Source organism: Gouania willdenowi, chromosome 9 (genome assembly GCF_900634775.1).
Source record: "Gouania willdenowi chromosome 9, fGouWil2.1, whole genome shotgun sequence".
Classification (NCBI taxonomy): domain Eukaryota; kingdom Metazoa; phylum Chordata; class Actinopteri; order Blenniiformes; family Gobiesocidae; genus Gouania; species Gouania willdenowi.
The window spans coordinates 30,844,472-30,916,560 of NC_041052.1; the positions used below are offsets into that span (position 1 = coordinate 30,844,472).

The following is a 72,089-nucleotide window of genomic DNA, read 5'->3' on the forward strand; positions in this document are numbered from 1 at the left end:
GTTTTTGTCTTTGAAAAGACTGTATTAAAATGCATTTCGTGACGTTAGCTTGGCGCTAGCGTTAGCTCGGCGCTTGTGTTAGCTCACTTGTTAGGGTTCTGCAGGTTCATCATCTTCATTTTCATCTCGCTCCGCTGGGTCCGACTCTGGCTCAAACATGTAAGGCTGGATGGACAAGTATTCTGTTGTTGACATTGTGTAAATAACCTCTGAATAAAAAGTTTATGCGCCGCTACATAGCCCTATCTCTTCTATCAAACTACAAAAATGGCCGAGCAGGGTGGAGTTGAACCGAGTGTCACCTGAAGAGGGGGCGGGGTATGGAGTGTCTCATTTGCATTTAAAGAGACCGCACCAAAAGGAGTTGCTCTCAGAAGCACATCAGAAAAGGGGTAGAAAAGGGGCCTGTGGAGCTATAATAATGAGGAATTCAGACCCAAGCATTGCAGTTCCTCTTTATATAGACCATAACTGTATGATTTATATGTAAAAAGGAAGGATTTAAAACATGATATGTCCCCTTTAACATTTAGATTAAACATTTAACATTTAGATTTAACATTTAACATTTAGATTTAACATTTAACATTTAGATTTAACATTTAACATTTAGATTTGACATTTAGATTTAACATTTAGATTTAACATTTAACATTTAGATTTAACATTTAACATTTAGATTTAACATTTAACATTTAGATTTAACATTTAACATTTAGATTTAACATTTAACATTTAGATTTAACATTTAACATTTAGATATGGGCGCCACTCTTATCTATCCTTGATAGTGTGTGTGTGCGTGTATATCTGCATGTGAGTTTGAATTTGGCCTTCAGCAGAGACTCTGTGTTGCACTGAGTACAATACGATCTGTACTGTTTAATTTAACATGACTCAGCTGTTCAAAAGTGCAAAGAGTAATGGAGTCATCATGTATTAAAACATGACAAATTGTACACATGAACATACATTTGACGATATTATGATGAATATAATTGCCATAACAACTTAGATTTAAGATTTAGATATAACATATAACATTTAGATTTAGATTTAACATTTAGATATTGATTTAACATTTAGATATAACATATACCATTTAGATTTAGATTTAAATATTTAGATTTAATGCTTATTTTCACCTCTATATATGTGTTTAAATGTTGTGTTAAATGTAGGAAATTGTGCTAAATATGAGAAAAGTGAGATAAATAATGAAAACATGTTAGCTAATACTTTTATACTACATTTTTACACTTGGCACCCCATACCACCTTAGATATTTTTATACTGCATTTTATTTTAACTAGATTTATATTTCAGAAAGTTTAAGTATAGGATACAGTTATTTGATGTTTATTGTGTGTTATGTGTATAATAATAATAATTAAAACAATTTTAATCCTTTTTTACCTACTTTTTTTTCTATTTTTGTTTTTTTTTTTTTTTTTTACAATTACTAGACATATAAACCCAATTTTAATTCCAGGTGACCCCACATGAGTCCTGACCCTAAGGTTGAAAAAACTGCAATAACCTATTGACTCCATATCCATTGCTTGTATTTCATAAATCTGTTCTACTATATTTTAGTGATTTGTTGAATATTGTGTTTGTGACATACTTTTGCTAACTAACACACAGACAAAGTGTGTCTATAAAGATAGAATGATTAGAATCCTGGGAACACTCTGGCCACCTACATAAGAGTTGATGGCAGCAAAATTTAATCTTCAAAATATATATGTTTTTAAATGATTTAATTTCCAATTAAGATCTGACATGCAAAAGGAATGCTCCAGCATTTAAATGTTGTAGTTTATTTCAAACTAAATAATATATTGCCTAAAAAAGCTGTGAGCGTTTTAAAGCTCTGATTAATTGAGTAAACGGTTGATTTCCCCCATTTCACCTTCTCTTCATGAGCATGATGCTCCGTGTCACATCCACAGTGCAGCAGTAGATGTTGGTTGTACCATTTGCACAGTTTTAAAGGGGGTGGTAGCTAGGGCCTTGATGCAGCATGAATAATTGTTTTAGAGCAAAACTGTCTTAAATGATAGCTCAATGTTGACAGGTAGTCATGGTAACTTAGGATAAGTTATAACAGCTCAATGTTGACAGATAGTCATGGTCCGGCTCTGCAGACACATACTATGCATATTATTTCCCTGTCGTCACGTCACTGGAGAGATGAAGCGATGGAGCGCAACAATGTTCAAGCGACTCATCACGGCGATTTAAGCGACTATAGTCGCTAGAGTTGCGTTCAGTGTGAACGCACCTTTAGAACAGGCTCATATTCCCCAAACACCTACAGGAGAACTTCTAGCTCCATCAGGGTTAATAAGTTGCTCTCTTCTGGCTCGTTGCCATCGTAGCTCATGGTATTTTTGCTCCATCTTCGCTTTTTATTGCACTCGTGCACATGAGTACCTCAAGGTTTACATACTCAGTTGATTGACTCACTTCATACCAGCTGTAATTGACCCGGATACTCTAGAGTTTCCCATCGTGGGGTACGTTAACTCAGAGTTTATGGATAGACTCAGCAAAGTCTTTGTGTCATTTCATGTTTTAATATTTAACAAATATAAAATACACAATATATTACAAATACAATAATACAATTCAAATAGAGTACAGTATTCTGTATTCATCCTGCAGGGGGCAAATTTACTGTCATGAAAGCTCAACAAAAAAGTGCAATAAAAAAGACAACAGAAAAATCCGAAAGACACCCAAAAAATAGTGCAATGAAGATAAAACAAAATAGACAATAACAGAAGCTATATATAAATGGAAAAATATAAATAGAATATATATATATATAAAGAATAAAGATATATGCATATTTACATGTGGGGGGCAAGGAGATACATTTAAAGACACTTAATTACACAATGTGTGTTTTTAAATGAAACTTTACAAGATAATAATGACTTATCTGTCTTTATTTTGCCAGTCCATGAAACAAACTAATATTAGACAGGTTTATTATTTACCGTTCTGTCTATTTGTTTTTTCTTGTATTTTGTCAACAGTGTTGTTATTGTTGCTTCACTGTAAAATAACATGTCAATGCAAGTGTAAATAATTTGATAAAGTGTATTTACGTAATTGTACTCTTTTTAATCATTAAAATAGTGCAAATGTTAAATTTGTAATAATTAAAACAAATAACAGCCTCACCTGATGTTCTCAGTTATCAATATAGTATTTATCCATAAATAAATATGATTTCTTTAGAAATAAACACCTCAGACTGAATCTCTGTCCTCACATTGTTTTAGAGCTTCTGTCCAATCAGAGCCCTCTGGTCTAAAATCACAGCCTCAAGTCCCGCCCCTCGTAAATTGTCCCCTGTTTAGCCAATCCAGAACTGATCTGGAACCTGGACCAATCAGAGAAGCTCTTGATAGAATTTGCCCTTATATGGCCATGATGAGCTCTTAAAACCGGAGCCACCGAAGTTCTAGCTGTGGTTGACAGAGGACACACCTCACTCACCTGCGCAGGTAAGAGTTCAGTATCACTTTTATATCTCTGTGTGTGTTAACACATAAATAGGTGACTTGTAAGATTCTGTCATCATCTTATAGTAGTTCAGGTGTGTGTGGGTGTAAAATAAAAACGTTTTTTAGAGCACGAGGTTATTATGGTAAGTTGACTTGATTTAAATAGAGCTTTTATGAAGTCCCAAAGCGCTTTACAATATCAACTCATTCAGCCATCCACACACCAATGTGACTGAGACTGGGATTGAACCCTCAACCTCTCTACCACCTGATCCACGGTCGCCCATTATTGTAGATGTCAGTGTAACACAGATCCTCAACCTGTGGGTTGGGGCATAAAACAGGTCATGGATGTTTTTGGACCAAAAAGCTAGAAAAAATAAATGTAATACTTGTCAGTATTTAGAAAATAACTGTAAATGTTTGAGTTAACACAGAAAATGAATTTTTATTTATTTTGTGATTTATTCAGATTCATTTTTGTAAAAGTGTGTTTTATTCTATTTGCATATTTATATTGTATTTTCTTTTTCTGTGTATGTTAATGTTGTGTATTTGGAGTCATTTTTGTGTTTTTCTTGTGTTAATGCTCTGACTGTTCATTATTCTAACTAGTACAGTAGCTCTTCAGCGATTGGCTCTGGCCGCACACGTGACTCTAGCTTGCTATTGTGATTGCCTCTAGCACGCACCGGAGCGGAGCTGTGCAATGATTGGCTCTTGCACACGTGACTGGATTGGCTCTGCTTCGTTCTATAGACAATTTTATGAAATTATTCATTAAATGGACTTTTTTCATTCATGTATTTCAGTACAAACCAATCCAACGTCGCACAGCTTTGAATCAAGCTGCAACTATGTAGCAAGTATAAGCTCTGTGTGTCCCTGAACACTAGAGTTAGAGAGACAGACAGACACAGAGATTCCTTGCTTTAATAGAGGTATTCACGGTGCGTCATCAACCAGGAAATTGCCATTTTGGAGATAAGCAGCCAGTTTACAAACAGCCAGTAGTTCTACATCAGGAGAGCAGTGACATAACACTAGCTCACTGTTGGTGTCCACTCCCTGGAGAACAAACTGGACTACCTAAAGCTGGATTTAAATGCAAGTTGGGAGATGAGGGCGGGGGTGTTTGCATTAACACCAATAACAACTGGTGCAACAACAGTGAGCTAGTCTCATGTCACTGCTCTCCTGATGTAGAACTACTGACTATAAAATGCAGACATTGTTATCCCTGATCTGTTATAACTTTTGGCAGTCTATAAAACTCAACGTTTTTCATGGTCTGATTGGTTAGTACAGCCAAAAACAAGGCAATAGTGCACCATTTCCTCTCAAAATGTGTGCTGTTTGTAAACCTGCTGCTTATCTCCAAAATGGCAACTTCCAGGTTGACAACGCACTGTGAAAACCCTTTATGGAGATACTGACGTGAATGTGACCCTCAAATCAATTATATTTTTGTGGCTATGGCTAAAGTTGCTCACTTCTGTTTTTACTCTTTGGTGGTTTAACACATTTTTATAAAACTCTGTTAAATTAACAGTCACTAAGATTAGATTCAACTATTTTAACATGATTTAAATGAAGGTATTTAATGATCAGGATTAAATAAGCAGGCTTTGTGAAATCATGTTCTCATTTTGTTGTCCTGTTGTGTTTATGGAGTAATTTTTGTGTTGCCTTGGGGCTGCATGAAGCCCATGACTGATTTATGATATACATTGACACATAATACTTTGTGAAGCACCAAGTATTACCACACACTGAGCACAAAACCCACAAGAAAAAAGCATGTTAACTGAATGAGCCTCATGACAATGACCTTAAAGTTTTCCAAGTGTGTGACTGATCAAACATCTGCTCTCAGACATGGATGAAGACATCGCCGCCCTCGTTGTGGACAATGGATCTGGAATGTGCAAGGCCGGGTTCGCCGGAGACGACGCTCCCCGAGCTGTGTTCCCATCCATCGTGGGACGTCCCAGACATCAGGTAGGTGGTCAGGGAGCTGATGGAGGGCCGGGCACAGAGAGGCGGGGCTGCTCCTAAAGCTTGTGCTGTGCTGCTCCTACAGGGCGTGATGGTTGGAATGGGTCAGAAGGACAGCTACGTCGGAGACGAGGCTCAGAGTAAGAGAGGAATCCTCACCCTCAAATACCCCATCGAGCACGGCATCGTCACCAACTGGGACGACATGGAGAAGGTCAGGCCTCCTGTCAGAGCTTAGCTTAGAGCAGTGGTGTCAAACTCATTTTTGTTCAAGGGCCACATATGACCCAGTTTGACCTTAAGTGGGCCAGACAACTGTTTTGCTTTTTGTGAAGGAAAAAGCGCAAATTCAAACAAAATCTTCAATAATAAGCAGTTTGGTTAAAATTCCTTGAGTTTACAAATTTCCAGAAAATTAGTTGTAAAGTGATTTGCCAGAATTCTGTGGGATAATTTGCATGAATTGTCCAGAATTTTGAAAATAATTGGAATTTAATATTACTGTAAATGTGATATTGCAACTGCCATCGTATTTTATCAAGAACTTATGATTATTTACAGAAGTGCTGTTTTTGCTGCATTTTACTTTAAACCAAATCTTCCTGTGGGCCGGATTAGATGCTCTGGCGCGCCTCGAGTTTAACATGTCTTAAAATTTGTGTAACATGCCCACTTTAGTGCGTCACTGATGCTTCAGCTTCTCACTCAGCGTCTGTTTGCAGATCTGGCATCACACCTTCTACAACGAGCTGCGTGTGGCTCCTGAAGAACATCCAGTCCTGCTGACAGAAGCTCCACTCAACCCCAAAGCCAACAGGGAGAAGATGACCCAGGTTGGTCCATGCTAATGCTAACTCTGATGGTAAACAGCATGGGGAGAGATTTGTCTCAAATATATCCACAATTTACACGTGATTTTGTGTGTTTATCATGAATCATGTATAAATTGTGAATTGTGTGTTAGTGGATCGGCCGGCTTGTACATTTAGTTAAAAAAAAAAGAATTCAACACGGTTTTGCTCATATTTACATTCGAGATTCTGATCCACATGCTTAGAAAGCACCACTCCTCCACTAGGGGCAGTATTGAAGTCTCTACTGAAGATGAATTCCATTTTATGATTAAACATCTTGCTGTTCAAAAGCACATCACAAACTGTCTAGTCCGCTCTACCTCTATTCCGCGGCAATAGTCAACTGCTCACTTCCGGGAACTATTGTGAGGTTCCGTAATTCACCATTTCTGTAAAAAAAAAAAATGAAAAAAAAAAAACAATCCCATTGGCATGAACGGAGATGTCGCAACTCTCTCTAAACGTCTCTGATTCCATTTACTGATACAAAAACAGATGCTACAAGAATGTATTTCACTGCAGCCTTCCCTTGTTTTGACAGAAAATGTTTTAATAATTTTAACAGATTTTTGAAATGATCTGAAAAACCTGTGAAAATTGTGAGTCTATTTCTCTCTCTCCATAAACCAGCAGCTCAGTGTTCTCCCATCTTTGTTCAGATCATGTTCGAGACCTTCAACACTCCGGCTATGTACGTGGCTATCCAGGCCGTCCTGTCTCTGTACGCCTCTGGTCGAACCACAGGTCAGTGGCAGCTCGTAGGTCACGTGACCCGGCTCGCCCACACAGGCTAACGTTCCAGCTGCTCCTCCCTCAGGGATCGTGATGGACTCTGGGGACGGAGTCAGCCACACTGTGCCCATCTACGAGGGCTACGCTCTGCCTCACGCCATCCTCCGTCTGGACCTGGCGGGCAGAGACCTGACGGACTACCTGATGAAGATCCTCACAGAGAGAGGCTACAGCTTCACCACCACCGGTAGGCCACGCCCCCCCACTGGGGGCTCAGCCGCACCCCTGACACTGTCTGCTTCTCCGCAGCCGAGCGCGAGATTGTGCGTGACATCAAGGAGAAGCTGTGCTATGTGGCGCTGGACTTCGAACAGGAGATGCAGACGGCGTCTTCGTCCTCATCTCTGGAGAAGAGCTACGAGCTTCCCGACGGGCAGGTCATCACCATCGGCAACGAGAGGTTCCGCTGCCCTGAGGCGCTCTTCCAGCCTTCCTTTCTCGGTGCGTCTCAGTTTCTTCAAAAAGTGAATCCTTCACCAACCAAAAGAATCTTCACTTGTTTGTTTGAGAAAATCCAAACGTGGTGCAGGTATAACGACGTCCATCAGCTCCACACTTCAGTTCAAACTTCAAACCAGTGCAGCTCTGCCTGTGCTTTTATTTTGAAACGCACAATGACAAAGGCTCTTCCTGTGTAGACTCTGAAAAGTTTAAAGGCAGTATGTGAATTTAACCCTTGGCCCCTGAGCCACATGAGGCTCTTTAGCTCCTCTTCTGAGGTTCCATCGCTGTACGCACACCATGTGCTGCCATTGAGTATTGACTAGTTTGCTGAATTTGAAAGTCCCATTGTTTCTGTGACATAGATCAACAGTGTTGAAATCTATCTATAAATACAAGGATGGTGTGTGTGGAGCGAATATCTCCCCGTGAGTTCAACCTGAAACTTAGTCAACGGGTTCCAAATACTCTAAGTGTGTGTATCTGTTATTTTGGAATAATTTGGTAAAGCAAAACAGTCAAAACGTTAATTTTAAGATCACGGCTCCCTCGGTAAGAGCGCGGTATTGATTCTGGTTCCGGGTTCATGAAGTCACTGTTGCAGTTTGTTTGGGTTAAAAAAAAGGTCAACATTGAAAATGTTTTTGTACAGCTAAAGTTATTTAAGTTAATATTTCATGGTTATTTAATATTATTCCTGTGATTCCAAACTTCCTTTTAAATCTCGAGTCACGGACTTCACTTCCTCCTTCGTCTCATGACTGTGGGCGGTGGCTGTGCTGATGGTCATTAGCCGATTATATCACAAACATTCTGCTTCTTCAGACAGAGGAATGTATCATTTTTGTGAGTGGATGCTCCACTATGATTATTGTTTGTTCTGCACAAGGGTGAGTTTCTTCTTACATTATTCTATGTGCTAAGAAAGATGCTAGCAGCTACAATGTAAACGCACACACGGCTGATGCGCGTTCGTGCAATACACCTGGGTGAAAATACAGAACTCACACAGAGCTGTTTAGAGAGAGTTGCGACTTTGGTGTTGCAGAACGTTTATTTTCGTGGTACTTCCGTGTCTCTCTCAACAACCTGCGACATATGTGCAAGACACGTGTGAGAGAACGCACGGAGCAGATGACTCACACACACCCACAGACAGTATTTATAATAAAAATATACTAAAGGAGTAAAAACAAAACTGAACAATATTTATACAGAAAGTACACAAAATGACAACAGAAAGGCATAAAAATTTACAAAAGGCTCCAAAAACACACAAAATTACAAAAACATACATAACAGAAAAATACAACAAAAATATGAAAATGACTCAAAATACACAAAACTAAATACTTATACAAAAATACACAAAATGAAGACAATGCGCAAAAGTACACCAAAAAAGATACAAAAATTCACAAAATGCTCCAGAATCACACTATGGCAACAAAAAGCAGTAATTATACAAAAGACAACAGAAAGATACAAAAATACTGACTCCAAAAACATACATTACAGAAAAATACATCAAACAAAAAATTATAAAAATAAGTATTAAAAAAAAACAAACATCTATCATTTACATGTCCCATTAAAATTAAACCAGGGAAATCGCACACGCTATTTTACAACACTAGAGTATGCACACCTCTTTGTACATCCAACCTTCAAACGTATTCTCATTTGACCATAATTAACCACATTCTCTGGTGCAGGAATGGAGTCGGTGGGAATCCACGAGACCACTTACAACAGCATCATGAAGTGTGACGTGGACATCCGTAAAGACCTCTATGCTAACACAGTGCTGTCCGGAGGAACCACCATGTACCCCGGCATCGCAGACCGCATGCAGAAGGAGATCACAGCGCTGGCCCCGCCCACCATGAAGATCAAAGTAATGTTTGACACACACACTGTCCCTTAGTGCGCAAACCCCACAAAATAAAGGTTCCGGAGACTGGGGACCCCCACTGTACCTGAAGGTGGTTTAACAGTCCTGTTGAGACGGGGCTATCTAAAAGGGGGACTAAAGGGGAGAGCTTTTTAAAGACCATCCATAACGTCAGCAAAATGATGGTTAGTTGTTCTATGAATCTGTGATAACCACATTTATTGATCTGAATAATATCCACTATCAATTGGGCATTAGTGTATATTCATCTTAAAGATGTAAATACTTGTTTTTATCAAAGTGTCAATATTGAAACAATTGGTTTAAACAATTGTGAATGTGGTTAAATTTGTGAAAAATAATCCTGAAATATTGTGAAAACAGGTTAAAAGTGGTGGAAAAGGATTAAGTGCTGAAAATGACTTGAAAGTGGTAAAAATTGAAATTTGATGGACATTTCGGCGAAATGTAGCAAAATACATTGAAGGAGCAAAAAATATAGGAAAGTGGTTAAAATATAGTGTTGTAGAAAGGGTTAAAAAAGCAAAATGGCCTCATTGTCTCTTGACCCCAAGGTTGAGAACCTCTGCCCTAGTGGACAAACTGAGGACAGATGTGTTCTGTTTCCATTTCAAACCAGTTTAAAGTCCTAAAGCAGTCATGTGACTAAAGGTTAAACTAGAGCCTAATGTGCTGAATCATGCTGTAAATGTCCTTTCAGATCATTGCTCCTCCTGAGAGAAAGTACTCCGTGTGGATCGGTGGCTCCATCCTGGCCTCGCTCTCCACTTTCCAGCAGATGTGGATCAGCAAGCAGGAGTACGACGAGTCCGGCCCCAGCATTGTCCACCGCAAGTGCTTCTAGATCCTCCAGCAGGGGGCGCTGCAGTCCCACAGCTGCTTCCATCACTGTTCTCTCCTGTTTTCAATAAAAAGCCAGCGTTCCTTTACTGCTTTTCCTTGTCATCTTCTTCATATGGACTTTAAACTCCTGATCTTGAGAAGGAATCAAAACATTTGACAGATTTTCCTAAAGAATTCAACTGAAATAAATCTTTACTCTGAGCTCATCATTCGCTCAGTGTCTCAACCAGTGTTAGGCGGTAACCCAACATCACTTGACAGTAACTAGTACTGTAACGCAATATTTTTCTAAAGAAATGACGCCGTTACCGTTACTATATGGTGAGTTTGTTCGTTACTTTGCTAGCAGCAGTGTACTGCCTGTTTACAGTGGCGCTACATATTTTTGCGGGACGCCGTGCCAACCATGGTAAAACAGTAGAAAAAGCATTGCCAGCGTGTTTCTGTTTACATCACGTGCGCCAATCATGGCAAGTCATGCGAGTGCAGGACGAGCTTCTCAGTGGAAATACGCGCAGTATTTTTGTCTCCAGAAGATGCATCAGTGAAGCTAACGCTGCGGCTGGATTTTAACGGACTGACTGTTATCCAGGGACAGGTCAGCCAAACTATTGCACGGTATGTTGTAAATAAGCAGCCTGTCGCTGTCTACGTTTGGGCTTAAATGAGGGAAACTCTGAGTATCCCATTCCTAAACGCGAGGTATGTTACCATGGCAACATTGTCCGTGAATCAAACCTGGTCGCTGGCAGGTTTTATCAAAGAAACCCTGTTTCTACCTGGCTCTGCCCACCTGAACACCGTTTCTGAACACTTTAATGAACCTTAACACTCTTCTCTGAAACACATTAGTAACATCACACACCACAGACGTGCTCACATCATTACTAATGTGTTGCTTTACTTTTTTTTTTTTCTTTTTTTTTTGTGATAACGGTAGTCTTCTTTAACATTGTGAATACAGATCATTAAGTGACAGTCACTGAGAGGCTGATCTGCATTAAAACATCTAATGACGTCTGTAGTAATGTTCTCTGAATACAAAACTGGATAATATAAAGGGGAGATGATAATTTAAATAAATCAACTTTTAAGGCTTGATTGGTGTTTTATATTGTTATACAGTTAAATCTGTAGACCACACATCATATTATTCACCGCTCGTCACGTCACTGAAGCAATAAAGTGATGAAGCGACCAAAAAGTGTGACTAATTATGAGTGATTTAAGCCACTATAGTCACTGAAGACTGAACGCACCTTTAGAACAGGCTCATATTCCTCAAACACCGGCTTATTTCACCCATTATGGTGAATAAATCACTCTATTCCATTTGGTTGTCATGGCAGTTTGAATATTCTCTGATCCAATGATGATGGCTTTTTAACGCGCGCATGCACGTAAGTAACCCAATGTTTACATATTCAGGGTTGATTGACCCACTTCATACCAGCTGTAATAGAATCCGATACCCAGAGTTTCCCATCGCTGGGTATGTTGACCCAGAGTTTATGGATAGACTCAGAGTTTGTTAACCTTCCTTTATGGAATAACCCTCTGCTGAGTCACTTCTAACTGCAGCTCATTAGCCTGATATGTTGGTCGAGAGCTTTAAGAGGCGGTGTATTTTGGTTTGTGAGCTCTACTCTCTTCATTTAACACTTGGTGATCAAACGTGGTCGGTTGTTGGATCAAAACCTCAATCTAGAAAGTAAAATGACTGCGAGTAACTGACGATCTACAAGTCCTCGTCAGAAAGCTAATATAGATTAATGTTAAGGGATTATCACATCTTGTGCCTTTAAATGTGAAAATAGTGTTTATGATAAATTTTGGGCAGATGTTGGGTTAGTGACAATATTAAAATATTTTCAGGTTGTGTTCAGTTTTAAAGATTTAAAGAGATTTAGTATAGCCCAGTGGTTCTCAACCTTGGGGTCAGTGAAACATTGGGAGGGGGTCATCAGATGCCTTCAAGAAAATAAGAATGTTTTCTGAACCACTTGAGTACATTTTTGCTTATTTTTACCCTTTTTCTGCACTTGTCACATTTGACCCTTAATCCATCTTTTTTTGCATATTTTAATGCATTTTTTGCTGCATTTCTGACCCTAAATCCAATTTCATTGCCTTTTTTTTAAACCATTTTCAGCATCTATAATTCATATACAATTTCCACCAATTTTTACATCTAATAACATATGTTCACCCATTATTGTCACTTAACCCTTCCGCCATAGTTAATTCTTTTTCAAATTTAAGCACATTCACGATTTGTCATGCTAATTATTTGCCAGTTTAAACTAATTGTTTATAATTTGTCCAATATTGACACTTTGAACCCCTTTACCTCTTTATTCTCTCAATTTTTGGTCACTTTTTACCTATTTTATTTCTGATTAAAACAATAATTTCTATCTTTAAGATGACTATATACTACTACTGAAATAATGGTAAACTTCCTGAATAACAGTTGATATTCTTCAGATCTCTGAATAAATGTGGTTATCACAGATTCATAGAACAATGGACCATCGTTTTGCTGATTTTATGGATGGGCCCCAAAAATCTCTCCCCTTTATTCCCCCTTCTAGATGGTTCTGTCTCCACATGACTGTTCAATGTTCATGTCTGTGTTCAACCACCTTCAGGTACAGCGGGGGTCCCCTGTCTGTGGAACCTTCATTTTGGGGGTCATGGGCTGAAAAGTTTGAGAACCCCTGCTCTAACCTATTCATGCCTGAATGTTTCCTTTCACTTTATGTTATTAGTGGTTTAGTCATTAGACCTTAATTAGATGATGTAAAGGACTGTTATGGAGTAGTTTGGAATTTCAAAGAATCCGATGACTAATGTTAGTGGGAAGTAATGCTGGAAACATACTTTTCTTAAATTCTGTAAAAGGACATAAAGTACAAAACCACTTAGTGACACTTTCATTTTGTCATTTTTTTTTTTTTTTTAAATTGATATGTTAAGGTTTTATTTATTCAGACAACTTTTTTCAGGAAATTTACTTTGATCTCCTGATATGTTTCGACTGCCGACTGTCAGTCTTCCTCAGAGGAGTCTGCTGATCATGCCAACAGACATATATATATATATATATATATATACAGGAGAAACAGAAATACTGTTTAACACAAGGAAAACGAACATCAGAGGGAATGTGAAAAGGAAAGAGCAGGCCAGAAAGAACTCATACGCAGGGGCGTAGCATCACATTTTGGGCCCTGGGTACAAACCATCTTGTTGGGCCCCTCCTTTAAGTTTTAATATGTACACTTTTTTTTTGCCCAGAAACTATACAAGTATTCTTTTATAAGCTTTCTTTTTTTTTTTTAATTCATATTAACCCAGAAGTTCCAAACCTTTTTCAGGTTGTGACCCCATTTTGATACCACAAATTTCGGCGACCCCAGAGACATTTTTTTTTTTCTAGAATTAGTTTTTGATCATGTTTCTGAAAGTGTTACAAATACAGAAAAGCCAGGATTAGCAACAAAGTGACAAGTGTCCATCTCAGATATTTTTATATTGTATTTTAAATTATAGGATACAGTTATTTGATATTTATTGTGTGTGATGTGTATTTGAAAAACAATAATTCAAATAATTTTATAAATAGAATTTTAATCCGTTTTTACCTACTTTTTTTCCTTTTTTTTCTAACCAATTATTAGACATATAAACCCCAATTTAATTCCAGGTTGACCCCACATGGGGTTCTGACCCCCATATGATATGGAGTCATTGCAATTATCCAATGACTCCATATCCATTGCTTGTATTTTATAAATCTGTTCTACTATATTTTAATGGTTTATTGAATATTGTGTTTGTGACATACTGTAGCGTCCCAAAGAACTCTGGAAAGGACGACAACCTTCTTGCTTGTTAGCCGCTTTGTTTCTGCACAGAACTGTGGTTACTCTCGGCCGTAACAACGCCAAAAATAACAAAAAGGGTCAAGGCTTATCGGGCTCCTGCTCAATCATTTACATCTCAGCTCTTCTCCCGCACACGGGCCTCCCCTCCTCCCTGACCCGCCCCCTCATGCACTCACATCCCCGCTCTTCCCAAAGGAACCATCAACATTAACATTAGAACAACAACACTACAACTATAACACTCTGCAGGGATGTTACAATACTTTTGCTACAATTTGAGGGGCAGCTGGTAATTTTTTTATTTTTTTTTTTGGGGGGGGGGTATAACTAACACACAGACAAAGCAAACTTGTACAAAGGTTAATAAAAGGTAAATATAGAATGAATAGAATCAATGGGACACTCTGGACACCTACTTAAGAGTTGGTGGCAGCAAAATTTAGTCTTCAAAATCGTTTTTTTAAATAACTTTATTTCCAATTAAGATTTGACGTGCAAAAGGAATGTTCCAGCATTTAAATGCACGAGAGTGCACGTAGTTAATTTCAAACAAAATAATATATTGCCTAAAAAAGATGTGAGTGTTTTAAAGTTCACCTCTGAAAAACTGAGTAAGCGGTTGCTTTTCTTCATTTCACCTTCTCTCCCTTTCTTTGACTTTTTGGCCTGGTTGGTTTTCCTATGGAATCAGAACAGTATCATAATGAATGAACTCTTGCAGGGTTTTTCACAAATGCACATGCTTTGTTTTACAGTTGTATTTCAGATTCACAAATGCACACGATCTGTTTCACAAATAATATTTTCAGGCACACTTGTAATATAAATCCACAGATAAAGCAAATTGCTGAATGTGCATTTACAAACCGCTTCTGTGCTGTGAAACTTCTGTGCATTTGTGAGAGAAATATGTGGTGAATTTTGAGACTGCCCTGACGTCGCGGGTCAACAAACGTCACCATTGGCTGATAAAACTGATTAACAGATTCATCAGCCAATCAGATGTTTGCTTCCAGCCAATCATATGGCTTCTTACATTTTCTCCACACTTTTCACATATCAGTAGCTCTACAATTGGTTTAAAAGTATAGAGAAAATGTAAGAAGCCTGCAAGAGTTCATTCATTATGATACTGTTCTGATTCCATAGTTTCCTTTCTTGAGGAAATACATGCTGCACATCCACTGTATAGACTACCTGCTGCAGCAGCACATGTGGGTCGTACCATTTGCACTGTTTTAAAGGGGGTGGTAGGGTCCTGATGCAGCATGAATAACTGTTTAGTGCAAAACTGTGCTTAACAACCAGCTTATTTTCAAACAGGACCCTTTTCATTCCAATATAAATAATCTAAAAATGTTTAAAATGCGTCTTTGTACATATACTGTATAAAGCAGACTTCTGAGGAACCCTCAGATTTAATTTAAGTTTTGTATATTTCCTGTCATTCTCTCTATTTTTATTGTTGTAAATGGTATGAATCTTTTTGTGTCTTGGTTGACATTTTGTGTTTTGTTTACATTTCTGTTTTTGTGTGTGCATTTGTTGTCGTCTTGTGTGTTTCTTGACTCATTTTGTGTGTTTACTTTACACGTTATGGAGTTGAATTGATTTAATTTGCTTTGATCCCAGCGTTCCTCTCGTTCACCAGACGGGAAGGCGTCATGCAGCACTCAGGTAATCTGATTACATCTGGGAATGCAAACACGGAGGTTCCTGATCACACTGTTTGCTTTGGTTTGTTGAAGTGTACACAGCTCAGTTCCTGCCCTGGAGGGAATGTGCAGGACTGCAGCCCTCCAGCACCACAGAAAGAGAAGGAAAATGATACAAAAAAAAAAAAAAGGCTCTGAAAGATGTGGAGATGTTTTTTGGAAAGAATGTGAAACCTGACAAAAACAGGACAAAACCTCAATGACAAATACACACAACAGCAGAAAGGATGTGGAGCTGTGAAGAGTTAAAGAATGTTTGAGATGAAATCACAGCCTATTCCTGGTCCTTCTGCTTTCACTTTCTGCTTCTGACTGAGCTCCAGCAAATTAAAACAGACTCCTTACTTTCTATATCTACAGACAGGATCCCACCGTGTCGGAGCCTGTGTCTGTCCTCCAGCCCCATGTGGACCAGGACCAGGTGAGTAGAGAACTGCATCTTCTCATCTGCTATGCTTTGCGGAGCCACGACACAAACAGGAAAATGTTCCTCCTCAGAATCACAATATAAAGAAATTTTTAACAGAAATGTGACAACCAGCAATCTAATGTTAAACAAAGTCTGGGTTTTTATCCACAAACTCAAAATAAACTGAAAAGTATAGAATTGTTAACAACTACAGTAGGCTTGGGCGGTATCCAAATTTTGATACAGTTATGCTACCTCCCTATTTTACCACTGTATTACCGTGGCTAATTAAAAAATATGACGTAACTTAAAGAGTTCATGTTACGCTTTAAACATCATAAAAGTACTATATGGGCTTCATACACATGCCCAAAGTATTTTTTTAATTGATTCCCTCTATCATTAGTCAGAGGGTGATTTGCTCCTTTCTTACTGCAGGGTGAACCCAAACACCTCGCTGCAATTTGATGACGCGTTCCCACTTTGATGATGAATTTGACGCGGCACTGAGCTGGAGAAGCCGCGCCTCCAGGAAGCTCTCTGCCGTGATTGACATGTAAACAGACACAACAGAGCATTTCAGCGTCCTTCGCGCAGTGGCATGTATGTATTTTCTACAGTCTATGTATGTACCGGTGAACGCCCCGCCCCCACGCTCTGTCTCGTGTTTATAAAGCAAGTACCCACTTTCTCTCATTTCTGAATCTAAGTACCCCTTATGTCCAACTACCACATTTTGCTCAGAATACTATGAAAAAACTACTATAGATTATAACGATAGAATGAATGAGTGATGACACACATTTTAAAGAATCTCATTTTGTAAATAAGTAGAAAAAAACAGTATTTAGTGCCTCATGAATAGATTTATTTCTATAGTTTTTATCATTTATGGTCCTCTCCCTCCTGATGTGAGACCAGGAGAATAATCATTGTTTTTTTCTAATAATGTTCTAATCAGTATCATTTCTATCATCATCATTTTGTGAGTTTTCTGTGTCAATGTGTGTGTTTCTGGTTTCATTTTGTGTATTTTGCTTTTGTGTGTGGTTGGTATGATTTAAATTATTCCATCTTAGTCTGTTTCTTAGGTCGTTTTGAATGTTTCTCTGTTATGTTTGTGTATTTTGTAGCAATGGGTTTTTGTTGTTGTTTTGTGTGTTGCTGGTAATAGTAAGTATTTTAATCTCTTAGTGTGTGTTTTTGGTGTCATTTTGCAGATTTTGTTGTTGATTGTCTGTTCTTTTTAATATTCAGTATATTTTTCTCTTATTTGGTGTTTTTGTTGTCATTTTGTGAATTGTTGGTAATATTTAGTAGCATTATAATTTTGAACTAAAGAAATAAACATTATAAAACCCCATATTTTTAATGTTTTAATTTGTTAATTTTCCTTCTTTCTCTTTCTTAAGTACCACCTGTAGTGCCATCACATACCCTTAGGGGTACACGTACCACAATTTCAGAAACTCTGGTATATACAATAAAGTGAGTGTGTGTGTCAGGTTATTATACGTCTTGAAATTTAATTTGTTTTGTTTTTTAATTTTGTTTTTTAGATTTTACCTTTTTTTTCCTCCAGTTTTAGTTCGTTTAACAAGTAATTAAATAAAAACGGGGGTGAAAAATGAAGTGATAAATTAATGTACATAGTTTAAGACATGACAATATATAATTTAAGACCTAATTTACAAAATATGGACATATTCAAGATTTGAAATCATCAAATTTTGGTTGTTCCTAGTTTGTTCATGTTTCTTTGCCTTCTCTAAAAAAGGGCTTTAAATGGGTCCTGCCTGTCTTTATCCATGCTGAGTCAGCAGGTAGACGGGGAAAGCAGAATTATTTAATTTCTCTTTCTTCATTTTGCTTCTCCTTCTAACGTCCCACAGTGTCAAAGCCACTTCCCACCGAGCATTTTTAGGTCTATTATACGTCTAAATGTTCCTTAGACATCTAGTTTAAAATTGGTCTACCAGAGGTATAGAAATGAAAGTTTTATAGATGTCTAAATGTAGACTAGACATATATTAGACGTCTAAACAACGTATATATAAACATCTTAGAAGTTGAAATAACGTACAATAGACGTCTAAAATCAGATCTATCCTGTCTCAAAGCGACGCTGAAAAACTAGTCCATGCTTTTGTTACCTCTAGACTGGATTATTGTAATTCTCTTTTAGTAGGCTGCCCGAGCAAGTCGCTTAAGACACTTCAGCTGGTTCAAAATGCTGCAGCACGTGTACTGACTAAAACTAGGAGAAGAGATCACATTACTCCTGTATTAGCCTCTCTGCATTGGCTTCCCATAAAATATAGAATAGCATTCAAGATTCTTCTTCTCACTTATAAAGCCCTAAATGGACAGGCACCAGTCTATCTCAAGGAGCTTGTAGTGCCATACAATCCCCCCAGAACACTACGCTCTCAAAATGCTGGACTACTCGTTGTTCCATTTGTCTCTAGAAGTAGTATAGGAGGAAGAGCTTTCAGTTATCAGGCCCCACTTCTCTGGAACCATCTACCAACCACGGTTCGGGGGGGCAGACACCCTCTCTACCTTTAAGGTTAGGCTCAAAACATTCCTCTTTGGTAAAGCTTTTAGTTAGGAACCAGCTCATAGCTCATAGTTAAGATGCAATAGGCATAGACTGCCGGGGGGGTCTGGCATGCTCGGTTGGAGAGAGGTTGGAGAGGGCGTTAGGAGAGAGGTCATTTAGGTTAGAGAGGGACCGGAGAGGGTCCCATTCCTCTCTCTAACACTCCCTCTATGTCTGCTTCTTCCCTTGTGTGTTTGCTCCTGTACTCCTTCTGGCCTTTGTCTTGCAGGTCCGTGGGATCCTCAGTGTGGAGTTACAGAGTCTCAACAACTCTGTCTCCACCCTCTCCTCTGCACACACCCAACACAGCATAATGTGGATGGCTGTTCATCATAGGAATGGGATCCACACAAGGTTCCTGCTGCTTAACAGAAGGTTTTCCTTGCCGCCATGAATGAATTCATGTTGGGTGTGGGATACATATGTATGTGTATATACGTATATATGCATATGTGTGTATCCATAAAATGAAGAGTCTGTCCTTAAGACTGCTCTACTGTAAAGTGTCTTGAGATACCATTGGTTATGATTTGGCGCGATACAAATAAAAGATTGATTGATTGACTTTAGACGTTCACCTGACGTTCATTCATAAACCAAATATAAACCCAGGTATAGACTTAGACGTTGAGAACACTCAACAGTGAGAACATTGTCCTTTTCACACTCAGAAATCTTGTTTGTCCCATCAATAATAATAATAATGCATTTTATTTATAAACACTTTTCTAAAACTCTAAAACACTTAATAGTTGTTAAAACAACTACACAAGTCAGAAAAAACCCAACAACAATAAAGTAAATACAGAAAATACATAACAATCAAAAGTTAACAGCTTAGGAGAGGAGTGTGGAAGCAGAGGATGTCTGTCGCTTTGATAACATGTTAATGAAAATCTAATTCAGCCGCCGCATTTATCAACACCCGATCATTAGTGCGCTGGGATTGGTCAGATACAAATGTTTCATAACTCCCACATCGGTCCTGTCGTACGCACAATGTGCACTCAGATTTGCATCCATGTTCACGCAGAGTTTATAAATCTGGGCCACTATGAGCAATCTGAGAACAAACACTGTGAGCTAACAGTGAGGGAGGCACATCTGGGTGGAAACAGGAGGGAGCCAATCACTTACAGCACACACACACTGACAGAGTGGGAGTGAAAATGAAAGAACTGACAAAGATAATACACACACACACACACACACACACACACACACACACACACACACACACACACACACACACACACACACACACACACACACACACACACACACACACACACAAGGGAAATGAAAGTTGTTGCTCTGTGTGTTTTGCTAAAACACACACACATACACACACACACACACACAGCCTGTTTCAAAAGGAAAATGAAAGTTGTTGCTCTGTGTGTTTTGCTAAAACACACGCACGCACGCACGCACGCACACACGCACGCACGCACGCACGCACGCACACACACACACACAGCCTGTTTCAAAAGGAAAATGAAAGTTGTTGCTCTGTGTGTTTTGCTAAATCACACACACACACACACACACACACACACACACACACACACACACACACACACACACACACACACACACACACACACACAGTACACAGCAATACAATTTATGATGATTATTGATTGATATATTATTATGTATTATTTAGGGGTATATTGTGTCTGCTTATTTGATTTATTAGGTATATGTATATGAGTTGTTTGATGTATATTAAGTTTAGTATTTAAATTAGAGTTATTCTTATTTGTTAACGATTTAGATTTTGTGTATTTTGCTCAAACTGTCTTTTTTAGTGTTAATCTTACTGTCTGGTGATTATATCTGTTTTGCTTCTTTGCTTACGTACATGGTTGTGTTGTTGTTATATTTAGATTAAGTTGAAATTAGATGTTCTGAAACTGTTTGACTTTATCCCTGAAAAATAGGCTTTGAGAAAGTTGACCTGACTATATTTTATCATGTGTAAATAAGAGCTGTTGGACATTTAATTATAATATGTTAAAAAAGAAACCATGAAGCAGGAAAAGTCTTTCTTCTATGATCCTTGTCGTGTTTCATGTGAACATTTGACTCGTGAAGCTCAGTGGCATTAGAAGCATTAGCATTAGCGGCGTTCCTTTGACTTCGGTCATATTAATGATGTTACTGTGTGTGCGTGCGTGCGTGCGTGCATGCGTGTGTGTCAATGTTCAGGATGGCGGCTCAGATGAAGCTCCTCCTCCTCTTCCTCAACCTCCTCAGCCTGTGTCAAAGCTTTGGTAAGAAGAAGATTCCTGAAACACATGTGGGTTGGTCTTTCTGGAGTGTGTGCGTGTGCGTGCATGTGTGTGTGTGTGTGTGTGTGTGTGAGGTTGATCTAACCTGGGTTTGGTCTCACAGAGCTGAAGGAGGAGGACTGGGATGACCTGAGCCCAGAGCTCGCTGCACTGCACCGCCTCAGAGGACTGTCTGAGCGCATGACTGAGGAGCAGTTCACAAAGTACGCAACACAACACCACATTACAATAGTACACAACACAAGACCAAACAATGCTCAAAACTAGGGCTGTCACTTTAACGCGTTAATTGCGATGAATTCATTACAGGAAAAAAATAAAGCACTAAAAAATAACAGCTTTTTTTTTCTGTGCTGTGTGTTCATCCAGCAGCAGCAACAGTCAGCAGCTTCAAACACTCACTGGAGTTTTAAGCTGCTAATTCACTTTTTTTTCCCTCCTCATCTTTATTAAATACAGGAATAGTGCATTTAAGGTGATAATCATTTGTTTATCACCTCAACCGTTGCGTCGCATTGGGTCACAAACACGTCAGATCAAGTCAAAGGTGATACAATTTCTGCTCCCTGGGTGCCTACACTGCAGTGTTCACTGTGGAGGCGTGGCACCGGCAGCAGGCACTTCCTGGAGGGGACGGTTCAGAATGCTAGTGACGTCACTAGCATTTGAATTGCATGTTTTTCAGAAGCGGGCAAAGAAGCAGCTCAGAGAGCAGGATTATTGAGGATTGCTCAGAAATGCAGGAAGCAAGCCCAAAAATACTTTGGGGGTGTTTTTGATAAGGAATTAACATTGTAACAAGGTTAAAAGCTCAAAAAGTTAATTTGCATGATATAGGACCTTTAAATTACTTTATAAAGCCACTTTGTCGTATATCAGTGTTTTGATATGCCACAATAATGTAGTTTAAATGAAAATACCTCAAGCTGAGGGTGTTTCTCAGCATTTTTAGATGCAATTAAAAAAAGAGATTATTTAGATGAATTAATTACAGAGCATGATTAATTAATTGTACAATTTTTCAGATCTCTTGACAGCACTACTCAAAACACAAAACAACACAAGACCAGACAACACGACACGAGATAACACGACACAGCACAACATACCATGAGACCAGGGGGGTATTCAAAAAAGGAGGTTCAACAAACTCTGAGTATCCTGTACTATTACAGCTGGTATGAAGTGGGTCAATCAACCCTGAGTATGTAAACCTGAGTTACTCACGTCCACGTCCAACATTTGTTTGGACCAGCAGAGGGCGCTGGTGGTCGGTTGGTATGCAGCTAATCTAGCAGTGAAGAAGAGATGCTATGCTAGCAGACAGAGCTAATAGAAAAACGTGACTTTTACAGATATTGACATAATATTAGAGATAATATTTCGGTGCTAAAGGGGTAAGGAATCATTTATGAACATGTTTAAGAGGAGAAGGCGGCCAGAAAGAAAGTAGTAGCATATTACGCCCACCGCCAACACTTCTGGATAGCGCCCTCTGCTGTTTAAAGAAAGTACTGCGATTCAATTTTCACAGTATCGATTTTTAACTGCCTTACGATTAATGGTCTGACAAGAGTGTCAAGGTAAATTAAAGTGTACCTTGGGAAGCGGTACCATTCCCATATATTTGGAAAGAACACACAATCCATGACTGACTGGGATACAGGTGGGCGGAGCCAGGCAGAAACCCAGTGTTTCTTATCCAAAACCTGCCAGAGAGCAGGTTCAGTTCACGGAAAATGTTTCCATGGTGACATACTCAGGATAACTTACCTCACTTTCTAGAACCGGAAACTCAGAGTTTTCCTTATTTGAGCCCGAACGTACTCAGAGTTTGAACATAACCCGCTCTCTGGACTTCCCCCCAGACGACACACACAAGACCAGAAAATGTAAATGTTTTTTACTCTAAATTCTCTTATTAACATGTTGCCTTCCTTACTGGATAGTCAGGGAAGCCAGTCCTCTGGCTTGTTTACATGTAAGTCCTATCCTACCACAAGCCCAATGCGCTACCTAGCGAACTGAACGTGCAATGGGAGTGTAGTAGTGTGAGTGCAAGTGAATGATGAAATGAATGAAAATAAATAAAAAATAATAAAGTCTGTTTTCTTCTAATTTATTTTATCCTACTGTTTTAATTTCTTTTTATTGCTTCCAACCCTCTACAAATGCACATTATTTTGGGGTTGATGTGGCATAGTGCTCGACAAAACAACTGTAAAATGTGTTCAGTGTACCCAGCATCACTACGATGACGCAGTGAATCAACAAAACACAACATACAGTATGTTGAAACGTTTGATAGGCATATTTATTGTAGCCTTTGAAACAGGCAAAAAGTAAACTTTTTTCAGTGTAAAAATGAAAAAGTGCCTCAGAACATTTAGCAATGGGAATCAATAATAGTGCAAAACTGATTCGGTCAAGTTACCAGAGTTTTGGTAACATGACCCGGAGCCGTGGTTTTAGCACGTCGAAGCTCAGTTCCAGAGGCATCACTGCGGACGACATGAAATATTACCACGTCGTCGTGGAGTTGGATTCATCCACCACCCGCCGAGTGATGAGATTGCTGCGAGACCCACCGGTACACAGCAAATAAACCGCTCTCAAACATCAGCTCCAACGTCTACCAGCTGTTTGACACGGAACGAGTGGATTGCCTAGGGGACAGTATTCTCGGGCTGCTGGGATCAGGCGACACCTCAATAAGCCTTTTCACACTCTGAAAGTGCGCATGCGCAACCTGCGGGGGTCATAGGTCAAGAGATATAAAAATTTAAACACAACGCAGTTTGTGCTATGCACTGAGATTTTCAGTTGACTTTTTGTACGATAAAGGTAGGCCTAATCTATCTGACATTCAATATATTGCAAGTGCAACACTCACAAGGCAGCGTAGCGCGCCTTGTGAGCCAGGTGGAGGTTGACGGTGCAAAACCACGGCGCTGACACAGCGATACACATCTACAACAATGAGTGACCCAAAGAAAAGAAGAGTCGACAGTGAGAGCTGAGTGTTTAATAATGAATGGACAAGTAAATACTTTTCACTGAAGTCCTGTCAAAGGCTGTATGCCTTATTATTTTCAAAGAAACCGCTGCGGTTTTAAAGGAATACAACATCCATTGTCACTTTTCCTCCAAACATGCTGATAATTATGCTAATAACCATTATTAACAAATTATGTTGGAGGGTTTTTTCATGCAAATACTTTTTATTTAACTGAGCTACTTTTACACACACACACACACACACACACACACACACACACACACACAAATATATATATATATATATTTGTGGGTGTGTTATGTGAACTTTCAAGTCCCACATGTGCCCATTGCCCCCCAAATAATCCTGACAAATAACACATGTTAAAAATGTGTTGAACCAACAGGGAACAAGTAATATAATATTTCATAATCAATCAAAAACTAAATTAAACCCATTATCTGAATTTAAAAAAAAAAAACTAATAAAAAAAACAAATGTAAAAAGTGCAGTAAAAAAAATAAATAAATAAATAAATAAATTCAGTACAAGTATGAAATGGACATACAGGGATTAAGTATCATCATGTTTCATAATGCAAGTATATTTCATGAATAAATCAAAACTGAAAAACTAAATGAAATTATGTACCTGTATAAAAAACAAATGTAAAAGTACAGCAGTCCAAATATTCAGGAAACAACAACACTGTTTACAATCTGTGCCAAAAAGCTAAAGAAAACAAAAAGTAAATCAATGTTTTAAATCAGCTAATAAAAGTTTGTTTCTGGTTCTGCTCCACTTCACATGCCGACGTAAATCATTGTTTGCATTTTAGTTCCACGTTACATTTTGATCCCAGTCACATATCCAATGCAGTCTTAATTGAATGTTCTTTTAATTTCTGATACATTTTAGGATTCTAAATTTGCCTAGTAATGATCTTTATTGTCGATGAAGAAAGGGATTTTAAGAAGATTGGCATGAAATTGAAAATTTCAACCTGTCATGTCTCCATTCTCTACCACACACTGTGAGAAGCACTGCTCTACTAACAGGCCTGTCTCTCCTTAAATGTACAAACGTTTCTTTAGAATTGGGGCTAAATTTGGTTGAAAGTTGCAAATCTGTAGCATATGGTTTATTTGTTATGAAATTTTATAAATTTGAACTTTAGACCAGAAGAAGAAGAATGTATGTATGCATCGGGTGCTGGCCTGGCCCATCTGTCAATTTTTAAAAGTCCATGTGGCCCTTCAGCCAAAAAGTTTGCCCACCCCTGTCCTAGAGCAAATGTTGAAATTTGTAAAAAATGTTTTAAAAAAAAGCAGATCCGTCATGATCATTTTTTTTCATTAGTTTTATTACATTTCATCTGTTTGTGGTGATGTGCAGAGAATAACTGGGCTGTGTTTTGTCTCAGGGAAACGTCTGAGTTTCAATCCAGTGCGAGGACAACCACTTTACGGTAAGAAGTGTACACTTTATGTTTCACACTGTCCAGGACACGCACACATGCTGGCTTAGATTCAGATTTGGGAATGTTGGAGCCCCCCCTCGTTGTGGATTGTCATTTTGTGTGTTTTCGTTGTCATTTTGTATATTTTTCAGGTATTTAAAAAAAAAAAACGTATTTTCTTATTTTTGAATAGCAGAGATGGCATCATTCAACACATACATTTTGCAACATTTTCTTCTCCCGCTCCCCATCCCACCTTATAACAGAAGGCCAGATAACTGAAGAATTACAGTTTACAAGACACACACACCAAAAAAGCAAAACAAAAAACCCAATGATAATCAATACACTACAATAATAGAAATGCAATTATATCACATCAACAAACGTCATCTGTTTACATTTTCCAAATAAGTCAAAAAAGGTTGCCAAACTTCAAAACATTTTTGTATTGATCCCCTTGTAGAGTAAAAAATTGTCTCTAATTGAATAAAGTATGTGACCTCTTTGACCCAACCTTGGTGGCACTATCCACTTTTGTAAAATCGTCAAGCAAGTATGGTACAGAAAGCAATCATGTTTGCCTTTTTCTCACCTAAATTATTTTTCAGGTATTTTGTTGTCTTTGTGTGTGTCTTTGTTGTTGTTTAATACATTTTTCAGGTATTTTGTTGTATTTTTTGTGTGTTTTTGATATGTGATACCCTAATGTATTTTAAATCCTTCTTTGGAGGTCTCTGGAACAAAGCTCAGTAGGTATAACCTATTGGTAATCATCAAAGTTAGAGAGCCCGTCCTACACCATAAGTGATCATAATGTTATGGCTAATGGATTTACGTTTTTCCTCCTGAGCCCTCACTGGGCCAGTTTGACTCTGGCTAACTATTGGGAGATTGATCAAGATTCCCCATCTAGGCAAGGCAAGGAAAATGTATTTGTATAGCGCATTTCATAGACAAGGCAACTCAATATGCTTTACATGATAAAACATTCAACAGCTTAAAATCAAGAAGAACATTTAAAATCAATTAAAATCATCAACAAACACATTACATCAACAACATGACCAACAATCTCCCTCTTAGTCATACGCCAGTAGCGAGCCGTGCATTTCACACCTAGGCCTTCAGTGATGTCCTACACTGAATGAATCCACCTCTTAATACCATCATTATGACGCCATGTCTCTCGAAACCATACATTTATACAGAAACAACAGTGATGTGCCGTGACCACTAGGGCTGGGTAGGCACGTTGCAAATCGAGACCACCAATGACAATTTCATATGTTTCTGCTGTCAAGTGTTAATTCAATTCAGATCAATTTTATTTGTATAAAGCAATTTCCAACAAAGTCATCTCAATGCGCTTATCAAAATATAAAATTCATAATAAGAAAAAAAAACCCAACAAGATCCACATGAACAAGCTTTTAGCCGTCTAACAAAGTCAATATCATAAACACCATTAAAGAAACATAAACAATTATTTAATATAGCCTCCATACTCTCTCAACAACATTTATCTCATGACACGGCAGCACATCTGTTGTTTGCGTTGGAAACACAGAAACACGGAAAAAATGACAACTTAGAACAGCCTCAGTGAGGAGCATCCACAAAGTCAATCCTTCCTTTTGTACCATTCACTGTGAAAAGTAAGAAACATGTTCTGACTTTACCTTTGCTGAAGGTCTGGTAACTCAGGTGTTGGTCTCCATCTTTTAAAAGCTGTCGTTTTTCCTTAAAACAAAGTTTCTCTATCATCTCTAGGGCTGTCATCCTGACTGTAGTGTTATCCCGCCCACTAGATAGAGAATGTAGCAGCAGCAGTCACGTGTCATCTATTCTCTAATACAGGTAAAAGCCAGTGAATTAGAATATTTAGAAAAACTTGATTTATTTCAGTAATTGCATTCAAAAGGTGTAACTTGTACATTATATTTATTCATTGCACACAGACTGATGCATTCAAATGTTTATTTCATTTAATTTTGATGATTTGAAGTGGCAACAAATGAAAATCCAAAATTCCGTGTGTCACAAAATTAGAATATTACTTAAGGCTGATACAAAAAAGGGATTTTTAGAAATGTTGGCCAACTGAAAAGTATGAAAATGAAAAATATGAGCATGTACAATACTCAGCTGTCCAAAAGGCGACCATCGACACATTGCACAAGGAGGGAAAGACACAAAAGGTTATTGCTGAAGAGGCTGGCTGTTCTCAGAGCTCTGTGTCCAAACACATTAATGGAGAGGCAAAGGGAAGGAACAACTGTGGTCAGAAAAAGTGTACAAGCAATAGGGATCACCGCGCCCTGGTCAGGATTGTGAAAAGAAACCCATTCAAGAATGTGGGGGAGATTCACAAGGAGTGGACAGCTGCTGGAGTCAGTGCTTCAAGATCCACCACCAAGAGACGCTTGAAAGACATGGGTTTCAACTGCCGCATACCTCGTGTCAAGCCACTGTTGACCAAGAAACAGCGCGAAAAGCGTCTCACCTGGGCTAAGGACAAAAAGAGCTGGACTGCTGCTGAGTGGTCCAAAGTCATGTTTTCTGACGAAAGCAAATTTTGCATTTCCTTTGGAAATCGAGGTCCCAGAGTCTGGAGGAGGACAGGAGAGGCACAGGATCCACGTTGCCTGAAGTCTAGTGTAAAGTTTCCACCATCAGTGATGGTTTGGGGTGCCATGTCATCTGCTGGTGTCGGTCCACTCTGTTTCCTGAGATCCAGGGTCAACGCAGCCGTATACCAGCAAGTTTTAGAGCACTTCATGCTTCCTGCTGCTGACCTGCTCTATGGAGATGGGGATTTCAAGTTCCAACAGGACTTGGCGCCTGCACACAGCGCAAAATCTACCCGTGCCTGGTTTACGGACCATGGTATTTCTGTTCTAAATTGGCCAGCCAACTCCCCTGACCTTAGCCCCATAGAAAATCTGTGGGGTATTGTGAAAAGGAAGATGCAGAATGCCAGACCCAAAAACGCAGAAGAGTTGAAGGCCACTATCAGGGCAACCTGGGCTCTCATAACACCCGAGCAGTGCCAGAAACTCATGGACTCCATGCCACGCCGCATTAACGCAGTAATTGAGGCAAAAGGAGCTCCAACCAAGTATTGAGTATTGTACATGCTCATATTTTTCATTTTCATACTTTTCAGTTGGCCAACATTTCTAAAAATCCCTTTTTTGTATCAGCCTTAAGTAATATTCTAATTTTGTGACACACGGAATTTTGGATTTTCATTTGTTGCCACTTCAAATCATCAAAATTAAATGAAATAAACATTTGAATGCATCAGTCTGTGTGCAATGAATAAATATAATGTACAAGTTACACCTTTTGAATGCAATTACTGAAATAAATCAAGTTTTTCTAAATATTCTAATTCACTGGCTTTTACCTGTATACTGTGAACTTACGTATAGCGTTTAGCATAGCACAGTTACGTGCAAAGGCAGATCTCTACGCTGCCTTTACACGTAAATGGATGTCATCTTGGGGACCTGACTGCGCATGCGCAAACACGTAAAATCACGCAATGGGAACGGAGGTAGAGGAGCGACGTGCCTTTGGGAGGGTGCGTGGCCTCCCTCTGCCTTACAGCGGAGCGAAAAAAAAAAAAAAAAAAGACTGTGCAGCTGTTCCAGGAAATAGCGCTGTTTAGTAATTTGGGCTATGAAACGCACAAAATTCGGACACTTTCAAACTTATAGGTACAGTAGGCTGTTGGAAATGAAAAAATAAATAATTTATAATTTAAAAAAAAAAAAAAAAAATTATAATTAAATAATCAAAATATCAATTCACCCTTGGGTAGGCACTGCCTACCTTGCCTACCCTGACGGCACGTCACTGAGAAACAAACATAGTCGAGTACAACCACTTTATTTCCGGAGCATTTAAAATCAATACATCCGTATTAACAATTAAGAGTAGTAAAGTAAAAGTTATATGATCGCTTGGATACTGTCACAACTTAAAAATAAAAGGCAATTAGTCTACAAAAGTCCACTAAGCAGCACATTGTCGCACCTGTAAAGCAGTTTCATTCATTCATTTCCGACAGTGGTGAAATGGTGTAGCCTACTCCTTGAACGTTTGATATAGATTAAAGCGAAACAATTCAGTCGCTTCAATGAAGTCACAGGTGCGCCAGATAAAGGCACATTATGGGCTCTGTCCTGACGGTAAAGCGCAGGCTGCGCCCGGCGCGGCACGGCACAGACCGTCAAGACAGGGCTTACGAAATAAAATCGCAAAAATATAGAAAAAAAAAGAAGAAAAAAAAGCTTTGTACTCACCAAACGACTATCCCCGCTTATTTGAACACAAAATTCATCCTCCTTTCTTTCCTCAAGAAGACTTCAATGACTGTTGTACAGTTTATCTGTCCGTCTCAGTTCCACCAATAAGTCCTTTTCTATCGACATGGAGGCTCGTGCTGAAAGCTGACTCTCTCTGAACCTGTGAGCCGGGAATACCGCTCGTAGTTGCTGCTTTGAAAGTGGCGCACAAACCCTTTTCCCGGCTGGGACAGGTTAGCTAGCGTAGGGGTTGGACGACCTAACGGGACACCAGCTTCCATTTGGTTAACGTCACTCTACTTTGAATAGTGCTGCCTCTCACTAGTGCGTATCCAATCAGAGGACGTGAACGTCAGAACGTGTCATGTTCAACGTGATACCTGCTAGCTGGCCCTGATGTCGCCAACTCGAAATCTGATTGGTTATCACAATCTGTCTGTTTCAGTTCATTTAAGTGTACAGGCGCCCCCACTGTTAATTCTGAAGGCCTCGGGAAGATTTCGTGGAGCCTGGCAACACGTGACAGCTCAAATATGATTGGATGAAAGCTATAAGATAAATATACAATCCTGGAAGCAGCACAACCAAGAGGAAGGCTATGAAATGAAGAGAAAAGACTATGAGGAATAATTTAATACATATTTATGAAAAAAATATATTAAAATGAAATTTATTTTCTGATTATGTTTAGGCCAGCAGAGAAGGCCCACTGTCATACGCAGTAGAGATTTTGATTTAAAAATGTTCACATGTGATGCTGCAATTTGTTCCACTTCTTTGCAGCATAACAACTAAACGCAACATCACAATGTTTACTGTGAGCTCTGGGCTCCACTATCTGACCTGTGTCCATAGATTTGAGAGACCTGCTAGCAAACCTGACTAACAGCTCACTGATGTATTCTGGACCAAACCCATTCACAGATTTATACACCAGTAGCAGAACTTTAAAGTCTATTCTGAGGCTGACTGGGAGCCAGTGTAAAGATTTTAAAACTGGAGTAATCTCTTCTGATCTCTTTGTTCTGGTTAAGACCCGAGCTGCAGCGTTCTGAACCAGCTGTAGCTGTTTGATGCTCTTTTGGGGGATTCCTGTCAGAAGACCATTACAATAGTCCAGTCTGCTGGAGATAGAATCATGCACCAGTTTCTCCTGATCTTTCTGAGTCATTAAACCTTTCACTCTGGAGATGTTCTTTAGGTGGTAGAAGCTGTTTTTGTGATAAATTTGATCTGACTGCTGAATGTCAGATTTGAGTCAATCAGAACACCAAAGTTTTTGACTTGGTCTTTAGCCTTTAAAGATCGAGAGTCAAGATACTTGCTGATAGGAGTCCTGTTTTCCTTGTTATCAAAGACAATCACCTCCATCTTGTCATGATTTAGTTGAAGGAAGTTTTCACTCATCCAGCAGTTCACTTTTTCTAAGCAGCCACACAACACCTCATTGGGACCATAGTCATCTGGGTTCAGTGATAGATATAGTTGTGTGTCATCTGCGTAGCTCTGATAATCAGCCTTATAGTTCTGTAAAATTTGTCTTAAAAGAAGCATATAAAGGCTAAACAGAAGAGGTCCAAGAACAGAGCCCTGAGGAACCCCACAGGACATTGGTAATCTGTCAGATTCAAAGTTTCCAATGCTTACAAAATAACTTCGCTCCTCCAAGTATGACTTAAACAATTGCATTACTTTTCCATTTAGTCCAACCCATGTTTGCAATGTGTGCAACAAAATTGTATGACCTACAGTGTCAAATGCAGCACTTAGATCCAATAGAATGAGAACAGATACTTTTCCTGAATCAGTGTTCCACCTTATGTCATTGATGACTTTGATAAGAGCAGTTTCTGTGCTGTGATGAGAACGAAAACCTCAATGAAATATATCAAATATTTTGTTGAATATTAAGAATTGACTCAGTTGGTTGAAGACCACCTTCTCAATGATCTTGGCCATGAATGGAAGGTTGCTGATTGGTCTATAGTTAGACAGTATAGAGGCATCCAGTGTTCTCTTTTTTAACAGAGGTTTCACAGCAGCTACTTTCAGGGATTTTGGTACGGTGCCTGATTGGAATGAGCAGGTAATTATCTGACACAAATCAGTGACAATTGACTTTACAACAGTTTTAAAGAAGTTTGAGGGTATTGTGTCAAGGCAACATGTTGATTAATTCAGCTGCTGAACAGTTTCCTCTATTGTTTTTAGGTTCACTGTAATAAACTCTAACATTGTAGTTGACTTATCCCTCAGTGGTTGAAGCTGTTCAAGCTTTTTGTTATTTTGCTGGTTTGTTCTGATGTTTGACCTTATTGATTGTATTTTTTCATTGAAATATACAGCAAATTCATTGCATTTTCCAGTTGACAGTATTTCAGGGGCTATCTGATCTGGGGGGTTGTGAGCTTTTCAATGACAGAAAACAATGTGCGAGAGTGTTGACATTTTTAGCAATAATTTCAGAAAAGTATTGCTGCCTTGCTTTGAACAAGCCATCATTGAATTTTTGCAGACTTATTTTGTACAGTTCTAGATGAATTTGGAGTTTTGTTGATCTCCATTAACGCTCAGCTCTTCTACAGTCAGATTTCAAATTCTGCATTATCTCAGTCCTCCTCCAAGCTGTTTTCTGTGTGTTTGGTTTTCTCTTAGTTTTGATTGGAGCCACCACATCTATGACATTACAGACTTTTGTATTAAACTCATCCAAAAGATCATCAACTGTCTCACCACTCAAGGTTGGTGTCATTGCTATGGCTTCTATAAACTGTGCACGTGTGTTGTCATTTATGTACCTTTTCTTTAAACACACAGAAGTAGAACAAGATACGATACAACAAGATACACAACAACAAGATATATACACACTAAAGTAGGGGGAACAAATTTTACAGTCTCTAAGTCAAAAAAGACACAGAAATGATCAGATAGAGCTAAGTCTCTTACAACAGCAGAGATATCAACACCTTTAGAGATAATCAGATCCAAAGTGTGACCTTGAGTGTGTGTCGGACCAGTCACATATTGTATGAGACCAAAAGTGTCCATTAAAGCATACAGTTCTTTGGCAGTATTGTCCATGTTATGGTCTTCATGAATATTAAAGTCACCTGTTATTATTAAAAAGTTGTATTCAGTGCATACAACTGACAGCAGTTCAAAACTCATCCATGAATTCTCCAGAATATTTTGGGGGTCTATAAACGACTAAAAACAGAACTCTTGAATCACCCTTCACTAAGAACGACATATATTCAAAGGAGATAAAATCACCAAATGTTATTTCTTTGCACTGAAAAATTGATTTAAAGATGTCAGCAACTCCACCACCTTACTTGCAAGTATGACACTTATTGAAATAAATAAAGTCTTGTGGTGCACTATTCATTGAGAACAGTATTACTGATTCCATCATTCAACCACGTTTCATTAAGAAGGAAAAAGTCAAAGTGATGTGTCAAAATAATATCATTAATAAGCAGTGATTTGTATACAAGAGATCTAACATTAAGAAAAGCTCATTTTAAACACTTAACTGGAGACACTGGTGGACTCTGGATGACAAGTTATAGTAGTCACATTTTTTATCTCTATTAAGTTTTTTGTTTTTCTTTAACTAAACAATTTTACCTGTGTTACCTGTCACCACAGGAATTAAAGAAGCTGCATTAACTCCATAAGGCCCTGACTTTTTCTGGTTGTTCCTAAAAATAGAGGTATTGCAGTCCAGACCCAGCACACATCAGACCTGTGTTGCTCTAAGTTAAACACAGCTGGCCTGAGGAGAAGAGTGATCCTGGGCCAGGTATTATTGAGGAGGGATGGGTGGTGCTGATTGATTCTTTAGGGGAGATAAAATGGGACCATGGTGGGGTAAAAGGTGGGGTGTCAGTCTTGTGCCAGCCAGAACCAGCTCATTCATTTGGGCAGTTAAATCCAAGAAGGCATGGATAGAAGAGAAGCTGAATGAGATGGAAGTAGGTGAATTTTGGGGTGAAGCAGGTGGACCTGAGATGTGGGGGGTGGGTTGACCTCTTCATTTTGGTGATTTTGATTTCCTGCTGGAAGCTCATTGACTCCATATTCTTTCCTTGTTGTTTTGTTCTCCGATGGTACATGTTGTCCTCTGTCTTTATCAGGACTGATAACAGTGTGACTGGTGAAGTAAAATAAGTTAGATGTGAAAAGTTTCACTCCAGCCTTGTTTAGACACAGTCTATCTGCTCTAAAAAGATGACGACGTTCCCAAAAAATCTGAAAATGTTCTATAAAATTTAGTGAAAGGGCAGCACAAACTGAAGACAAGAAATTATTCAGAGAGTAAATCCTTGAGAATTTCAGATCTCCTTTGCGAACTGGAGGTATCGGTCCACTGATGAACACTTTAGGCTGCAAACAGCTCACAGTTTTTAGCAGATGGGTGAAATCCTGCTTTAACACCTCAGACTCCTCCTTGGCGAAATCATTTAATCCAAAATGAATCACAACATTTTTCAAATGTGGGTAATCTGCAACAATAGGCAAGATTTGGTCAGCCTGGTCTCATACTGTTTCATTAGGTAAGCAGTTACCTTTCACGTTGCTGCAGAACATCTTCTGGGCATCTTTAACAGAAACTTCTCCCACTATTAGTGTGTGAGGTTGCTGCTTTGGCCTACCATGTCGCTTCGGTTTTCCTGAAGCACTTTCAGTTTTTGCAGTTCCAGAAGGTATTCCCAGGGTATTCCAGTGAGCTTGCTACTTGTAGCTAGCTAGCTTCCTACTTAGCTTTCCAGTTGAGCCAGCAAATAAAAAAGGAGTAGATGATTACCTAAGAGCCAGAGTCAGATGGTAAACCTCTACGCTGATGATACACTCATGTTCACTTCTCATATCTCCTTTTCAGCTCCACCTCATTACAAAACCGTCCTCCAACACATCATTGTCAAAGCACATAATACGCTTTGTGATGTGTGTAAGTTGCCAGTGGGCCATGTGGCTAACATACACTGCCTCGACATGAGCATTTAAGATTTTCAAGACTTCAACGTTTTGTGTTTTTTCTGTCGTCATCAGAGTGAACAGTGACGTGGACCTGATGAAGCTGCACGGGACGCTTCAAAGATGCCAAAACATCACCGATTGTGTCAGTGATATGCAGCAGGTTAGTGGACATTGGAGCAGAACTTATGGATGATGGATGAATGATGGATGGATATCCTGCTAGTCGTGTCAGGCCCTCATGACTTAAACTTGCCTGATAAAACTAAGTCTTCTCTCTGGTTCAAAATTTGTCAGTGGAACAAATTGTAATGTTAATAAAAACATCAGGTATAAGTTGTGTATTTATTTACAGATGATTGTTTATAGCATACAACCATGATGACAAAAATAGGCAACTTCACAATCATTCAAATTTTAATTATTGACTAACTGGTATAACACATTATATACATTTTGTACACAAATTTGATGTATGTACACATTCTGAGTAAGAGATATAAGGTGTGTAGATGGTTTAGTATGTGTTTTCCTACAATGTAAGAGGTAGTGGGGAAAAATAGGAGTAAAGTAAAAAAATTAATAAAACTAAATGAAAAAAAAAATTAGGTCGATTATGAACTTGGGTTTTTGATCAAGAGGTTTTGTTCGGTTTTAAGCCACCTTTACCGATGTTGTGAGTGTAGTTTTACCCTCCTTCACATCAAGCTTTCTCCTGCAACGGCTCTATTTCACAGAGTCGGTAAAAAGAGGGGGGAAGCATGTTTGGCTTCTACCAGCCGGAGTAATTCTTTCCGTCCAAATGGCTCGACTCATGGAGATACCGTTTGGGTTTTGTTCGCAGGTCCAGGGGCCTAATGTACAAAAGTTACTTACGCACAAAAACGTGCGTATGTCATAATCCATGGCAAAATCCTGATGTCCAGTAACTGGCGTGGGCGTGAAAATGTGCGGTCTTTCACATCAAATCCTGAGGCGGTGTAGTTAAATTTGAAATTACTTTATTGGTCATTTAATTGCTTTAGTTTCCTAGTAAGAAAACTGAATATTACTCAATTATTACTTCCTACTATATATTACTGTGATATAATTTATCAAAATACCACACTTAATAATCTGCAGTCCCTCAGTGTTGTTTATACCAGTCTGTGCAGGTTTATTCTCCACTGCCCCTTCAGAACCGACCACTGTCTGCTGTATCAACAACTGGCCTGGCTTATTCCTTCCTCAAGACTTCACTACTTTTTATTTTTAAATGCATTCATTTTAGTTATCCTGACTATTTGAAACAATATTTAATTCCTTATAGATCTTCCTATAAATTGAGACACACATCTCAAACATTCTTTATCGTTCCAAGGACCAGAAAAGTAATTGACAAACTTTCATTTAATTATAAAGCCCCCTTTGATGGGAATTATCTTCCTACCTCCATCCGCTCTATAACCTCCCTTAATATGTTTAAAAATGCTCATGTGCAATATCTTCAAAATGTATGTAACTGTTTTTGAGTCTTCTTGCTCATAGCTTATATTTGTTAGTTTATTTCCTAAATGTTGTTCAAACTTATATGACCTTCAACAGTTGAGAGCCTTGTGTGTTTGTGTGTATGGTGTGGGTGTAAGTGGTGTGTCTGTGTGTGAGATGTATATAGATGTTTGCCTCTATGTATTATTGTTTGTATTCTGTGAAATGCATGTATAGCTGCTTCTGTCTTGTGCATCTCTTTTTTGTTTGAACACTGCTGAGGACCCCCTTGAAAACGAGATGGTTCATCTCAAGGGGTTCATCTTATAAATTAATAAAATGAATTTTTTTTTTAAAATGTCTACATAGTCGATGGTTTAAATTCTAAAGATTTATTAGGGACACTATCAAAATAATACAATACATTCACACAATAACCTCTGAGCTTCTGTTGACATGTATCATTTACACATTTTTTGAGTTATAGTTTTTTATTTTATTTTTTTATTTGTTTAATCTGAGTCAGTGTTTCCACCTGTGTGTGTGTATGTGTGTGCGTGGGGGGCTTGAATCGGACGGAGGCAGTGGGGTTGGTGATTGACATATTGGGAAAACGACTTCACTTATAGAGGCTTTAGAACCAAAGCGTTTTCCACTGAGTCACATTTACCTGTTACACATTCACAGCCCGTTTGATGATGAGTTGGAGACAGAGACAAACATTAAGCCTGATGTGCGTGATCAGAACGTCATATTTTGCAGTGATTATTATTATCATCATTGTTATTAGTAGTATATAGCATTTTCCGTCTCTTCCTTAATCCGCCTCTCGCTTCTTAACACAGCCACAGTCAAACATTCAGTCGTCTGTGCGTCGGTATTAAAGTTCATATTAATTCAATGTTAAATCATCTCCGTCTTACATGATACTGTCAGTCTAATAATGTTTAAGAAAGATGTCTTCTTTCCTGTGTTACTGGTGGTAAGAGTGCAGCCTTTTCTTGTCAAGCTGAGGGGAATCCCCGGTTCCGATCTCATTTAGATATGATTTGCATATGTAAATGGAGGCGTGGACATATGTGCGCTCACATCCACGCCGATTTGGATGTTGAAAGGTTAGGCGCGTGGATCCAGTTCTATGCACAGATTTAAACATCTGAATTTTTACGAGCGTACGCCTGTCTCTGGAGTGAGACGTACACCATTTTTCACGCGTTTGTACATGAGGCCCCGGGTCTTTTCATTTGTGGCAGCGTCTGGAGATGAGGCTTATCTTTCCAAAATGAATCTCTAGATCAAAAGCGCGAGAGTTTGTTTTATTGTTACTTATTGCAAAGTTATAATGTAACGCCCAGGGTTCTGTCTGACCAACCAGTGTTCAGTATGGATAAAATGCTCAAGCCAGGTTGTAATTTAAAAGGTTACATTTTATTACAAAGTTTAAAAGGTTAAAAAGGTAGTCTAAAAATTGGGGATATTTCCAAAAGTGCTGGTGTAAAAATAGATGATGCTACTGATGATGTGTTGTTGCGATAGTCAGGCAGGGGGAAGTTAGTGGAGGAATTTGGGTCGATTTCTTCCCAGTCCGAGAAGCAGGGCCGTGCAGTGATGGCGCAGTGCGGAGTTCTTTATCGGACTTGGGAAGAAGACTGGTAGATTGAAAAAGACTGAAAGAGGACTGAGCTGTGAACGCGACTTCTAGGCTGGGCCAAAATGTGATCTGATTGGCTAAAACCATGTGTTTTCACAAACAAATTTGTAAAAACAAGATGGGATGTGTGGGGCGTCATGAGGCTAGGACCATGTGCTTTCAAACAAAGACCCATAAAACTAGATGGGTGTGTGTGTGTGTTTCACAGAAAAATGGCTGTATTATTGCTCATGTTTACATGAGAGCTTTAATTCCTCTTTAAAGCAGAATAAAAGTGAATTCCTCTTTAAACTGGCCTTGTAAACATTTAATTCCTAATGCTAATATAATTTCAAATTAAACTTAAATTCGAATTAGGTGGCTGGTTTATTTTGATTGTAATTTCCCATTAAATAATTCCTCTTTCTTGTAAACACTTAATTCCTCTCTAAATTAATTTCGGTTGTTCTGCGCATGTGATGATGACATAATCCAAGATGGCGGCCCAGACTGGAGCTGAGACTACTTATTTAATAAGAGCGTAAAAGACATGGATATAATGAAAAGAGTTAATGGACGGAAGCATAAACGTGTACATTCACACTGACATATGGACTTATTACACACATGGACATCAGCAAACGGAACAGGTTTCATTGTGACACGAAGCACCAGAGTTTCAGTTATGACGCGCGTATCATTATAAAGTTATTTTTTCACTCAACGTCCTGTGTAGTGGAGGCAGAACAGCTGTTACATGAACCGCTGGCTCTGATTGACAAAAGTATGGACTTCTATCTCCCTTCTTCTTCTGCTCCACGGGTGAAAGCGAAACCATGTGTTTTTGTCGAGCTGCTGCTTCAAAACTGCTGTCAGAATAAAAGTTGTTCTCATGTGTGGTCTTCTATGTTGGAGCTGAAAATAAAAGGTTTGTTGTGTTTTTCCCCGATAGACGTGAATCACGTTCGCCCCATGTCCAATCAGAACCTTCCCAGCCCCCAGACCGAAAGAGGAATTGAATAAAACTGAATAAACCAGTTTTCCATGTAAACTTCAAATCGGGAATTACTATTTCCATGTAAACACAAAGCAACGCTTTAATTCCGAATAACTTAATTCAGAATTACAAATTCCGAATTCAAAAACATCATGTAACCGTGGCCATTAACTCTTCAAAATAACATTTCCAAGTGTTAGACTTTTAAGAAGTAGTTAAAATTTGTACTTAAAAACACTTTATCACCCAAAAAGACATAAATAAGAAACGCTTTGATCAATCACAAGGAATATGATTGATTCTCGACACCTTCCTGGACAAGTTTAAATTAGTACTTTAAAAAATGTTATCACCTTCTCTGATGCTCTTGCTCCAGCTCTAAGAGACATGTACAATGAAGCATTTTCACACCGCCGTCTACCAGAATCTTTGTCAAAGGCCACCATTTCTCTCATTCTAAAAAAAGAAAAAGACCCCCTGCTTTGCAGCAGTTATAGACCAATCTCGCTCCTAAATGTGGATTTAAAAATTCTTTCTAAGGTTCTCGCTCTCCGGCTCCAGCGGGTGATGCCTTCCATCATCTCGTTGGATCAAACAGGTTTTATGTCGGGCCGGCAGTCTTCCCACAACACCCGGCGCCTCCTCAACATCATCCATTCGCCAAACCCCAGAAGTGGTGGTTTCTCTCGACGCGGAAAAAGCTTTTGACAGGGTCGAATTGGAGTATCTATTTAGAGTAATGGGTCGGTTTGGTTTTAGCGAAGATTTTATTCTTTGAGTTAGACTCTTATACACTTCCCCGATGGCCTCAGTGCGTACGAATAATACGCTATCTTCCCCTATTTCTCTCAAAAGAGGCACTAGACAGGGATGCCCGTTGTCACCGCTCCTGTTTGCCATTGCGATAGAACCCCTGGCTATTTGGTTGCGTGCGGAGGAGGGCTTTAAAGGTATCACCCGGTCGAACACAATACACAAAGTCTCGCTCTACGCGGACGACCTGCTTCTGTACATCTCAGATCCTGTTAACTCTCTCCCGGTGGTACTGGACATTCTGGAGCGGTTCGGTATACACTCCGGTTACAAACTTAATTACCAAAAAAGCGAGTTGTTTCCAATTAATTCACTAGCTAAACAGCTCCCGCGTTCTTTAGCGGCATTCAAATGGGCAGATAACGGGATTCATTACTTGGGAATCTCTATTACCCCAGCAATGCCTGATATGCTCCGGGCAAATTTTATACCTTTAATTGAAAAGACAGAGAAGGATTTTGCCCGCTGGTCTGTTTTACCACTATCTCTGGCTGGTCAGGTTAATTTGATCAAGATGATTATTCTTCCTAAATTCTTTACCTTTTTCAACATGTCCCCATATTGATCACCAAATCATTTTTTGATAAAATTGGACAAGTTAATATCCAAATTCTTGTGGGGAGCCAAGCCGGCCCGAATCCACAAGTCGGTCTTACAATCTCCCAGGCGTGATGGAGGGCTTTCACTCCCAAATTTTAGGCAATACTACTGGGCAGCCAACATCCAGAAACTCCTATACTGGATGGATGGAGGCTCCGAGCCCCGCCCCGCCTGGGTGCACCTCGAAACGGCAACCTCACATTTCTCACTACGCTCTGCCCTATGTTCATCACTTCCTCTCACTTTAAACCTTAAAGGTGTTAACACTATGGTGTCGATCTCCATGAGAATATGGAGCCAGCTCAGGAAATACTTGGGTTTACAGGGCCCTTCCATACTGACCCCGCTACTTAAAAACCACTTATTTAAACCTTCCCGCACCGACCCCACATTCATAACTTGGCATGACTGTGGTATTGCCACTGTGAAAGACCTCTACAGAGATGGAATCTTCTCATCTTTTGCGGAACTCTCCTCTAAATTTAATTTGCCAAACTCCCACCTTTTTAATTTTTTTCAGGCGAGAGACTTCGTTAAGAAGCTGTTTCCACACTTTCCAAATCATCCTCCGGAAACTCTGATCGATATTTTGCTATCTACGGGCCCCAATCATAAAAAATGTATCTCTGTGCTATACACCTCCTTAGGTTCGGTTGCCCCGAACCCTCTATCATTAATAAGAGCCTCGTGGGAGAGCGATTTAAGTATGAACATACCTGATCAACAGTGGGACTCTGCCCTAAATCTGGTTCATTCCTCCTCGATATGTGCCCGCCATTCAATGCAAAGTCCTCCATAAAGTTCACTACACTAATGCAAAATTATCCAAAATCTACCCCACTGTCAGCAATACCTGCAATAGATGCAAACAATCCCCTGCCAATCATATCCATATGTTCTGGTCGTGTCCTGAGCTGTGCTCCTTCTGGGAGAACATTTTTGACACAATAGGAAGGGCATATGGCCAGACCACCCCACCTAATCCACTATCAGCCATTTTTGGCGTATCTCCTGATTTCACGTTCTCTGTGTCACTAAAACGCGCTATTGCGTTTACGACACTGCTGGCCAGGCGATTAATTCTGTTCAATTGGAAGCTGGCTCACCCCCCATCACATGGTCGTTGGATTAAAGAAGTTCTTTATAATCTAAAACTGGAAAAACTTAGGTTCTCGCTAAAAGGCTCTGCTAAAGCATTTCAGAGCTTGTGGAGTCCCTTTCTATTGTATGTCAACTCTCTTGATCTATCCTCAGACTCCGATGGGGAATAATTTCTCCTTCTCTTCTCTCAGCCTATGTCTGTTTGTCTCCTGTGTGTGTGTGTGTGTGTGTGTGTGAATGTGCTTGTGTGTTTTTTTTTTTTTTTTGCCATATGTCCCTGGTTTATTTGACCTGAGTGGGGTGGGCGGGACTAGGGAGGAGGTGTAAGGGTTTTATCAAACTTCAGAAATGTACCATTCCTATTTGCACTTGTTTTTGTACTGCTTTAAAAATTTCAATAAAAAGAGTTGGATTAAAAAATTTTATCACCAAAAAAGACACAAAAGAAATGCTTTTCCTGGTAAGAAAATATTGTTACAGTTGGAATAGCATGTCTTGAATTAATATGCACAAAAATCTGTTTCTAGGATATTAGATGGCGCTTGTTTTTTTTTTTTTATTTAATTCCTTTTAATATCGGCCACCATCAATTCATTTTTAGCTTGAAAGATCATTCCAGAAGTTTGGTTTTCTTTTTTAATCAAATTCCTTTGCTCCGGGGCCAGAATTTGGCATTTCCTGTGGGGGGAAAGATCCTGGTAGAGTCAGCTCACAGGGGTGAAGGGCCTGCGGTTGAAAGGAGGGCTTTGTCTCTCCCTCGCTTTTTTTATGTGTTCCTTTTTTTGCTGTTGAAGTTTAAGTCACAAGAATGTCATTAAATTCCGATTTTGAAGAACATTTTTACATTCTTCCTTGGTCCGCTACTCATCTTTCAAGAACAACTGAGTTCTCACGCACACGTTTGACAAATGTTCCAACTTGTTCCAACAAGCCTCAACAACCAGTGCAATATGTTTACCTTACCATCATCATACCTTAGGCCAGTGTTTCTCAAAGTGTGTGGTGCGCCTCCCGGATAGGGAATATAGGTATGGCATGTGGGGCATGACAAGCTTTTTAATTTCATGCCAACTGCTTTTCTGAGATCAATAACACTAAACAAAACACATACACACTGAGAAAGTAATAATGAGAAGCCTAAAAATATAGCACAAATGAAAGAGAATTGAATTTTTAGACTGCATTAGATATGACAGCAAACTAGATTTGCAGTCATCTTTGAGAACAGAGAAGTTCCCCGTGGATGTTACACCCTCAGTCTGGGATGGAGGTACAGAATAAAGACAGACCAAAATCTAAAGCAGCAGAACTACAGAGAGTGGAAAACATAGTAAAACTGAGCTTGAAATTTGTGTGGTGCGTCAGAATTATTTATGTTGTCTGTCTTTTTCATTTTTTGTGTTTTTCAGGATTTTGAGGGTTTTCTGGCAGCCATTGATAAACGGAAGATACAGGACTGGCTGATCACCGCGTCAGAGCTCTCACACGACTACAGTCAAAAAATTCTGCTGATGACCGACGACAACAAGTCAACAAAGGAGCGGGTCCTGGAGGAGTACAGCATGGATCCTCAGTATTCCATCATAGTAAACATTGGGTGTCTGAACAACGTCTCCTGCTTGCCACAGGTGGACAGCCACACCATTGTGAAAGTCTTTGGGAGTGTTTCGGCAGACAGACAGGGTGTCTCTGGATTCTCTGGCTCATCTCTGGCAGATCTAATACTCAAACCATCTTTGGAAGCAGCACCGGTTTTCTCTTTGGATGGAAACACCACAAGGGACTTCCAGCATAGCTTCATCCTGGCCTTCATGCTCCGCAGCCTCCACACAGTCGTTGAAATGCGGCAGAAGAACTATCAGACTTACCAGGTGATGAATGAACCAGGTTCTGTTTCTAGCTACCAAGCTCCCCGGAGAGCAGCAGGTCCCAGCACACAGTATGATCACCAGCAGATCCTTGTGTTGCAAAAAGACCAAGCGGTCAAAGATGCTGCTTTTGCTCTGTATAAGAAACATCCAGAAGCCAGTTCTGTCTACATCCTCGATCAGAACCAGAGACCAATGCTGATCTCCGAAAAAGCAACTCCTCTGTCACAGAACAGCAGGCTTGTGCTGGTTGGCCATGGGTGGAGGGATGGCTCTGGAGAGACAAAGCTTTCAGGGTTTACATACCAAGACATAGCACAAATCGTCCAAAAAACCTCCAGGGAAGGTGGCAAGATCAAAACAATCAGTGTGGTGGGATGTGAAGTGGGATCAGACACAGGGTTCATTAAAAACCTGATGAAGGAGTTACACAAAACTGGGATAGAGACAGAGCTTCACATGAGGGATGCCATGCTTCAAGTCCTACACACTGGAGAGAAAATCACCCAAAAAGTGTCTTCTGATGGAGTGCAATGGATGCATAAAGATGAAAGCAAGAAAGTGGTGGCAGCCTTTGATAAGAATGGCAAAATAATAATCAGGAGGGAGAGTGGCAGTGAAGGAAAAGCAATCTTTACCAATGAGAGAGACGTCCTCGGTGCAAAGAAAATTAATCCAAACAAAAAGCCAACTGACCAAGGGAAGAAGACCCCAAACAAAAACCAGCCTGACCAAGGGAAGAACATCTTGCCAACGGAGCCAAGGGTATTTGTTAGTCTAAAGGAGGACCAAGTTTGGGACCAATACAAACTAAACCAGATGAAACCCGCCTTCAAGGAGATTGAAAGTATTACATGGGCAGTGTTTCACCCTGATCTACCAGAACCAAAGACAGTCAATGTCAACAATGAACTATCAAACAAACTAAAGGATAAATATCTAATTTCTGATAAAAGCCAGAATGATGTGAAGTGGATTGACACTGACCAAAGACTTAAAGATGTCCTTAATAATTGCTATGAGCTTAAAAATGGCGAAGACTTCCGAAATGTTATTCAACACTTTGCAAAAAAAAAACAAGGAGATAAATACCTCATGATCAACGACTGGATCTACAAAATCCAGTCTGAAAACCTTTATGTGTATCCAGTTGGAAAAAAGATCAATAATAATAATGAAAAGGAAGAAGTTAAGAAATATATCAACAATGATGTAAAGAATAACAGAGAGACCTATCATGCCATGAAAACACTCATAAAAAATAAAAAAGAATATGTAACCTTTGTTAGACAGACTTTTCAAGGAAAGACAATGACGTTACACCCAAATACTGTGGCTTCGTACACCAAGTACTTCACCGCATCAGTCATAGCTGAATCCATCCGGAACTTCAGAACATTTATTCTTACACTATTGGCCCTGGACAATGTTAACATACATTTTTTTTTCAATGACAATCCAATGGCGAGAGGAGGAAGCTGGATTAACCCAGACAAACGAGGTTTTGAAGGTGTAACTGCCCCTAAAGATCCTGGTAAAACAAGTAGTTACAAAGAAGTGGTTGAACTTGAATTTAAAATGTTCTCGAGCTGGAAAGAAAGAAGTGAAACTAATATACTAGATCGAATGGTAGATATCACAACAGAGTTTAAATTACCTCCAGCTGATTTAAAAAACTTCAAGAATGATTACATTAAATGCAAAGAAGTGATTGAAACGCCTCATCTTCAAGCATCTGGAACACTGGGAGGCTTCGAGGATGGAGATATCACACTATGGGACTTGGACTCTGCTAGGGATTTGGAAAACTCCTTCAAGCATGAATCCTATTTTTCCAGAGCATCTCAATCTTTTGCCGAGGAGGTCCACGTTAAGCTTAAGGCCAAATACGGTAATAGGCTGTCAGGACTTACCGTTAAGGAGGGGACACCCAGAATTGAAAACGGACAGTTCGTATGTGAGCTTTTGTCCAAGTATGCAAAAACTGAGCCTGTAGAGTTCCGGACCAAGTTATCCTCCAAAAGCCAAAAACACATGGAAAGACTGCAGTTAGACCTTGACGTAGCAGTTCGTGACATGGAGTCATTTGCTTTAAAACCTGAAAAAACCAACAAGCACATGGAGCGCGGAGGAAACACTCTGGCAGTGCTCGGGCTCATGACTGGGTTGAGGGGGATGGTTCAGGCCTTTGAACATGGAAACATCAAAGACAGCGTCATGGGAACTTTGCAAAATGCTCACGGAGTGGCGGCCATAACCACGTCTGTACTTGCCAAACGTGTTCTCTCTGTGGAAGCAAAAGCAGCCAAAGCTGCAACATCCGTTATAAAGGGCCCAATGAAACGTGTGGTTAAAGGCCTCACAAAAGCAATACCTATCATAGGAATTGGATTTGGGATTTACAGCATTGTAGAAGATATTAGGAAAAATACCACGCTTGGATACATAGATGCTGCCTTTGACAGTGCACTGCTGGTTTTAGATGTTCTTGAACTTGTGCCTGTTCTGACGCCTTTTGTCGCCCCAATAAACTTTGCTCTATCAGTCATACGAATGGTCTTTGATGACATCTATATGGCCATCGAGAATGAACTAAACGTCCTCCCGGCAGATGCTGGAGTCCTGCAGAAAATCAAGGCTGTGTTTGTTGGCCTTGGGAAGGGAATTTTAAACTTTCTGATCGGAGTGGCAAGTTTCTTTTACGACTGGCGTCAAGCAGAGATTGAAGAGGGACGGAGACTTGTGGCACAGATCTCAGACCAGAGCAAATATTACAAAATTTCAAAAGATGCAGATGGAAAAACTGGCATAGATTTTACCAGTGGTTCTGCCTCTTGGAATGGAGGAGGTATTGACTTCTGCCTCGCAGACCAGGGTCTGTCTCGACTCTGCATGGACTATTTTGTTTCTAGTGATGAGAGTTTAGGGAAGCGGTGCTGGGACATTGACGCACAGGGTAGCACAGACATCACTCTTGGCCTCGGTGAGTCACATGGATTAAAGTACACGACATATAAGAAGAAGATACTTCTGTTCATACCAGCTGGCTCCATCACTGTGGTCTCTGGTTATGAAGCTATACATAATTCCCGGTTTGGAAAATACAGAGGAAATCGTGAGTCTAATCGCTTTTTTGCAGTTCAAACATCAGAGGACAAAAACTTTTATGAACTCATGTTGAGTTACTACTACAGGCTTTACGGAGAATCTGGTGATGACATGTTTTTCCTTGGTCCACAGAGGAGCTACGTTGAAGGCTCAGGAGGAAGCGACACTTACATCATTCCTGAAAATGGAGGGAACACATACATTAACAACTATGATGCCTCCAAAGCACAAGACACTCTTCATTTCAGCGTGAACTACAGTCAGATTTCTGTTTCTAAATCTGGAGACCACGTTGTGTTAACTTACAGAGGCAGCCACACGGTGATGATTGGGAACTGGTTTTTAGGTGAAGCTTATCGTCACATGACCATTATCTCTGCAGATGGTGTGCTGTTTGAGATTTCCTCCACTGTGTTCTCCTCAGTTCAGCTGGAGGCCATCGGCATTAATATGATGTTTAAGGACAAAGGAGGAACTGTGGACACAGCGCAGCCGCTGTTACAGACAGTTATAAATATCATGGGGTCACGGTTTGGGGATGTGCTCATAGGAAACAAAGAAAACAATCTGATCAATGGAGGGGGAGGGTCGGATCGACTGAAAGGCGGTGAAGGTGAAGATGTGTACGTGATGGAAGGTAAAACAGAGACAACAGTGATGATTGAAAACTACTCAAAAGATCAAAAAACAGACCTGGTCATAATAGAAGCTAAGTTTCAAACATTTACTGCAGAGGCGTATGGAAACAATCTTATTTTGAGAGCTTCCCACTCTAATACCTTCTATGTGACGTTAGTGAACTGGTTCAGGTCTTCAGCAGACCGACATCTGCTGGTGGTCACAAAGGATTTCATCACTTTCTCAATGTCAGAAGTCAAAGCAGAATGCCTGCAGAGGAACAGAGGGGGAACATGCATCAAACCCTTCCGCGTGGACTACAGCCGCTCAACATCTCGTCTGATCGTTGACCTTCAGGAGGACAAGACTTTAAACAATGTGACAGAGGTCACCGGGTCACCTCTCAGTGATGTCATCAAAGGGAACCAAGAGCCCAACATTCTAATCCCAGGAACAGGAGATGACTACATGGAGGGCCGAGGAGGGGAGGACTGGTACGTGATTACACCAGGCCAGGGATTGAAAACCATCAACAACCTGTCTCCAGATGTGGATGTGGACACGCTCTTTCTGAAAGACCAGTACGATCAAGTATCTTGTGCCTGTGAAGGACCAAACATCATCATGCGGGTGCGTGGCAGACGAGTGATTCTTGTAAAAGATTGGTTTGTTTCAAAGCATTACCAGCATCTGCAGATTAAGACAAGTGATGGGATCACTGCCAGCCTGAACGCCAACATCAGCAGCTGTGGTAGGAAGCTGTTACTCCCTGTGACTGTGGACTACAGAAACCAGCACCCTGAACCACTTAGGTTAACTGAAGCACATCGTCAGAAAAGGTCTTTTGAAGGAAATTTTTTGTGTTACACATACAGAAACGCTCAATCAGAGGAGGCGATTGTCTGCTCGCAGCACGGTAAAGTGATGTTACTGAAGCATGAAGAGTCAGTGAGAGAGATGTATGGATCCTCTGGGTTTGACATAATGGTGGGAAACAGCCACAACAACCAGCTGGACCCATACACTGGCGGAGCGTTGATGTCGGGGGGTGAAGGAAAGGACACTTACATAATCAAACAGGGATACGGACCTACACTTATCATTGATAACTTTGCAGAAGACGGGGCAGTTGACACTCTGTTACTCGACATGGATTTCCTCGATGGTGCTCAGATCAAACTGCACCATGACAGGAAAAATCTAGAGATGACAATCAAGTCCAAGGCGGAAACGTTGGTCCTCAATCTGTTCCGCTACAAATGGGGTCATCATTATCGGCACCTGGAGTTTAAAAGCTCCGATGGCGTACACTTTAAGATCAATGAAGTGAACTCCACAGAAGAAACGTCAGTTTTTCAGGTCGAAGCCTTCAAAGTGGTTCTAAAACCGTCCCACATAGACTGTCGACTGGACCTCAGTTCTATGACCAATCTGTCAAGGGTTGTCACAGCACAGGGGTGTTCAACCGAGTCCAACTACATCCTCGGTAACAACCAGGATAACGTTCTGAGTGGTGGATGGAAAAACGATGTGTTGGATGGAGACCTTGGGGATGATACGCTGATTGGAGGACTCGGAGCAGACATCTTGATCGGTGGTATGGGAGATGACACCCTTTATGGGGAGGAAGGTGACGACACACTGATGGGGAACTCTGGCCAGGACATCTTTGTTCCTGGACCAGGGGCAGACATCATGGATGGAGGCCCAGGCAGGGACACGGTGTTGTACCGTGGAGACCATAAGAAGGGTGAAGGGGTCTACATTGACCTGCTTACTGGGCAAGGCCGCCAGGCTGATGCTGAGGGCGACGTGTTGAAGGACGTGGAAACTGTGATCGGCACCATCTACGCGGACATCTTGGTATCTGGTAATGAGGCCTCTCTTCTTAAAGGTTCAGATGGTAATGACATTTTGGTGTCCACTGGAGAAGATTACCTTGTTGGAGGTGAAGGGAAGGACATTTACTTGTTGGCTTTTAATAGCGGCACCGTCACCATCGATAACTGTGCAGAGGACAACGAGACTGACGTTCTGTATCTAAGATCAGAGTCCACACCCATATTTGACTGCCAGCTCTTCCCCGACGGAGTAGTTCTAACTTTCTATGGACCTGAGAAAAAGACCAAAGTGGTACTCAAAGATTGGAGCAGTGACAACGGTCAGTGCGGTCATTTGCTGTTGGTGTTTGGAGAGGTGGAGGCGTCTGTGGAAAGGATGCTCCAGGACTGTCAATTAAAACTGGAGGAATATTGGAGTTCATTCCTGAAAGTCTTCTGCATCTGCATTGCTCTCGTCCTCTTTCACAGTGTTGTTGTTTTACTGGTGATGCAAAAAATCAAGAAGAAACGGAAACAAAGAAAGGCACAGAAAGAATTAGCAAGCAGCTTTCAAGAATCGATTGTCATGTCTAACATTTCATCTGTTGAGATGTAGAGCCTGTGGGATAATGGCAACATCGCAAGCTCGTTTTTTTCAAATGTGTTGAGACTGAAAAAGTTGCATAAAAAATACCAGATTAACTTCAGTGAGAACGCCGCATGATTAACATTGAATAAGGACTAGCTACTCGAGCCACTGAGTACGCCCCTTGCTCCACTATGTCAGTAGAAATTTTTGTACAATTACCAATGTGTATCTCACCTGGTTAATCCTTTGCTGCTGTTATTGCATCAAATGTACTGAAAGCATGAAGAATTTGATGCTTTTCTGATCATTTTTTTAAGTTCATGTGCTGCTTCTGTGTCTCACAAGCATTTCACTGAAGTCCCTATGTCACCATTTCTCATGCTGAATGAACTATACACGCATTTGATCATTTCCATTTTAACGTTACATTTAAAAGTTATATGTGGCGTGCTGGCAGCAGACACGTGGACAATGATCAGAGATAGATTGTGACGCAGTGTTAAAACCCTAACCACGTTTGTGTTTGTATTCATCATTTCAGACGTTGCGCTGACTAAACTTCAAAAAAGCAACAAATCTCGGACTGTTTATGCTCTCTTGAAGCAACTGACAGGAAGCATCCGTCCAGCCACGCCCTGTTACCGTCACTCAACTGAGATGCCGCCTCCCTTTTTGTCATTCCCCTGTCGACCGCGCCCTCAAATCAGACATGACTCGCTGGATTAAGAGCGTTTGTCTCCCTTTGGGCTCAAGTTTTAATGAAAAATTAGACCAGAGCCTGACAGAATATGACCCCATCTCGAATGAAGCCGATCTCTCTTTAAGTCTGAACCCGTTACAGTCCGACACCATTCTAATCCGTGTGTTCACATAAAGAATGATCCGAGATGAGATTCTTAACTCATTGACTGCCAAAAAGGTCTAAAGACGTTTTTTTGGTTTAGTAACTTTGACTGTCAAAAACGTCCATAGACTTTAATTGTTTTTTTCGGCTGGGGTTGCTCGGAGATAGTGTGACGAAGCTCTCCTATGAATATATGACTTTTATCATGATGTAGTGACCAACTGGTGCCATGTAGGTGGCAGCAGCGGACGGAAAGGCGTTTGTAAGACAGAAAATGGCGCTACGAGAGTTGATGCTGAAGCTCCCAGCAGCGCACAGCAGCTCACAATTCAATTCAGTTCAATTCAGCTTTATTTGTATAGCGCAGTTTACAGCAAAGTCATCTCAATGTACTTATCAAAATATAAAATTTATAATAAGAACGTGAAAACCCAACAAGATCCACATGAACAAGCATTTAGTGACAGTGGGAAGAAACAACTCCCTTTTAACAGGAAGAAATCTCCAGCAGAACCAGGTTCAGAGGTGGCAGCCATCTGCGTTGACTGGTTGGGGTTAGTGGACTAAAGGAACAACAGAACAGGATAGAGAGATAGAACATCAGAGTTTCCCAGACTAGTTGAGCCGCGAACCACAGATCAGGAACTGCCATCATCTGCTTCACGACACCTGAAACAGAGCAGAGAGAGAAGGACGAGGAGAAGACACTGACTGCAGAAAAGCATGATACATTATTATCAAGTCAGCCTGCCTTGGCCTTGGGCCTCACTCCCAGTGGCCTAGTCAACACTTATTCTTATTATAAAGGTGACAAATCTCTTCCCATTTATTGGTAAACTAACAGTGACTCCAAGGTCGGTAAATGCGACCGTTCACTGACGAGCCCATGTCCGCTCTAGTGGTTAGGTTATGTTATGGTTCAGTCCTGTTTATGCGTACTGTAAATCATAACCAGCTACATGAGAATTTTAATCTCTTCCCATTTATTAAACCAGTAAATGCGACCGTTTACAGACAAGCCCATGTCCGCTCTAGCAATCAGATTATGTTATGATTCAGTACTGTTTACACAGCAGCGCACACTCAACCAGAGCATGTTAAATCGGGGCTTTCGCCTTTAATTGGCCATGTAATGTTTTTACATTAATGGAATTTGTCCTCTGCATTTAACCCATCCCTGAGGAGCAGTGGGCAGCCATTTTGCGGTGCCTGGGGAGCAGTCCGGGGTTAAGGGACTTGCTCAACATCCCACAGATGGCCCAGGTGAGGCTTGAACCGGCAACCCTCCGATTACAAGCGTCCTTAACCACTAGGCCACCACTCCCCTAGAACTAAGTAAACTTTTGAGTGTCGTGATGGTGAGGGAAAACAATCAAAAGACAGGATAAGCAGTGAGACTTGGCATGTCCGCGATGAGGAGGAAGTTGCGTGTGTGCAGACTGATGGGGGGAGAGACTTGGAGCAATGCCAAAGTACAGTAAGAAATCCATTCAATTCTGCCCTAGATAGCAAAATAATAATAATTTTGCCATCAAAAGCCTGGTCTCAGTGTTGTTTTTGTAGTTTTATAGTAGGAATCCAATGTTGCGGTGTCTCTAAAGCAAAAAAAATGCTTCAAAGTCACTAGTAATAGGTTTTTTCAGAAAAAGACGTTTTTCTCAGCTTTTTGTCACAAACTGGCGATTTGTGTGAAACTTGCCTCTATTCAGCTGCGGATTACAGAAGAACGAAACAAGCTAGAAACAAAATTATTTTTTCTGATGAAACTAGAGAGTCTAATTTCAGATTGTCATCGTACAAAATATTCTGTGGGTCTTAAAAAATCAGTGAAAATCATCTAAAACGCCTGGCAATATGGGTTTGGCTGCTCTGAAAAGGGCTGGCAGTGAATGAGTTAAATAACTCAGCTTTATTTACTGGTCACTCGTTTTACATCCAACTATAAACATGACAAGCAGCTTCTGCTGTAACACACACTTTATTGGGGTTGGGATCAATTGTAATTGTGTAACTCATAATTAATTACAAATATGACATAATTATAATTGAAATTGTATTTGAAAAAACAATTACTGTTGTGATCGTAATTGACTTGTAATTGAGTTCAGATAATTGACTTTGTAATTGTAATTGACATGGAAATTATATAAAAAATTTTCAATAACAAATTTGCAAACCTTTGGAACCATGTTCTAAAGTTTACACATACCTATTTAACACTATAATTATACATTTGTAACATCGTTCATTCATGTGATAGAGGACCGCCTTCATTCACCTCCATTTTTGCGTTTCTCTCGCACTAATCCAAACATCACCTGACCGTTCATTTACAAAGATTTACAGCTCTACTCTGAGCATCTCTGCTGAGAATTTTCACAGATTTTACAGACCAAAGAACAAATGCTACTGGCCCTGGGAGCTCAAATTAGGATGTTTCATTAATCAATGACAAACCACTCATTGTGTGGATATTTACAGGATTGGATTGGAATAAGATGGCGTAAAATATGTAGAAAAATGGTGACATTGGGACTTAATAAGTAATCATAATAAATTATTATAATCTAAGAATAAGGGACAAACTTAAAACTTGTTGAAATCACTGTCTGTTCCTACATATTTTTGTGTGATTTTCATAAACTTTTGAATTTATCACCTGCTGTGCGACTTCTGATTATATTCATCAAATCACCCTCACACCTGGACAACCCCCACTTTAACACAGGGACTGGAAGAACTGGAAGTAAACAGTCCAACACAGAGAGAGATTGACTTTCATAACAGTGGGGGCTTTTACTCCCCCTTAAAGACAGCACGGCTCACGTCCAGTAAACTTGGACTTCAGCCACCCCCCTTTTTGCTCTAAAAAAGGGGGTGGCTGAAGTATTGAATATAACCTTTGATAAAGCTGCTTTAAAATTAATTACAGGTCCTTTTGAAGACGTACAAACAAGTCAACTGTGAAGGTTTGGGATGATTTTATTCCCACAGGAAATTAGATGAGAGTCAGATCTGTTCTTTGAGAAAAAGTCGGCTTCCTGCAGGAAGTTACAGGAAATACACAAAGCAACACCTAGTGAGGGAGCCAGGGTGTCTGTTCACATCACATGTACATGTCACACGGCTGAGCTGCAATCATCCACTCAATGTCAACAAACTCATTTGATTAGAATTTTCCTCCAGTGCGGCCATGCTCCTGCCATTGATTAGTGACTAGTTAACAGTAGCTGACAGAGTAACTCACTCTGTGATGCTGAAGTAAATATGACATAGGATTTTATTCTCCTGACATAAGGGTATAGTAAGGCATAAAAATGGGAACATGTATAAGGCCATACTGAGGCATAAAAACTAGTGCAAATATGACAAATACATTTAAACTGGGATGAAAATGCAGTAAAGCATGAAAAATGAGAAAAACTCTACAAACTCCTAAATTTCGGTGGTAAATCCATATGTGTCCATACCTGCCTGTCATTGCCCGATCTCAAAAGTTAGGTAGGGCCGGACCTGGTTAGTACATGGATGGGAGAATTTCAGGTGCCACAGTAGGGTGGCAGTTGCTTAGTGAGGTGTAAGGCATAAAAATGAAAAATTTGGGGAATTTTTCGGTGATAAGGCTATCATACAATCCTCAAAACTGGTTCAATTATGAACACTTAAACTGGGGTGAAGATCCAGTAAGGCATGAAAAATTAGCACACTGAAATTTTGTTTTCTTCAAAATACATCATGTTTTATGGCCTGAGGTTTTGTTTTGTCTGATGACTTTTATTTTGAAGCCTTAGGCCGTTTAATCTGACAATGTCCTAACATGTACACCGTACTGTAACAGGACCTTGAACATGTTTTGTTATTTCATCCTTCCTTGAGTGAGTCACTGAAATGCTCGTCAGTTGCTCGCAGTCGTTTCACTTCCTAGATTCAGTTATTGAGCCAATGACCGATCAGGACTTTTGATCAGTGAGCTAACGAACTAAAACACAGGCCTCTTAAAGCTCTCGACCAATCAGCAGAGGTCCAAGTCTTAACGTTGCAAGCCAAGTCAAGTCAAGTCATGCTCTTTGTCAAGTCAAGTCAAGGCACAACTAAGTGATCACGTCATGACAAGTTGCACATATATTAACAGTGGGACTTTTATTACTTATTTAAATACAAAAATTGTACAAAACACAGATCTTGTGTTACAAAAGTAAATACATTAACCTAAATGTAATAAATAAAATTATATATTTACTTTAAGAAGCACTTTCAAATGCACTAATATAAAAAACAAAATTAAAAAACATAACTTAGTAAAGATGAATTAAATGAACAAAACTTTGAAATAGCAATATACAGTACACTGTCCATATGGTCTATACAAAATAAAAAATGAGGTCATTTAATCATAGTGCACCCTCCACCTGAGGCACTCAGGTTGGATTTACCTAAAAAAATATGTAGCACAGTATGAACTACCTAGGGGCAGTGCAGGTCTCAGAAAAAAATAGAAAATAAAAACTTTTCCCATCTTGTGCTAGCCCTACATGTAGTTATTTTGCTGTGATGTTTTGGCCTTGTCCCCAATCAAAGTGTAAACTAAACAAAAACTTTTAAAGTTTCAATTTAATCTAATTAGGCCAAGATTAAAAAATAACTTAGAACATATATGGGCCTTTCTTATATTGTTACATGTTCAGAGAGTAGAACACACTATTATTTTAGTACGTATAGTAAAAAATAATACAATTGTTGGACTGGGTAATCTCCATCTACAATTATCCTGATTCATCTGTGTAACTGCATAAACATGCCTGCCCCCATCCCAACATACAGTAATACCATCTTTAAATCTAGAGTATATTGTCATCTCACCTTTTTTTCATCTCCTACATTTGAAAATTCAGTTATCAGGCATTTCCTTTTTTTCCCTAGATAAACAAAACAAATGTTGCCTTAAAAATAAAATCAAAACACTTAATGTAGTAATGATTACCATAATTTATTTAAGGGTTATGAACGTCACTAAAATTAAATCACTGCAATTGCATAATATTAAAACTATACAAACAATATATACAAATGTTCATTTAGCACTGACAATCCAATAATGCACAATATAAAATAAATGCTAATATCCACTCCTCTTTTGTACATGAAGGTTTAACTGACTGGACTGTTCCGAGTTATTCAAATTAAATCTGTTCTTTCATAAAAACACAAGGCACATATAAGTACTTGAAGAGCAGTTCATTTGCTTGACGTCTACAGAAGCACAGGAGTACCAAAATGAAAAGGAAATGCATGTGGAAATACAAAGCGAATCAATAATACTAATTTGTAAATATAAAAAGAATCAATAATAAAAATGTGGAAATATAAAGAGAATCAATAATGAAAAATATACAAATGTATTATATTCTTTTTCCATTTTGTCATTGCGTTTCCCATTTTAATAATAATAATAATGCATCAATTATATATAGTGCTTTGTTGGACACTTAAAGTTGCTTTACAGAATCAAGGGATTATTCTTTCACTCCACACTTAGTGGTGGTAAGCTACTGTTGTAGCCACAGCTGCCCTGGGGCAGACTGACGGAAGCGAGGCTGCCAAAGTGCGCCATCGGCCCCTCCGACCACCACCAACATTTACTCACACACTACATTCATACTAGGCAATGAGGGTAAAGTGCCTTGCCCAAGGTCACAATGACAGATACCACTGGGATGACTGCCACCCCACTGTGGCACCTGGAATTCTCAGTGGTCTCCCATCCACCTACAGTACTAACCAGGCCCAGACCTGCTTAGCTTAACATATACGGACAGTCCAATATCAAAAAAAAAAAATTCAATGTTTAACCTGACCAGACTCATACATTCAATAATGTTGTACAGGCCTATAACTGACTGAGCTGTTGGAAGAGTCACATTAAATATGTAATCTAATTAAAACACAAAGTGCATTGAAGTTATTGATGAAAATCAGCTTCTTGGTTTTATTTATTATCCAAGCATCTAACGCACACACAGCTTTGTGTACATTTCTTTTGCGCGCTGGTTTAATTTTAATCCAATCAAAAGATAATCTTTATAACGTGGATCCAGAGTCGGCGCCAGGCAGCATTAAATGGGGGGGATTAAGAAAATTGCGGGGGGCACCGAGTAGCATCTAATCCCCTCCCCCGGAAGAAAAAACAAAACTGGTTGGTTTTTCGGTTTAAAAACCAAACAAGCAGAGTTTTTCTGTTTCAAAATTTAATCTGGTTCTGTTTGTATTATTTTTGGATATTTAAGGAAAACTAGGACGACAGCTTGATGTTTTAATCTCACCACACAGAACGACCTACAGACAGATTTTTATTCTGCTGCGTTTGATAAAAAAAGATCTTGTATCATATTGTCCTCCTCACACTGATGGCAGAGATGTAATTTGTGTTGATGACGTTTCGTTAAAGATTTATTGATGCTGGAAGTCTGAATCTGTGAATATCTGCCAACTTTACCAAACAATGTCACGATCCAAATAGTATCCAGATAAACTGGTGACTTTTACTCCCACTACGGACATCAAAAGAAGCAACGCATAAGTCTTATTACTGGTGAATTGAAACGTTAATACATAAATAAATCAAAACCAAAAAATTTATGTTTTGTAAAACATGCACATATGTGGTGTAATATATCTACTGGTGCCGCTCGTTTCTTATGATCTACTTCCGTGTGTGTTGACAGCTGCTCTTAGCGGTATTTATAACGTGCAATTCTTTTTTTTTTTTACTACCCTAAAAAAAGCTGTAATTGTTTGTTACAAAAGTGTCAAATGGTAGAAGTTCTAATATTGTTCCTTACACCAGCCTCACAGTTAATTGCCAGTCACCAGTTTATTTAGATACTATTTGGACCGTAACACCACAAAACAAAACAACAGCGTGAGCAGCTTTTTAGGAGCTAAAACATCCACAGACTGAATGAAAACATGAGCAGGCCCAGAAAACTGCTGGAATAAATCCTAAACAGTCCTATTGTTTTTTCTGTATTTCTGTTTTGGGTTTTAAATCAGAAAAAACAACCACACTGTTAATTTGATTTGGTTTTAAAACGGAATAACCAAAGAACGATGGGTACACGGATTCCTAATGCTATATAAACACAGCCACAAAAACAAAGTTAGCTCGCTAACATTCCTTATGAAGTGGTCGCTACAGCATCAGCAGACTCTGCTCCTCCCGACCAGACGTTACAGCGTTGTTCTGTGAGATTTTTACATTTCTCATTCTTGTGAATGACAGTCTTCGGTACTCTATAGAATCTCTTTTCCTTTTCTCAGAACGATTGGAACAGCCGTAAACTACAGAAAATATGGACATTTTGATGATTTCAGACGATAGATTTTCAAGCTTCCTGCTCTTCATCTGAATTTAGCGCTCTCGCTTTGTCGCGATGCAGCAATGTGAGTGACGTGGGTAGGTGTCCCATGGTACTACAGTGTTGACGTGACAGAAACAAAACACACGTACTGCTCATTAACTCTGCTTAGAAATCTCTTCAGTGATCAGATGTATTAAATCCAGCCGTTTTGAGTCAGTCCACGGACACATTGGTCCGTTTCCAGACAAGCGCGCATTGACCGCGCTGTCACATTATTACAGCTGGTTTTACATGTTCTTTTGTTGTGGTGAATTGCCGTGAAGTGTCTCAATGTGTGTGCGCGCACTGTGTGGTATCGTGTGAACAGGTATCAACTAGTCAGCCTGGACAGAAAGACCCACCCACAGCCTTTTCTGCAGGCGGGTCATTGATTTGACATTGCTTTTACCGACAGCTTGAGTCATGAATTAAAAGCAATTATTCTTTTTATTTACAAATTTGTATTATTGATTCGCTTTAGACAGTGTTTGGTGTTTTAGACAGTGCTGTCAGTGTATGCAGAGGTATCTGCTGTTGTTGGGCAGGCGCCATCCTTATAGCGTCAATGGTTTATGCATTCGTATAAAGAAAAATAGCACTTGGTTTTGCCGACTTATTACATTTAGTTAATTCTTAAATATATATAAAAAAGTTTCTCGCCAGTCATTTCAAGTAAATAGGCTCAAGTACAAGTTAAGTCTAAAGTCATAAGGGGCAAGTCCAAAGTCAAGTAGAGTCTTTTCGGAGAAATAATTAGTCAAGTCTCAAGTCCTGAAAATTGCAACACGAGTCACATGACTCGAATCTCCCATTTCTGCCAATCAGGGTGAGAGACTGAGTGAATGACGATCTTAGATTTCAGTTGGATTTTTTAGGAACACCTGCCTGAAGTGTTTTGATTCTTTCTGAAGAACAGATCAGGAGTTTGAAGTCCATATGAAGAAGATGACAAGGAAAAGCAGTAAAGGAACGCTGGCTTTTTATTGAACACAGGAGAGAACAGTGATAGGAAGCAGCTGTGGGACTGCAGCGCCCCCTGCTGGAGGATCTAGAAGCACTTGCGGTGGACAATGCTGGGGCCGGACTCGTCGTACTCCTGCTTGCTGATCCACATCTGCTGGAAAGTGGAGAGCGAGGCCAGGATGGAGCCACCGATCCACACGGAGTACTTTCTCTCAGGAGGAGCAATGATCTGAAAGAACATTTACAGCATGATTCAGCACATTTATACTCATTGGTGGAAACAGGTCACATTAGGCTTTAGTTTAACCTCCAGTCACATGACTGCTTACAAACTCACCATATTCAATGCTTATTTTTAACCCTTTCTACCACTTCCTGTTTTCTGCCATTATTTTGCAACGTTCAACCAATTTCTGTAGTTTTTAAAATCCCATATCACCAACTTCTCCACTATTTTTGGTCACTTTTAACCCATTTTATTTCTGATTAACACAAGGATTTACATCTTTGACTATATATTAAGGCCCAAATAATAAACTTCCCAGATAACAGTGGATATTATTCAGAGCAATAAATAAATGTTTATTCCAGATTCATAGATCAATGGACCATCATTTTGCTGACTTTAAAAACTTCTCCCCTTTATTCCTCCTTATAGATAAACTTGTCACCAAATGATTGTTCTTCAATGTTCATGTCTGTTCAACCACCTTCTGGTAAAGTGGGGGTCCCCGGTCTCTGAACCTTTATTTTGGGGGTCGTGGGCTGAAAAGGTTGAGAACCACTGCACTAAGGGACAGTGTGTGGCCAACAGTACCTTGATCTTCATGGTGGGCGGGGCCAGCGCTGTGACCTCCTTCTGCATGCGGTCTGCAATGCCGGGGTACATGGTGGTTCCTCCGGACAGCACTGTGTTAGCGTAGAGGTCTTTACGGATGTCTACATCACACTTCATGATGCTGTTGTAAGTGGTCTCGTGGATTCCCACCGACTCCATTCCTGCACCAGAGAATGTGGTTAGAGCCACAGGAAGCTCAAAGAGCTACAACTTCCTGTCCCTGAAGATGAAACATCTAGAACATGACCCATGTGAGTTAGTTTAAATTCACCTTTAATCCCTTCACATCATTAAATATTTCCCACTGTTTCCTATGACATAAATCAACAACAGGACTGTCAAGATTCAGCAAACTAGTTTATACTCTATGGTAGCACAGTGTGTGCCCAGCGATAGAGCCTCAGGAGGGGAGCTAAAGAGCCTCATGTAGCTCAGGGGCCGAGGTTTAAACTCACATACTGCCTTTGGACTTATCTGGCGATGTTTTGGTTTTATGAAAAGTGTAGAGTCTCCACAGAAAGAGCCTCTGTCATTGTACATTTCAAAATAAAAGCACGGGCAGAGCTGCACTGGTTTGAAGTTTGAAATGAAGTATGGAGAACGTCTCAGCTGACGGACATCATTACACCTGCACCCAGGGGTGGATCTACCGGGGTGGCAAATGCCACCCCAAAACAAAGCCTTGCCCCCGTGTTGCCATCCCACAAGCACAAAAGTATGTGGCCGTGGTCCACCAACCAGTAATGCCCCACTGCCGCTTCCTGACTGTGGAGCCAACGTTCTAAAACGCCAACAAAGAAGACGTGGCAGTATCGTGAAAGCGGCACAGAAGAGAGTTTTTTACATTGGTGCATGAGAGGCAAAAGAGGTAAAAACATAGCTGCCAACCCTGACGCATTTGCTGTGAGCACACATTTGTATCACTCCAAAAATAAAAAAATAAAAAGTCTTTCCAAAACAGAATAACGGCCCTGGACTCTCTCCCCTTCCTCCATGACTGATGTCCCACTGCCTTCAGACATTGGTGAGTGTTAGTACATGTTTTGAACGCTGCATCGTGTGTGTTCACAAATTGTGTAGGTTTGAGTGTGTGTGAGGCAATGTGCATTGACGTGTGTGCACACGTTTGGGGAGCATATGTAGCATCATATTCTGCGTATCCTTCATTCTTTGGTTATTCCGTTTTAAAACCAAATCAAAATAACAAATAAACCATGTGGTTATTTTTGTTTTACATAAATTCATCATACGCCCCTTAAAATAAGTTTTTTTTTTTTTTTTTTTTTACTACGTCATGCCAGGGACACTTTTTCCCATCTGGTTACAGTGAAAACTGTTTAAGCCATATTTTTGTAAAATTAAAAACAATGCACTGTAGTAAGTTAAATTAAACTAGATACTTTTTAGTGTGATGGATGTGACAATTATCCTGTTTATTTTCATGGACAGAAGCTGTTTTTCTGTGTGGCTGTTAGTCTCCACTACAGTAAATATTAATGTCGAGCTATTGGCTAGGAGGTTCATGTCCATTCATTTGTGTGCGTCTATAAATCAATGTCTGTCAAAGAAAACATGGTGAAGCTACTTTGTGAATCTTACAGAAATGAAGAGGATATAATCATTGTACTCGTTAAGCAGCACTGATGTGTCCATGTTTACAATTTATTAAGTTGATAATATTAGCACTGAAATGACTATTTTCTGCAGCAATATTTTGTTGTCAGGTTTTTCTTAAAGACTTAAACATAACACAAGGACATGTGACTAGTTGTGGTCAGTGTGTGTTAATAGAGCCACTGTGCAGTACACAACGTTTTGTAATTCCTGCGAAATGGATTCAGTGCAGTAGATACATTTCTTCAGTGACAGTAATCGTGATGTATTGTGGATTAATTTTCCCGCGATATATGATCGCGGACAAAAAAATATTGCATTGCGAGGTACCTGGCGATACCCAGCCCTATAATCCAGTAGGCTTTATGTACATCCTTTATATGTTGCCACTAGGAATGTGCAATATTTTATTGTTTATGATTTATCATCAAAAATATTCTCGCGGTAAGAATTTGTCATCCACGATATAAATGATAAACTCCCATGTCGGAATTTAGCGAGGGCCACGGGCCATTTCTCCCTCAATTTAGCCAAAAACGCCCCTAAAAACCTTGTTCTATAGGCCAAAACTGCCCCTGTATGTCGTCAACTTATTATTCTCTGGAGCAGAACATTGTTTAGGGGAGCTCCGCAGCAAAGCCTTCGCTACCGCGGTGTGCAACACTTCTCCCACCCCCAGCTCTCTCACACATGGTGGTGCGCGTCACCTGAAGCTGCGATACATCATGTACCGCTACTTGGTCAAGACCAGATAACGATCCAACAAAGTGAACCGATTCAAGTTCCTCCATCATGTCCACCCAAAGTTCAACAAAAACGGCAACAGATGAACCCGCAGCAACGATTATGAACTGGAAACTCATCTAAAGCTAATTATGCTAAGCTAACACACCAGGCTGAGAGCTAATGTTAACCACTCCATATAAGGAACAGACCAAATTTAAAAAAAAAAAAAAAAAAAAAAAAACGTCTTACTGCTGTCATAAAGCCACATATTTGTTTGTCAGATTTAACACTTCACTATGGAAGAATAAAAACTAAACATGTCACACATTGTGTGAAATAAATGTGATCATAAATAATGTCACTATTAATCCATCCAAACTTGTGAAAAGGTAAATGGACTTGATTTATATAGCGCCTTATAACCACACTGAAGCAGTCCCAAAGCGCTTTACATATCATTCACCCAATCACTCTCACATTCATACACCAATGGGACAGGACTGCCATGCAAGGCACTAGTCGACCACTGGGAGCAACTTAGGGTTCAGTGTCTTGCCCAAGGACACTTCGACACAGTCAGGTACTGGGATCGAACCACCAACCTCTCGATCCGAAGACGACCCTCTACCACCTAGACTAATGTAACTATTGAGATTACTACATCTAAATATACTGAAGCATTAAATCAGCTCGATCTGGTTTAATTTTAAGAAATCAGAGTGATTTATTAACCATAAGTTTATGTAACTCATTATCAGATCAATTAAAGATTCAGCAACAGTAAAAACAGTTATTTGTGCTTTTTTTTAAGAATTTCATTTTAAGTGAGGAAATAAATTACATACAATAACACTAAGTGATCCAAATGCACTAATATATTCTATAAAATATCAGCTCGTGAACTCTGAGTCAGCAGATATTGTAGCCATTTTTTAATTTGTCTATTGTTGATGTATCAGATGTTATTGATTTGTGTTTGTAAGGAACCTGTTTACACTTTAAGTTGGGAATTGTTTCATTTATTTATAGTTTTTTGTAATGTGCGTGATGTTTATCGTTATAAATACCAGAAATTATCGGGATCATTTTTTTTAGTCCATATCGCCCATCCCGAGTTGCCACCTCTATATAAAAAAAAAAAAAAAAAAAAATCCCTGGCCCCTCTTGCCACCCCATTGATTTTTTTTCTAGACCCACCCCTGCCGGCACCACATTTGGATTTTCTCAAACAAACAAGTGAAGGTTCTTTTGGTTGGTGAAGGATTCACTTTTTCAAGAAACTGAGACGCACCGAGAAAGGAAGGCTGGAAGAGTGCCTCAGGGCAGCGGAACCTCTCGTTGCCGATGGTGATGACCTGCCCGTCGGGAAGCTCGTAGCTCTTCTCCAGAGACGAGGACGAAGACGCCGTCTGCATCTCCTGTTCGAAGTCCAGCGCCACATAGCACAGCTTCTCCTTGATGTCACGCACGATCTCGCGTTCGGCTGTGGAGATGGAGAGAGGGTCAGGGGTGCGGACAAACCCCTAGGGTGGGGGGCGTGGCCTACCGGTGGTGGTGAAGCTGTAGCCTCTCTCTGTGAGGATCTTCATCAGGTAGTCCGTCAGGTCCCTGCCTGCCAGGTCCAGACGGAGGATGGCGTGAGGCAGAGCGTAGCCCTCATAGATGGGCACAGTGTGGCTGACTCCGTCCCCAGAGTCCATCACAATCCCTGAGGGAGGAGCAGCTGGAACGTTAGCCTGTGTAGGTGAGCCGGGTCACGTGACCTACGAGCTGCCACTGACCTGTGGTTCGACCAGAGGCGTACAGAGACAGTACGGCCTGTATAGCCACGTACATAGCCGGCGTGTTGAAGGTCTCGAACATGATCTGAACAAAGATGGGACAACACTGAGCTGCTGGTTTATGGAGAAAGATTTGTCTCAAATAGACTCACAATTTTTACAGGTTTTTCAGATCCCTTTAAAAATATTGAAGAAAAGTATTTTGTCAAAACAAGGGAAGGCTGCAGTGATTACCAGTGTAGTTTTATTCTTGTAGCATCCATTTTTGTATCAGTAAATGGAATTACTCTTTAGCAGAATCTTCAATACTTCCCCCTAGTGGAAGAGTGGTACTTTCCACGCATGTGGATCAGGATCTTTGTAAATATGAGCAATATTGCGTTGAGTTTGTCTCAAATAAATGCACAAGCCGACCAATCCACAAACACTTTAAACAATTACACAAAGATTTACACCTGATTATTTATAATAAATCACATGTAAATTCTGGATATATTTGTTAATATTTTTGAGACAAATCTCTCCCCATGCTGGTTACCATCAGAGTTAGCATTAGCATGGACCAACCTGGGTCATCTTCTCCCTGTTGGCTTTGGGGTTGAGTGGAGCTTCTGTCAGCAGGACTGGATGTTCTTCAGGAGCCACACGCAGCTCGTTGTAGAAGGTGTGATGCCAGATCTGCAAACAGACACTGAGTGAGAAGCTGAAGCAGCAGTGACGCACTAAAGTGGGCATGTTACAAAAAAAAAATAAAAAATCTTCCTGTGGGCCAGATTAGATGTCTTTAGTGTCTTAAAGTAAAAACCAGGACTTTTGTAAGTTTTCCAAGTTCTCGATAAAATACGATGGCAGTTGCAGCACTACTTTCCAGTAGAAATTCATTTTCAAAATCCTGGAAAATTATTCCAAATTACCCCACAGAATTCTGGTTTAAAAAAAAAAAAAAAAAAAGGAATTTTGAAGAAATTGCTTGTTATTCAGGATTGTTTGAATTGGTGCTTTTTTTCCCCATCAAAAACATTGTTTTGTCTGGCCCACATATGACCCACTGTCAAACTGGGTCATATGTGGCCCTTGCACAAAAATGAGTTTGACACCACTGCTCTAAGCTAAGCTCTGACAGGAGGCCTCACCTTCTCCATGTCATCCCAGTTGGTGACGATGCCGTGCTCGATGGGGTATTTGAGGGTGAGGATTCCTCTCTTACTCTGAGCCTCGTCTCCAACGTAGCTGTCCTTCTGACCCATTCCAACCATCACGCCCTGTAGGAGCACCACAGCACAAGCTTTAGGAGCAGCCCCGCCTCTCCGTGCCCTGCCCTCCGTCAGCTCCCTGACCACCTACCTGATGTCTGGGACGTCCCACGATGGATGGGAACACAGCTCGGGGAGCGTCGTCTCCGGCGAACCCGGCCTTGCACATTCCAGATCCGTTGTCCACAACGAGGGCAGCGACGTCATCCTCCATGTCTGAGAGCAGATGTTTGATCAGTCACACACTTGGAAAACTTTAACGTCATTGGTGCAAATCCTTCATAGAGCCACACATGCTACGTGACAAGTTTTAATAAAATAAAAGCCTGTTATTACTTCAGTTAATAATGTGTTTTTTTTTTTCATGTTTGTTTTGTGCTCAGTGTGTGGTAGTACTTTGTCAAGAACCAAGTGCATGTGTCGATGTATATTGTAAATCAGTCATGGGATTCATGCAGCCCCTGAAGCAACACAAAAATGACTCCATAAACACAACTAAAGCACACAAAACAAAAATATAATATAAACATGCAAAATAAATTAAAAGGAAACAATCAGACAGAAGTGTTACAAAAAAAAAACATCAGTCACTAAACTCTTGACACTGGGGCTCATTTCACAAACCCTGCTTATTAAATACATTCATTTAAACCATGTTAAAGCAGTTGAATTCCATTTTTTCCTCATTTTGGGAATCTTTTTTGCAAAGGTGAACGTAACAGACATACGTACTCATGTGACTGTAATCGAGCTGTTCTTAAATGGTACTTGTACTTTCGAGTACATTTCTAAATCAGTAATTTCACTTGTACTTTTTTTGAAAAGTAGAAAAATAATTAATTCCTACTTTTACAGAGTTTAATTTCTTTATAAACTGCTGACCTCAGGTTTCTACCCATTATGTTGTGTACTACATTTGGCATGTCTTAGAGTTAATAAATGTAGCTATACTTATAACCTGAGAATGCTTATTTTGATTTGAATTCATTGGTTTATTTTAAAAGTTGTACATTTTGGCAAACCTTTATTTTATACAGATGCCTTTGTGGAAAATTACTGAGCTCCAATAGACCCATGTATACTAAATTAGGTGTATGCACACAGGTTCGGCGCAAAACAACCAGAGAACTGCATTGTACGAGCATTGGCACGTGATTGAAAGACTTTCGTATAAAAACACAATGCCATTGTGTTGCACAAATAAGTGTGCCACTGCCAACAATCCAGGACTTACATTTTGCGCGACTCAGAGCAGAGCTTTTTTGCGCTAACCAAATTTTTTTAATGCCCACCATTTAATACTGTCTGGCACCGACAGCTGATGTAGCTGACACACATAGAGCTGAAACATTCCGGATAAAGTAAAAATCAGCTGGTTTATGAATAAATAAGCATAAAGTTGCCAAATAATCACATTACGTTTGTTCAGAAGCGATCATGACAATGTAATTGCTGCTAAGGCGATAGTGCACGGGAGCGCTATCTCAGTCTGGATCCAGTAAAAACTGACCATAAAAAGCTGTAAATGGACTGATACGCAGACGTGGGACAGTGAAAAGACTTAATGTTAACGTTGAAACTGATCAAAATACACAGCAACCTTCAGTAACAGGAGTACACAGCAGACCGCCTACCTGCCCGTTCATAACAAGCATCTAGTAGGGCTAGATTGTGTTTCCACCACAGTTTTTTTTTTATACCTTTTCACGTTTGGTCCTTGTGGGTTACCGTAGCACGATGCGAGTCAGCCCACTCTTTGTTTACCCTTTGAGTAGGCTGTGTGCCACAGGCATGTTTAATTTTTTATTCACACTTAATTTTTTTTTTTTTTTTAAATTGCGTTATAAAATACAGACATCAGATTTCTTAATCACAATATAGCTAATGTGAAGTTGCTGTTAGACTTTTGCTTAAACCTGAGTTAAAGATTGAAATTGTTGAATGACAGATTCTCATTTGCTTTTATGGGGGGATTTTATGTATTTTTACTCTTTAGAAAAATCACAGCAATAAAGTTGCACTTTTGGCAATATATCTGATGTCTGCAGTCATTTTTACGTGGTTTGAGGAAAAAATAAAATAAAAAAATCATCACACATGGGTTTTTCTATCAGATATAAATGTCTGGCCATTGAACTGGGAATGCTGCATGGGTCCTGCAGTCGTTCACCTGCACTTAAAGTGAGTTTCCTTAAATAAGCGGCCGTGTCCTGAGAGGACAAGCTTTCTACATACTTAAAACTATTTGAGCCTTAACAGCAGTTCATTCATTGCCATTTTTCGAGCGTCACATATGTAAACAACTGATAGCAAATATAAATAACTGATATGACATTAGACGTACATGGTTTCTGCACCTAATATGCGCACGCATGACAGTCACGTGTCTCATGTTTGTCTCTATTGAAATCCATCTATTGTTCAAGATTTTGTCTCTTCCTTTTTCAGTTTATACATAAGATGTTTACTGTGTGCAAGGGAACCGTGGCAAGATTTATTACCAAAAATAGACATGGAGGGGGTGAAAATAACTGGTATATATATATATATATATATATATTTTTTTTTTTTTTTTTTTAACTTGTCCTTCAGTACATTTTCAATCAAGTAATAGTACTTCTACTTGAGAAGGATATAGCAGTACTCTTTACACCTCAGCATTTTTGTGTACTATTTTTTTGCATTTGGTGTAGGAAGCACAAAATTAGAGGGCCACACGTGGCCCCCGAACCACCAGTTGACACCCTGAGAATCAAGTGACACATTAAGAGTAAACGATGGTGTAGGACTCATTTTGGTTAAACCAGTTCACCTTATTAGCCCCGGTGGTAACCAATACTGAATATAGTTAGCGACACCCTCAGGAGTTTAAACAACATTTGCAAATCAGCTTTGCAGTAACTCTGCTCATCTTTAATGCTAACAATAATGACAAATCTAAATAAAACGTTAACAACATTTAGCGTTTATTATTATTCACTTTATGAAGCTTTAAAAAGTTTGGACTGGAGAGTAAAAATGGCCAGCTCAATCATTTATAACCTCGTCAGGGGGTATTATGAGGATAATTTGATCACTAAACACTTAAATGCTGAAAATGGAAGATAAATTGATATTTTATCATCCAGGAGGAGAATTTCAAGGTAAAAAGCTAATAAAGCCCTTCCAGAGGATAACTTGTTGCGAAAATGAGGACAGGTTAAATATAAACTGTTGATAACACCTTCAGAGAGGATAAAACAAAGCTAAATCAATGATAAACTAAAACTAAAACTAAAACCTTACCGGCACAGGTGTGTATGACGTGTCTCGGTGGATGCGGTGTCTCACGGATGTGGAACGCAGTGCGTGCCCATACAGCTGCACTTTAAGAGCTCGAGGACTGACAGCCCATCTCCACCATATAAGGTCAGATTCTGTCAGCAGCTGTTCTGATTGGTTCAGGTGAACAGGAGTCCTGCCAGGTGCTCCCAGCTTGGCCCTTGATTGGCCGAACCGGAGATCGATCACAGGTGAGACTTGAGGGTTAGATTGTATCCGAGGGGACTGATTGGACAGAGACTCGGTCGAAGACTATTGGTGAGATTTTGGGCGTTTTTTTTTAGTTGTTGTTTCATTCAAAAACATCAAAAACATAAAATAAAAACAAAAACTGTCACCAAGATGAACTCTCTGTTACTTTTTTGTGTTATTTTCCAGACTGCAGACACCAGAAACATTACATTAAACCTGACATGATTCATTTAATTCATTAAATTAATCAGGATTTCATTTCACCTTTTACATTAAAAAAAAAATAAAAAAAAATAAAAAAAAAAAAATACTTTTTTCAAATTACAATGAAATTAATAATTGTAATGTGATAGATATAGAATATATTTACATACAAACAAATAAATAATAAGTGGCTGTATTACAAAGTGTGAACAGAAAAACAATATTAAACAACTTTGTGATTATTTATGATTGAAAGACAAAAAAAAGAAGAAACTGATGATAAACCATGCAAACAAAAGCATCTTTTATAGCCAGTAAATCTTAGACAAAGTAAAAATAGAGTTACAACATAATACATATTTCAGGCAATCCAATGTACAGTATGTATAAATGCATGTATTTATGTGTGTGTGTGTGTTTGAAATGAACAGTAGGGAAATGTGTATTTGGTAGATTATCGCTTTGCTCTATCTGCTTCTTGGCGATGAATCTTCTATCATTTCCTGTTTATTAGCCTTTAAAATGGTGCCACGTTTGTAAGGAAAATGCATTTGTGGGACAAGCAGCAGAGCCAAGAATGTGGGTTGCACCCATGAAAACATACTTTGTTATTTAATTCAGGGTTTACGATGTGGGTGCAGTTCAGAGGTGAGTATTCACGTTAATGTAATTGAGTTGCTTTTATAGGTACTAAATCAGTTTTATTATTTGTACTTAAAGGCACACGTGGACTTTTTGACCTAAAGAGTTGACCCATATGATTATGATTATTTTTGTATGATTCCTCAGGCCAATATACAGGGCTTGACAGCATCAATGCTCCGAGTGGGGCTAAGTTTGGAGGAGACGGACCATCTTTCACCAGGTCATGTGACCTGGAGAATGCCTGGAGAGCATTTCATTTTACAGCAGTCACATGACCACAGGCTCGGATATATATAGTTCCCATGTGACGTCACAACATACAAGCATTTCCCGACCCAGCGCCATTGTTGTGGGCAGCTGAAACAAGTTTAGCCTCTGTTCACGGCCAAAAGAGCACAATATGGTAGTTTCGTGTTGGGTCAATGGTGCACTAATCGCCGTCGTAGTTCAGTTAAACGTGCATTCTTTAGTAAGGGAAATCGGCAAGTCAGATCCGTAACTTCGGGATAAGGATTGGCTCTCAGGGCTGGAGGAGCAGCCACCAACGCCGCCCTCCTCTCCCCACTGTTCGGCCTTCCTCACCGCATTGGTGGCGTTCCCCCCCACTCCCTGGCCTAGCCGCCATTGTCAGCCCCCTTCGCCGAGGGTCGGCGCGGCGGTCGGGGTTGGGGCGGACTGGCGAACTCGCACATGCCGGGTTGCCAGTCCCCTCCGACCCCCGGCGAAGGAGGCCGATAATGGCGGCGAGGCCAGGGAGTAGGGGGGGAGCGCCACCGACGCGGCAAGGAAGGCCAAGCACCTGGACTCCAGCGGCGGGGAGAGGAGGGCGGCTGCTCCTCTAGCTCATATTCCAGCCCATAGACTGTAGCCGTGGCGCGAGCCCAGCCCCGCTTCACACTCCATCCCTGAGAGCCAATCCTTATCTTGAAGTTACAGGTCAACTACTGTCTGCATACACAATCAAAAACGAAGGGAGGCTGGCCCTACTGACTGTTGATATCTGCGACAGTGCTGCGGCGCTTGTGGCCACTAGGGGCACTTGCGTGAAAGTTACCGGTCTAGCACCCCTTGTGCCCAAAAGTTACACAGTGTGCCTTTAAAGGGCCCATGTTATGCTAAATTGACTTTTCTGTCACGGTTTGGTGTTGGTGTGGACCCAAATGCAGGGAAAGATGGAGGCAGGATGCAGGAGTAGCGTTCTTGGAACCAGTCCATGTTTATTAGTAAAGCAAATACCAAAATCTAAACTCAAATCCAAAAACAGGGGAGTAGGAACAGGGAGCAAGACCAGACACAAGGAAGGCGCCAACAAACCTGACATCACACACACACAATGATCCCACAGTCATACTGTGTCCAAACACTCAGTGGAGGAGGCCTGATTGGGAATGGGCCACACCTGGGTGAAAACACGAGGGAGCTAATCAATCACCAAGCACACAGACATCACTGAGGGGTGGAGCCACAAACAGGAATCCCTGAAACACAGACAAGAGTTAAGCACAAACCAAATAAACAAAGACAGAACAAAAAGAGGACCCAAGGGTTAAAATAAACAGAACCTATCATTTTCTGTGTTTAAAACGTCATAAAAGTGCTATTTGGGCTCCATACACATGCCCAAAGTGTTTTTTTCATTGATTCCGTCTATCTTTAGTCAGAGGGTGATTTACTCCTTTGTTACTGCAGGGTGAACTCAAACACCTTGCTCCAATTTGATGACACGTTCCCACTTTGATGACGAATTTGACGCGGCACTGAACTGGAGAAGCTGCGCCTCCAGGAAGCTCTCTGCCGTGATTGACATGTAAACAGACACGCCCACAAAGCTGAGCATTTCAGCGTCCTTCGCGCAGCGCAATGTATGTATTTTCTGCAGTCTATGTATGTACCGGCGAACGCCCCGCCCCCACGCTTTGTCTCGTGTTTATAAAGCAGCATGAGCTCGGCTGGGAGGAGGGTGGGCCGTCCTCTGGCCCTACGTCACCGTGCAGGGAGGAGGAAGTCAGTGTCCCGTCTATAGACACGCCCACTCATGAAAATGCATAAGTAGGCCGCAAATCAGCCTATTTGTGTAGAATTGCTCAGAAAGTGACTTTTCAGAGGTTAAAACTCTGGAAAACCGGTGAGTTTGGGAAAATAAACCTCAAATACTATGTTTTTGGGGTTCTTAGAACAAATGGAGATGGGTGAAAAATAGCAGGACATGGGATCTTTAAGTACTTTTTGAAAGAAGTAAAGTAATTCATTACAATTCTACACCCAACCACTAGGATTTATTTTAAAATTTCGGTTTCATAGCACATTTAACATAACCCATATGATCTTATTCATGCCATTTCTGATCAAAGCCCAGCCACTTTCTATGGTTCAGGTTGTGGCTTCTACCAATTATGTTGTTACCCACATGGCACATTTTGAATGGGAGTGTTTTAGAGTTAATAAATGTAGCTATACTTAGACCCTGATAATTTATTTTATTTTGAATTGAATTCAATTGAATTTGTTATTTTAATAATTGAAATAATTGTACATTTTGACAAACATTTTGTTTCATACAGATTCTTTTGTGGAAAATAAATTAAGTTCCAACTGTGCAAGCCTTGGTCTTTTCCTTTTTAAGTTTATACATAAGATGTTTACTGTATGCAAGGGAACCGTGGCAAG

At 39.9% G+C, this 72,089-nt stretch overlaps 3 protein-coding genes across 4 annotated transcripts; 2 read left to right on the forward strand and 1 right to left on the reverse strand.

The window, feature by feature from the left end:
• Positions 1 to 3,382: 3,382 nt before the first annotated feature.
• Positions 3,383 to 10,450, forward strand: LOC114469377 (actin, cytoplasmic). Its single transcript, XM_028456874.1, has 9 exons — positions 3,383 to 3,521; positions 5,398 to 5,522; positions 5,605 to 5,733; positions 6,242 to 6,352; positions 7,033 to 7,117; positions 7,191 to 7,352; positions 7,415 to 7,606; positions 9,322 to 9,503; positions 10,222 to 10,450. Exons 2-9 carry the CDS (start codon positions 5,400 to 5,402, stop codon positions 10,363 to 10,365), a joined length of 1,128 nt encoding a protein of 375 aa, XP_028312675.1. The 5' UTR covers positions 3,383 to 3,521; positions 5,398 to 5,399; the 3' UTR covers positions 10,366 to 10,450.
• A 5,823-nt stretch (positions 10,451 to 16,273) lies between these two features.
• Positions 16,274 to 50,732, forward strand: LOC114470317 (uncharacterized). 2 transcript variants are annotated; one of them, XM_028458455.1, is made up of 6 exons: positions 16,274 to 16,390; positions 21,195 to 21,259; positions 21,381 to 21,480; positions 25,699 to 25,743; positions 35,109 to 35,196; positions 43,051 to 50,732. In XM_028458455.1, exons 1-6 carry the CDS (start codon positions 16,374 to 16,376, stop codon positions 49,669 to 49,671), a joined length of 6,936 nt encoding a protein of 2,311 aa, XP_028314256.1. In that variant the 5' UTR covers positions 16,274 to 16,373; the 3' UTR covers positions 49,672 to 50,732. The 2 variants fall into 2 exon arrangements, with proteins under 2 accessions (XP_028314256.1, XP_028314257.1); XM_028458456.1 differs by lacking the exons at positions 16,274 to 16,390; positions 21,195 to 21,259; positions 21,381 to 21,480 and adding an exon at positions 34,939 to 35,007 and having other exon boundaries at positions 25,716 to 25,743.
• An 8,115-nt stretch (positions 50,733 to 58,847) lies between these two features.
• LOC114469380 (actin, cytoplasmic 1-like) lies at positions 58,848 to 68,481 on the reverse strand. The gene is made up of 9 exons (XM_028456878.1): positions 68,346 to 68,481; positions 65,152 to 65,276; positions 64,941 to 65,069; positions 64,375 to 64,485; positions 63,808 to 63,892; positions 63,573 to 63,734; positions 63,318 to 63,509; positions 59,666 to 59,847; positions 58,848 to 59,077 (listed from the first exon to the last, which is right to left on the reverse strand). The coding sequence occupies exons 2-9, from the start codon at positions 65,272 to 65,274 to the stop codon at positions 58,934 to 58,936; spliced, it is 1,128 nt and encodes a 375-aa protein (XP_028312679.1). The 5' UTR covers positions 65,275 to 65,276; positions 68,346 to 68,481; the 3' UTR covers positions 58,848 to 58,933.
• Positions 68,482 to 72,089: the final 3,608 nt, after the last annotated feature.

Coding starts and splice junctions, on each gene's coding strand:
- LOC114469380 (XM_028456878.1), bottom strand. CDS start 65,274: ATGGAGGATGACGTCGCTGCCCTCGTTGTGGACAACGGATCTGGAATG. Junction 65,070..65,151: donor TGGGACGTCCCAGACATCAG/GTAGGTGGTCAG, acceptor GTGCTCCTACAG/GGCGTGATGGTTGGAATGGG. Junction 63,893..64,374: donor ACAGGGAGAAGATGACCCAG/GTTGGTCCATGC, acceptor ATCTTTGTTCAG/ATCATGTTCGAGACCTTCAA.
- LOC114470317 (XM_028458455.1), top strand. Junction 21,260..21,380: donor CAGCCTGTGTCAAAGCTTTG/GTAAGAAGAAGA, acceptor TTGGTCTCACAG/AGCTGAAGGAGGAGGACTGG. Junction 35,197..43,050: donor GTGTCAGTGATATGCAGCAG/GTTAGTGGACAT, acceptor TGTGTTTTTCAG/GATTTTGAGGGTTTTCTGGC.
- LOC114469377 (XM_028456874.1), top strand. CDS start 5,400: ATGGATGAAGACATCGCCGCCCTCGTTGTGGACAATGGATCTGGAATG. Junction 5,734..6,241: donor ACTGGGACGACATGGAGAAG/GTCAGGCCTCCT, acceptor GTCTGTTTGCAG/ATCTGGCATCACACCTTCTA. Junction 7,607..9,321: donor CTTCCAGCCTTCCTTTCTCG/GTGCGTCTCAGT, acceptor TCTCTGGTGCAG/GAATGGAGTCGGTGGGAATC.